Here is a 72089-nt window from a genome sequence, read left to right as displayed (position 1 = left end):
CCTTTGCTTTTCTTTGAAACTGCACTTAATCTTTCGAAAGATGGGTCGTCTCCCTACTGGAGATTGACAGATGATTTCTTCTTCTTTTTCAGAAGGCATAGTCAACCTTCGAAAGGCTGAGTGTCGGATAGAGCCACGAGTCGTGCGTGAACTTTCTCTCTCTACTTTCGTCATGTTTAATCTCTCAAAGACCAAAGTATGTGCAACAGATGGTCTAACGTGGTTGAAAGTTGAGGTTCTTTTATCCTTGATCTCCCTTTCTCTTTCATCATCAACTTTCTCTACAGTTATATGGTTGTTGTCGACCACCTTTTCCTTCACCCTTCTAGTTATGCGAACTAGCTCTGATGACTCATATCTAAGCCTCTTCCTTGATGCAGGTATAACATTCCCTTCATGCAAGAGCTTCTTCTGGGTCGAAGAAAGCTCGGGTTGCTCATAAATTCTTAAGCTCTTAATCTTGGTGTGAGTTGTAAAGTCATAACCTGCTTTCACCGGTAATTTGTAAGCTTTAAGATCAAACCCATCTTTCATTCGTATTTCAAGCAGATTTACCTTTGTTAAGTCTCCCTTTGATTTATGGATTTCCTACTTCGTTATCGGATTGAGTGGTGTAACGAAATTCTCCTTTAAAATTTCAATATCACCGACCTTCAAGCCTTTTAAGCATTCCATAAAAGGTGACTCACCCTTCTCGCGTCTCAACAAAGGGACATAGCACAAGATTGGAGGACTTTGAGCCTTTTTCTCTTTTAAATAAGTGTCGTTGTAATGCTGATGGATGCCTCACTCCCTTTTGAGCTAGAGGCGCGTGCCTTGTCACCTGTTTCTTTTCCTACATCTGGTTGTGATTTCGACTTGGATTTAACTTCATCCTTTATTAATGAAGTCTCTATGGGCATTGCCTCATTAACATCCTCACTTTAAAAAAAAATAATAATAAATAAATAAATAAATAACTTCGCATCTATGAAGTGAGACTCAGCTTCTGAAAATGGATTAAAGTTTGCTTCAACTTTCTTAATCCCATCTTGATAAAACTTGAAACATTAATGTAGTGTTGACATTATTACCCGATTTCCATGAATCCAAGAACGTCCCAGTAGCAGTTTATAGGTAGTCTTCGAGTCTATTACATGAAACAACGTGTCGACTTTCAGGTCGTCAATGAGGAGTTCTAAGCATATCATGCTTATCGCTCTTTGGCTGCCTTAGTTGAAACCTTGAATTACCAACTTGTTGTTCAACAATTCTTCCATGAGGATGCCCAATTGTTATATAGTCGTCTTAGGCATTATATTGACGGTTGATCCATTGTCGATGAGAATTCGACCAACTCTCTATTCTTGAACGTGTCCCGAAATGTACAGTGGCCTATTATAAAGCTTTGATCCCAACAGTAGATCTTCATTCGAGAAACCTACTGACATACAGTAGGAGGCATTTATGCGCCTCCTAAGGGTCGATACGCTAGATGTGTTTGATTCTAACAATGCGTTGGTGAGAGTTGTCTTAGTTGCTTGAGGGAGTGACAACAGGTCATCTATGTTGAACGATGGTAAGTCTTTTGATTCTTTCATCGTTTTCGATGAACTTAGAAGAGTATCTTCTTCTCCTATCGTGCTGACGGTGTGACATGAAATAACTTCTGGCGTTTTCCTCGAACATCGGTCATAAAAGTTTTCCGGAAGGAAATCTACTAACGTCATCTGTTGCTTAGGTTGATGGAAGTTCTCATCTTCCTCCTCAACAAGCTTGGGCTTTCAGGCCTTATTTTTCCCCTTCCTTTTCTGAGTCATATTCCCTCTTCTGTAACTTCAATCGGAGCACAACTCTTTTTAGATAAAACTCGTAGTTGATAAACAATAAAACTTATCTGAAAATTCAATAAGTTGTTATTGAATATATGAATTTCTTATTTCGTTTTAGAAATAAATCCAATAAACTAAAAGATCTATGGATATTACGTGAGTACTTGAACTTTATGTGGAGACATATTAGTGGATCAGGTTCGAGTAAATAGTCAAAATGGTCTATAGTATATGAATAAGGTTGGGTGCCTTATTCTGGTAACACTATCGGATGTGGCCCACTCTGTAGTTGTTACAATGAGTTGTAAAGTGCTATAGACGATGTGATTCTAATTCGTACATGTTATGACAGAGAAGTAAGGGCATCATGTGCAATAAGTTTGTACAAGATCAGACCATGAAATAAGTCATCTTTACTTTATAACGTTGGTTATTGTTTAAGACTGACTATTTCAAAGCGATGACCTAGGTAACTTGACCTTAATCCTAAGCTAACTATGAACTCCTGTTTATTCAGGATTATCCTTAGATTTACATAGGTGAGGGTTGGCTCAACAGCATCGACTCAATAAACCTTCATTTCAGGGGAAAGAATGGGTAGATAGTTGGGGACATAGGGTGCAAGATGGAATTCACTCCTACCCACTTTCAAGAATAGTAGAGAGGTTGTTCCCTTAAGTGTTGACTTCGAATCTTGAACAAGGGGCCCCACCCTCTCATTGGCACGAGAGGGACTCAGTTTGATGATTGGATCACAAATTAATTATTCATTAGAGGATCAATGGGACTTAAGGAACAAGAGGTAATCTCGGGGATAAAATAGTCATTTGACCTAGACGTCATTACAAACAACCTGTGAAGAATTAACTTACTAATCATGGTTATATTGAATGGACATAGGGGAGTGCAACTTTGGGCTTTAGTGAAGTGACCCAGTAGCTAACGAACGAGGGTTAATTCGGTTTAAAGAGTTTAGCCAATTAATCTCGGATTATTAGAGCCCATGATCTATAGGTCCACGAGGTTTCTTTGCTAGTTCATAAATGGATTATCCTTAGAGTAGCGTGATAAGTTAATTTGAAATGTTCGAATTAGAATTAAGTGAATTAGTAATTATATGTGATATAATTACGCGTTTAATTTTAGAATTAAATGGAATAGAAGAATCAATTAATATTTAAATATGATTTAAATATTAAATTCATGAATAGGGATTCATGATGGTAGAATTAGTGTTAAATTAATTTAATATTTGATATTAAATTAATTAGAATTAATTATTTATTAATTATTAGTTTTATTAGAAAAATAATTATTGAATTAATTGTGTAAAATTAATAAAGATTTCAATCTTGAAAAACAAATTTTGATTTTGGAAATCAATTTGTAAATTCAAAAATTGGGAAAGATTGAAAATGGAAAATCCCAAAAGTGGGATATCTCCACTTTCTATCCTAGTAGCTCATATATTCTCCACTCCTTTCTTGATTCAATCTTCCAAGAATGAGGTGCATTTCATACAGCTATCTTCTTTGCATGAAAGTCTTGCAATAAATAGAGAAGATTGAAATGGAATTCGTGCATGCATTTGTTGAGTTTTTGCTGAAAAATTTGAGGTTGAAGAAGGTCTTCTTCCATGGTGCAGCAGTGAGCTTCTTCTCCAAATTTCCTTTATTCAAGCTTATTTTGAGTCCCACAACTCAATCTAAGGCACCAAGAGAATAGTAGAAAAGGCCTTGAGGTAATTCACAAGGAAATGGAGGAGATTTGCAGCTGGAATCGAGATTCAGGTAGTTCTACAAAGGTATGTTATGAAACCCTCTTATTAGTTTATGAACATTCTTAATTTAAAGCCAAAATTAATGAATTAGAATGCTTATTGATCCGTTTTACTTCCGCTGCACGTTCTCTGACTCTAACACTACCACTGTGGCATGATTTGTTTGAGCAACCTCATCCAGATCCAACTCAATCTTCCTCTCACATATCAACCTTAGAATCAGCTTCTTCAGCACGAAACTTTTTTTGACTGGGTGGTTAACGACCCTGTGATACTTGCAGTAGTTAGGATCGTCCACTTTCTCTACTTGTTCCAGTCATTTGCATTCCAATGGCTGGAAAAGTTGCTTTTCTAGTAGTTGTTCAAGCATATCTGCAACATCAAAGTCAGGAAACGAATAAACTTTTTCCTGCCTTTCTTTCAAAGTTAGGCAATGTAACATCCCGAATTTCAGGAAAATTCAAGTTAGTTATTTAAAATTATTGAGTTTTAATTTCTCTTTCATTTTTGGAAATTAGGATTAAATTGAAATAAATGAAAAACTTTTATTGATTAAATTGAATTTATTTGATTAGATATTCGAATTAATTGTCTTGAAAATGTTGAATTTTGCCTCCCTTTGATTTTGGATTTTGGAGCCTACTTAAAACAGTTAAGGAGATAATTAATTTTATGTAGTTTTAAATTGATTTAAATATTTGAAAGGATTTTGTATCAAATTAATGGATTTTGTGTCATTTAATTTTGGTTTTTGAAACCTAAATTAAGGTAATTTGAGAAGTTAATTAATCTATTAATTTAATAAAATCTTTGGAGATTTTGGAGATATTGTGATAAAATATTTGTTTATCTTTTAAAAAATTGAAAAAAATGAAAGAATTGGGATTTTTTAAATTTAAGGAGAGTGAAAAGAGGTAGAAAATCGGAGAGAAAGCAATTTGGTTTTTCAACAACAACTTCCACAAAATTGTCTATTTTCAGAGTTTGAACCGTTGGATTGTGCTGAAATTTGGACAGTCTATTCAGGACATATAGGGTTTCCTTTTGAACGGTTGATTCGTTGTTTAAAGCTCTAGTTTGTCTGTAATCGCTATTGAATAGAATCTGTAAAACTGGAAATTCTCATTCTCTTTCACTCTCGCAAACCCTCTTCATGCAAGACCCTCATTACTAGCCGCTAGCCTAAACAATTTATGTCCTTCAAGAGCAACACCTGCTGTCTGTCTATGGTTGCCACTGCCGTTGGTGCCATTGTCACTGGATTGATATCTTGAATACATTATTTGGTGTTTTATGGGTTTTCTTGGAAGATCTTGAATACCCATCAAATTTTGGTTTAAGTTTTGGCTCACTCATATTATTTTGATGTTGAAATTGGGTTTTACAGACACTCAAGGTGCTTTTTGATAAGATTAAAATGGTTAGGGGTCCTTTTTTTTTTTTTTTTGTAAGGTTTGGGGTCTTTATTGAGAATTTTTGGATACCCACTAAGTGTTGACTTAACTTTTGTTTTAATTGTGGTTCTTGGAGGTTGGATTAAAAGGTCTAAAGTTGCTGTCTATTAAAGTTAAAGGTTGATTTTGGTGATATAAATGTTGGATTGTGTTCATTTTGAAGCTTTAAAGTGGTTTTGTAACCACGTGCTGGGTAAGTTGTTTGGAGACATTTGGGTTAAGTTATGATTGGAATTATGTCCTAAATGATAGAATTAATTTTGATTTGTGGTATAGGGTTTGATTCAAAATCGAAGGATTTTGAGGTGTTGTTCACCAAATTTGAGATCAATTTCGAGACAATTTGGGTAAGTAATTGGACCTTGGAACTATAAATATTTGGCCTTGATGGATGATGTAAATTAGGTGATTGGGAATTTTGGCCTTATTTTGGAAATCCTAATTTTTGGTTTATCACTTAGGATTTGGTTTGTGATCTTTCGGGAAAATAAAAGTTAAGGTTTTTTGAGCTCGTATTGACTAAAACTTGAGGTAAATGTCATTCTACTGGGTCGCCTTTGAACTAGTCATCCCTACCAATTGGACTGCTTATTTAAGATTACTTGAACTGTTTACTTAAGAATACATTAATTGTTTCTTGAGACTGCTAAGACGGATTTGACTGATTATTCTAGACTACTGGGACTGATAATTTATGACTGATTGAACTGCATGATTTAATGACATTTACTAATTGGATTTGACTATTTTGACCATGATGAATGTACTGTTGCCTGAGGATCTACTGTAAACTTTACCCTAAGATAAATGACTGTAAAATATAACACATGAGTTATATGAAAACTAATGCAGGCTAAGTTTTAGGATTCTTGTTAGCTTTTCTTATCTGGGCAGGTGTACACATATGACTGTATATGTGCACATTACGACTGATCTGTGGACCTTCGAGTTAACTGATTCATGTTCCTTCGAGTTCATGTCTATGACTGATTTGTGGACCTTTAGGTTACACACTATGACTGATTCATGTTCCTTTGGGTTCATGTCTGTGACTGATTTGTGGACCTTCGGGTTACACACCATGACTGATTCATGTTCCTTTGGATTCATGTCTATGACTGATTTGTGGACCTTTGGGTTACACATAATGACTCATGCATGTTCCTTCGAGAGCACGTTTATGGCTGATATGTGACCCCTTTGGGATCACTATGACTGATATGGTGGGTGTACATTGATGCCTAAATAAACTAGCTAACAAGTAATCTAGAGGGCTCAGTAGCGGGTCACTTATTGGGTATTGTTATACTCATCCTTTCTTCTTTTATATTTTTCTTTCAGGCAATGATAGGAATGGACTAGCGAAGAACAGATGAGACCCATGATAGAGTCATATGGGGACATTAGAAAACGCTTCCGCTTAGTCTATATTTTTGTCATTTGAATGTTTTGGAACTAGAATTTAATGTGAGACAGCAAATTTTAATAATGTTTTCTTTATGAATATTATTTTTAGGGGTCCCCGAATAAAATTTTATTTATTTATTATTTATGTTTTTCTAGTTTATTTTGGAAAAACTATCCTTATTGTTTTAATGAATTTTTATGGTAAAAATATATGAGTTTTAAATGTGTATTTAGTTGTAACGATCCTTATCATAGTACTCGAAAGGTCGGGTCATTATAGGCTATGTCTTTTGCCTCCCTCGTGCTTCTTCTTAACTTTCTTCTCTTTTGCTTTTGAAGAAAAGTTCAACGGGGTCATATTAACAACCATTGATTTCTTCGTGACACTTTTCGCAATCTTTTCAGCGCCCTTTGTTTCTTTCCTATCATTCTTTACTTTAGGGATCAGGAAATCCTTTGTTCCCCTATTGGTGATGCTCAAATCCATATCGTAGGTGCGAATTTCCACTTCAAACGTATGGGGCTTTATTCCCTGCAAAATATAGAAAAGTCCCCAGCTTGGGTGCACATTTCTACAGTAGACAATTTGGTGAGACAGTCTTTACAATCCAAACTCAGAGCTCTCCATCGGTTGATATAGTCGATGAATGGCTCTCCTTTCCGTTGATTGGCATTTGTCAACTCCATCATGATGATAGTGCGTCTGGTGCTGTAGAAGTGATTCAAGAATTCTCTTTCAAGTTGCTTCTATCTGTCGATCACCTCGTGCTCTAGGTCAGTGTACCGGTCAAAAGTGTTTTCTTTTAGGGTTCTAACAAACTGTTTGACTAGTAAGTCTCCTTTGGTTCCCGCATTCTCGCATGTTTCAACAAAGTGAGCAATGGGTTGCTTTGTGTTACTCTTTCCATCGAATTGTTGGAACTTTAGGGTTGGTACCCAACAAGCATTCTCAAGCTATTAATTATCTTGGTGTATGCCTTGGAATACAAAAAAAAGAGGTATGAGACGGGCCTCCATACTGAGTCCTTATAGAAGTCATGATCATATCTTGCAGCTTTTGGACCGACAAAGAGGCAATAGAAGTTCATTTTTTTGGTTAGTTTTCCTGCAACACATTCTTCCCTTTGTCATTTGCTTTGACAGCAAAACTTTAACTCAATTCAACAGTTTCACAAACCTACAACTGCTTTTTTAAGGCAGCGATCTCATGATCTCGTTCCTATACAACTTTCATCAGAAAATTTATCTTTCTTTCCATGGCCGCCATAGCTGCCTCAGCTGTTACATCTGTCATCATGACAAAAATCACATCTAGGTGTGATTCCCTCTTTGACTTGCTGAAGGGTAAAGTTGTCGAACAAGGGATTTTCCTTGATAACAATCCCGCCTTTAGGAGACTCTGTCATCTATTTCAAGATGTTATGCGCGATGATGGAATCTTACTCTTACTCTTGCATAACTTACTTTGAATGATTGTGGGTGATAAGTCCTGTGTAGGAGTCGCTTGCAGTAGTTACTTTGGATGCAACTTTTTTTTGTGCCATTGATTTATTTAAATGTTGAGAGAGAGGTGAGAGGTAGAAAGGTCTCATTGGGCGTGCCAATTTTTTCTCACAATGTTTCCAGAGAAACTTGTTTCATGGAGTTGAACTTGAGTTGGTGTTGATGTTGATATTGATTTGATGCGATGTGGTTCGATTTCTAGTATTTGATCTTTTGATTCTCTCTCAGTTGAATGTGCATGTTTGACTTGAAGAAGTGGAGCACGTGATGTTCTTGGAGTCAAAGTCTTGGAAGAGTCTTTGTATTTTCAAGAGACTTCAAGGAGTGTGCATGCAACTTTAAGAGTTTACGAGTCTTCTGATTGTTAGGAAAATTCTCTCTGAGCTCTTTGGTATATAGAATTGTTGACCTCCACAAATGAAGAGAGCTCCTCTATTTATAGCTTCGTGAGTTTGGGTTTGGTTGGTCCATGGGTCTGGCCCTTAGATCCAATTAGTTGGACTTGGACCTACTTTCACATTTGGGCCAAATTAAGCCTATTTTTAAGCTCAACTGAACTTTAGCCGAAATTATGATATCAAATCGAGCCAAATTAATTTCACTCAATCTAACACTTACGATGAAAACATGTGGTATCACCAGAATTCGCCAATTTGTGTCTTTAACTTTAATTTGGGGACACATGTCAACTTTTAATTTGTCCCAAATTCAATTATTTGGAATTTCACAATTAATTTAGTGAATGATGTGACAATTTGTGATTGATCCAAAATTTCTCCTTCAACACTATTAACTAATTTTCAAAATTTTAAACAACTCTAATTAATTTAGTTTTTAAAACAACAACAACAACAACAACAACAACAAAACCCATAATTTGTTTAAATCATCTTACGCTTAAAAAAACACTTTTATTTGTTCAAAATTTAGAAATTCTAAACTCAAAAAACTTTATTATCTAAAAAAACAAAACCCCCTTATAATTAATAATTTGGCCAACGAGTACTTTAACTTTAATTTGATAGTTAAAGTGTGGAGTGGGAGAATTGAACTTTAGACCATGAGATTGATAGTAAAAGTGCCTCTTAAGATAATTTTTGCAAAGGTATTGTAATTAAAATGTGAGATTAATGTGAGATGAAAGAATCGAACCTCAAATTAGTATGAAAAGAAAGGGGACTAACTTCATTATTGGTAGGAAAGATATAAAAATGGTAGTAGTGGTATTTTAATCCATCGTGGCCATGTTTTTGTTAATTTTTGGTTAGATGTTTATCCAATGGTATACGACCGGCATCTATGGACCGATAATGTAGCTGTCGTTTTATATAAAAACATTATCCCATGCGTTTCGCGTGGTCCATGCCCTCGTTTGTAATATATATGAGAGTCCCATTAATGTAGAAGTGGAAGCTCATCACAAGCAGAAATGGCAAAGGCAAATGGTGAAACCAATTCTGTTGTCTCTGATTTTATCGACTTCTTGAACGCTTCCCCCACTGCTTTCCATGCCGTTGGTAACTCCCCCTTCTATTTTCATTTTTTTTTTTTTTACTTTAAATCACATGTTTAACGTTTTTAAGATTACATGTTTTTAATTATTTAAATTAATTTTGATGATATGAAAATTGTATTTAAAAATATAAAATTAAATATTATGATTAAAAACATGGCTTTAGTGTGATTTTAACCATCTCATAATTATTCTCAAACAGGTATTAAAATATTTTTTTAAATCATTTTATTTCCATATAAGGATATGGCAAAAAAATGTGTAATTTATGTGTTACGAGATAATTAAAAAAAAAAAATACGAAATGAGAAAGGACTAAAATCATCCCATGTTAAAAATATATGAGAAAGGACTAGTATGAATAAAATAAAGTGGTCAAAGTTAGATGTATTAAAAGTATAATGATAAAATTTAAATTTAAACCATACAAAAAAGTATTGTTTTAACCTACCTTGTATTATTATTTTTTATTTTTTACTTTTTTGTCTTTTATGATTTTAAATGTTGATTTAAGTATTTTTTTGTTAAATATCTTAAAATGTAATTGAATTGACATGAGGTTGTCAACTATATGACTCAAATATTACTTTGGACAGTAACTACGAATGTGACCTTTTTCTTCTATATATATATATATAACCTTCTACATTTAAATATCAAACAATATCATTAAAAAAAAAATATATACCAATTACTACATATTATAGGTATACACAGAAATTATATGCTAAAATAACTTTAGTTTAATGGTAATTTATATGATTTTTTACTTAAAGATAGACCATGGACCATAATTGCACCAAAATTTGTGCTTTTGTTTATTCTTACACACTAAAAATCAAATAATAATTTTTTTTCGCCACATGGTAATTTACATGCACTAAATATTTTTTTTTATAAATCGTTTTATTTTCTTATGTGGGTATGGTGACAAAATATGTAATGTATATGTTGAACGTAATAATTACAAAAAGCACGAAAAAGGTCTAAAATGATCCAATAGAGAGTAGTATGAATAAATTTGAAAAGAAAGTGATAAGTATAATGACAAAATTTAAATTTAAACAAGAATAAAATTAGTATTTTAAGCCACATTGTATTATTATTATTATTTTGCCTTTTATGGTTTTAAATGATTTAACTATCATGATTTGGTTAAATATCTTAAAATATAATTGAATTGACTTGAGATTGTGAATTATCTTACTTAAATATTATTTTGGATGGAAGTCACAAATGTGACCTTTTTTTTTGTTATATATATATTTTTTAAAAACTTTCTACATCTAAATATCAATAAAACCTTCAAAAATAAAATCAATAATCACATAAGTACACTTAAATGTCAAAACGAACTTTATTTAGTAGTAATTGACATGCATTTCTTGTTTCAAGATGAACAATGATTAAATGTAGACTATATCTAATCTTAAATTAAGTTGGTTTCAAAATGATAAATAGAGATTGGGATGCACTAATTATTTTTCTTACAAAATATAGACAATAATCTTATGTTTTTCCCTACAAATAAGTGATATTTTTTATTTTTTTTAAAAAAAACTTATTAAAAAGTGGTTAAAAATAAAAGGAAAATAAAAAAAAATTTAACCTCCGTTCTAGATTTTGGAATCCCACAAGTCGTAAAAGTTTTGTACGTGCTCGAATTTATACAGAGGAAGCAAAGAAGCGTCTGGTAAGAGTGGGATATGAACAACTCTCTGAAACAGAGGATTGGAAATTAGAAGCCGGCAAGAAGTACTTCTTCACCAGAAATCATTCAGCTATTCTTGCTTTTGCGATCGGTAAAAAGTATGTTTATCAATCTCATACTCCCAATAGTTTCGGTTCCAATCCCCATTAGGTTTTTAGAAATGCATAAACTATAATCAAATTATATTGGTAATTCCTGTTTGATTCTATCTCTAGCTTTTTATGATTGCCGATGAAGTGATTTCTATTCTTCTTTTTAGATACGTTGCTGGAAATGCATTCCATATTGTTGGTGCACACACTGATAGCCCTTGTTTAAAATTGAAGCCTATAAGCAAGGTAAGTATTCATTTTCATTATATATATATATATATATATANTTCTTGATGGTCTTGTCACTCAAAGAAACTCAAATCTTGTGCAGATTACAAAGGGTGGATTTCTGGAAGTTGGGGTTCAAATATATGGGGGTGGGCTGTGGCACACATGGTTTGATCGAGACTTAACATTTGCAGGAAGGGTGATTTTAAGGGAGGAAAAAGATGGTTCTGTTTCATATGCCCATCGTCTTGTTCGAATTAAAGAGCCCATATTGAGAGTCCCCACACTAGCAATTCACTTGGACAGGTTTTTTAACCAAACTTAGATTAATACCCACATTTTCTTGATCCTTTATTTCAATGTGAGGCTGGGCTATGTTTGGGAAAGTTTTTGTTAGCTTGCTTTATCATTCATTGTAAATGTTTCTATGTTTTTCTTTTTCTTGTTAAAAGGGATTCAGTCGCATTTGCGGTGAACACAGAGACCCAACTTCTCCCTATTTTGGCAACAACTATTAAGGTGACTTGCTAGATGTATTCTTATAGACTAATGACACGTTCTTCTTTGTATATTTGTTTGGTTCCACTTGTTACCTCCGTGTTTATTTAAGGGTGAGTTTAGGATGACTTTTGAAATGATAAAAATTTTGGAAAAGCTTTTCAACATTTTTCTTTTAAGTGATTTTGAAAATTCTAGAAGTGCTGAAAACAGTTGTTGGAGGAATACTCAACTAATGGTTCTTCCAACAGTGCTTTTCAATTATGTTTCCCCCCACCCACAAAAAATAAATAAATAAATAAATAAAATAAAAAAATAAAAAAATAAAAAATCCAAACTCACCTACTAGAGGTAACTAGTATTATGAATTGGAGTTTGCACTAGGGCAAGTTTGATTACAAAACTAGTCCATTTTTACACCTAAAGGAATCAAGAAAGATTCATTTGTACTAAAAGTGGAGTTCATTTTTAGACAATATAATATTAATTGCCAAAACTAGCACAATACCATAAAACTTCTTGGAATAACATGTGAATTGAATTATTTGAAATGACATCATTTTCCATTCCTTAAGTTTAAGACTAAAATGCTTTTTAATCTATTTTTTGAATTCTACGTGTATTGTTCCGTGGTCTCTTAAATGTTCTTAAATGCAATGTAGGGTGAAAAATCAGAGTATTTAATACTACCATTCTGCTATTGTTCACTCCCCCCTCCCAGATAAAATTTCTGCTTCTTCATGTAATGAAGTGAATAACCTTGAAAACTCTTTGATCTGATCAGTATGTATTCATCTTATGAACTATGCATAGTATATTTATAATTGGTAGAAGTGCAAACATTGGCTAGGAAAGGAAGACATTCATAATATATAAGTGAGAACATTATCTCGATTGGTAAGACATTTTGAGTAAAACCAAAAGCAAACTGATTAGGGCTTGCTTAAAGGGATAATATCATACAATTGTAGAAATTTAGGAGGGTCTGTTGTCCTTATCAATAAATTGAGGTGAGCATTATGGTCGGGTGAGCCCAAAACCGATGCCAACGGACTGAGACTCACCCCTAATCAATACTGATTAGTATGGCTACAAATTTTTATAACTGGAGACGGATAATGTACATATAAAATGTATAGGATTTATGGCTTATTTTTTTCATAAAAAACTTTGTGCAAGATAGTCCTTGTGCCTTTTCATCCTGTATAAGCTTATGTTTATCTTTCCTCCCTAATAAACGAGTGTTCACAGGGGGAATTGAATAAAGTTGTTACCAAAAACGATGCACAAAATGGCGAAGAGAAAACAGATCAGAAGTCAACGCCTACTAGCTCAAAGCATCACTTGCTTGTATTACAGGTAAGATAAATAGGACTAGACCGGTTTAATTAAATTTATTAGCCTGGACTCATTAGAACTTTGGTGAATTAATTTCAAAATAGAACTAAAAGTTTGCTTCATTGGCCATCGTGAATTTTTCCTGTCTTGTAGCTACTTGCTGAGCAACTTGGCTGCGAACCAGATGACATATTTGATTTTGACTTGCAAGTTTGTGATGCCCAACCAAGTGTGATTGGCGGCGCTAAGAGAGAATTCATATTCTCTGGAAGGCTGGACAATTTATGCATGACATTTTGCTCTTTGAAGGTTTGTATTTTGCCAAAAGCATTCGTAACTTGCCTAGAAAAGAGAAAAGAGTTTGGAATAACTTCCTAAGTGTTTAAAAAAGTGTTTTTAAGCAAAAAGAAAAAAAAAAAAGTTTTGGAACACTTAAAGAAGGCATTTCAAATAGGCTCTGAATTATCTCTTGGCATTTAGATTAATTCCCATATACCACATGGCACATATCAGTTGCTGTTACCTTCACAGAAGATTCTTAATTTCATATCATTCATTCTAACTCGACAGACGTTTATTTGAGTGGTTTTAAACAGGCACTGATTGACAGTACATCTTCTGAAAGTAGCCTTGAGGACGAGCCTGGTATCAGAATGGTGGCCTTGTTCGACAATGAGGAGGTTGGATCTAATTCAGCCCAGGGGGCTGGATCTCCAGCAATGCTTGATGCTTTATCACGAATTACGACTTCCTTTAGCTCATACCCTTCGGTATTCAACTTTTCCTTGCACTTCTTTTATTATTATTATTATTCCAGTTGTTGTTTAACATGTGAATGTAACAAGAATTGTTAATGTAGTGATATAACTAAATTTACTCTAATTTTACATGATGTCTTCCTCAAGTGAGTAGGAGTCTTAAAGTTTGGATATAATTAAATTTACCATAGCTCATCAGTTAAGATCCACTTTCATAATCATTTGGTTTCTTATTTTTGAAAATTAAGCCTATAAACACTACTTACATCTATTGATTTATTTTTATCTTTTATTATTGATTTATTTTTTATTATTATTATTTTTGTTGTCTAAAGTTTTGGAGTGTTTTCAAAATCAAAGCAAAATTTTGAAAACTAAAAAAAGTAGTTCTTAAAAACTTATTATTTATTTGGAATTTGGCTAAGAATTCAAATGATTCCTCAACAAAGATGCAAACCATTATAAAGAAATTGTAAGAAAACAAGCATAATTTTCAAATACCAAAAACAAAGGCTCCATTTGATGTGAATGTTGATTTTTGTTTTAAAATTTGAGCTTCATTTATTATAACTTCTTTACCATAGTTTTCATCTTTCCTAACTAAACATTTGAATTCTTAGCTAAATTCTGGAAACAAAAACAAGTTTCTAAAAGCTAATTTTTTAGTTTTCAAAACTTGACTTGATTTTTTAAAACAATCCTAAAAAGTAGATACCAAAATAGAGAAATCAATTGATGAAAGTAGTGTTAATAAGCCTAATTTTCAAAAACCAAAATTCACATGGTTGTGACTTTCATTTGTGGCCCTAGGCCTCCAAAATCTATCTAACTTTAATCCTATATCGTATAAGTACTCTAATGCAAACTTGACAATGACCTGTTGGCTTTAGATGATCACTTATATGACTTGTCTCTTTTTTCTTTTTCCCACAATTAAAGGTTGGTTTGGAATGCATCTAAAAATCCACTAATTGTTTTAATACTTCGAAAGTCATTCTAAACAAACCTTAATATGATTTGATTTGTGAAATTTTTTCATCATTATGGTTTCTTTACAGCTGGTTGAAAAAGCTATCCAGAAAAGTCACCTGGTCTCTGCTGATATGGCGCATGCATTACACCCTAATTATATGGTATGCCATCACATTTGGTTGTGTTTTCTCTTGGATTATAGTGTTTAATGTGGTTATGTCTAATTCCTATCTCAGGAAAAGTACGAAGATAATCATCGGCCTAAGTTCCATGGAGGACTGGTCATCAAGACCAATGCAAATAATAAATACGCAACTAATGCAGTCAGTTCTGCCATATTCCGGGAGTTAGCTATAAGACATAACCTCCCTGTCCAGGTATGTTATATTTCCACGTTATTGTCACTATGGCATCAAATAGTTGTAGGATACAATTATTGGAGTAGGAAGAAAGGATAGAAGATCCCTTATGTTTAGTGTTCGGACCCCTTGAACCCTCGGACTTTTTTAGTTCAACACGACACTCAGAGGTGAGGAGACTTGAAGCTCTAACCTCTTGGCCAAAAGCATGTGTTTTAATCAAGAACTATGCTCAAGTTGACAAGGACCCCTATTTTGAAAGGAAGTTTAGGTTATGTTTACTCAAAACTATTGTTTTGGAAAGTGCTTTTGAAAGAAGTCGAAAATGCTTGCAGATTGACTAAGGAACACTTAAAAATGTTGATGGTCAAACAAAAAGGCAAGGACTAAACTTATGTAAGAATTCAACAGTTAATAAGTAATGTACAATTCTTGGATTTGGTAGGATTAGGAATAAATTCTGTATTGTGAGAAAAAAAGCTTGTGATGAGTAAAAATTGCAGGAATTTGTGGTGCGCAATGACATGGCTTGTGGCACAACCATTGGGCCAATCCTTGCAAGCGGGTTAGGTATACGAACCGTAGATGTGGGAGCGCCACAGCTATCAATGCACAGCATTCGAGAAGTATGTGGCACTGATGATGTTGATTACTCCTACCAACATTTCAAGGCTTATTTCGAAGAGTTCTCAAGTCTTGATACCATCCCCGCTGATATCTAGAACCTTCTTTCTCATATTCTAACTTCTAAGAATATTAAAATAAGGTTAGGAATTTAAACCTACCATCCATAAAAACCATTACCATTAGGAATTTAAACCTACCATCCATAAAAACCATTACCATGGATGGTTATGTAACCTTTTCTATTCTATGTAATTCCATTAACTACTGTCAAGACATTTTATATCAATAAAATCAGAAGTCAATGGATGAATTCGTAGAAGTGTGCACAATAATATATCTTTTAATTAATTATTATTACTATTATTTATAATACGTGGAGGGGAGGATCGAGTCTCTTACCTCGAGATTATCATACACACTTGATGTTGGTTGATTTACACTCATTTTGGTATCTTTTAGAAAGTTATGATTTCCTCGTTATTCATAGACATTATTTTTAATTTGGTCACAATGATATGGTGTCTAAGATCTCTTGATCATGCATATGTTAAACGAATTGAGCTATATTCATATTAGTTTTGATAAATTTTTAGGGAATAAATTTTCCAAAATAATAACATTGCATACAAGGCTGCTTTGTTTTTCTCCCATTAAAGGAAATGAAAGAAATATCCAACATCCTTATCTGTAATTCTCGCAAGATTTTTTTTAATCGTAAAGTATGTCAGGGCCATCTGTTGAAAGCCCAAAAGAGATGCTTTTGGTCCAATAGAGAATGGTACCGACTACCGAAGGAGGATTCGTGGGCTTGACTTTAATGGGCCAAAGGCCCATAATGAACACTGGCCCAACAAGAACATATTGCTCATCGGCGATGGGCGAAGTCTATATTGCCTTCGGTTCCTTCTCTCCTTGGAACCAACGCAGGCTTCGGCAGTGAAGTGGAGCTCTCGAGTCGAAATTCAGACATGGCGGCAACGAATGAAGCAAAATATAAAAGTAATTCTGTTGTGAGCGATCTTCTCCAGTTCTTGAACGCTTCCCCAACTGCTTTCCACGCCGTTGGTAACTCCCACTTCACCTCCTTTCTTGCTTCGTCTTTAACGCACGTAGAATATTGTCTGTCATTGTTTTTGGCCAGCTGAGATAATCCTTCGTGGATATTTCACATATCGTTATTTTCGTCTTACTCGCCTCTTAAACTTCCTATTTGTCGTTTCTGTTATCTGAAGAAATGAAGATCCAGACCCTACCGATTTGAACTTGGAGTGTTTTTGCTCGTTGTTTGCAGTGGTATTGATTTTTAGATTTGTTGAAGGGAAATGGTATTTTCGTATTGATTTTTAGATGTTCAAGGGAAATGTTATTTAATTACTTGGTTGTACTTTCACGATAATCTAGCTCTTGAAGTTTCATTTTTGTACAAGACATGTTTAATTCTTAAGTTTGCCATATGATCGGATTTTTCTAGAGGAGGCGAAGAAGCGTTTGATAAGCGTCGGATATGAACAAGTATCTGAAAGAGCGGACTGGAAATTAGAAGCCGGGAAGAAGTACTTCTTTACCAGAAACCATTCAACTATTGTTGCTTTCGCGATCGGTAAAAAGTATGGCTATTTAAGTTCATGCTCTTAGTTCTGAGTGGGATGATCTTTGGATTTGTAGAAATATAAAGAAACTAATTTCAATTTGTATTTTTAATTACGAAATGGGGAGGGCCACATCTTATTAGGTAGAGCGTTCATTAAACTTTGAAGCAGAGGCAGAAATAACTCGTCCAATTGACCTTGCTCTCTCCTCCTCTCCCTCACTTTTGGGGGCTATCCTTTCACAAAGGAGAAAAGGCTTCTTTAGATGAACTTTGTAAGAGCCTTTTGCTGGAGTGTTTGACGAGAAAGGAACCATAGAATCTTTGAAGATAAGGAACTATTTTTTGTTCGGATTTTTTAGGCTATAGTTCTTTTTGTTTCATGGTGAAACGTTCTTCCCTCTTCCATCATTACAACTTTAGTTTTCTGTTATCCAATTGGAGAGGTTTCATGTAAGTCCCATGGATTCAAGCTTTGCTTCATTTTGTAATTTTATTATGAAATTGTCTCTTATCCAAAAAAGGGAATAAAGCACTTTCAAGTAGAGAAAAAGTCTACCCTATACCAATTCACATTTGATTCAATTTTTTGCCTTCTTTATTGCTGATGGGTAATAATGTGTCTTCTTTAGATATGTTGCTGGGAATGGATTTCATATTGTTGGTGCTCATACTGACAGCCCATGTTTGAAACTGAAGCCGGTGTCCAAGGTAGTCGTTCATTTTCATTGACTTCTAAAAAAATAATACTCCCCACAATGAATGAAATTTAATAAGTTTTGCCTACTATTGGGTCTAAACCATCTTCCTACTTAGTACAACTGAATCTTGTGCAGGTAACAAAAGGAGGATATCTGGAAGTTGGCGTTCAAACGTATGGGGGTGGGTTGTGGCACACATGGTTTGACCGTGACTTGACAGTTGCAGGAAGGGTGATTATAAAGGAAGAAAAAAGTGGTTCTGCTTCATATCTTCATCGACTTGTTCGAGTTGAGGATCCCATAATGAGAATCCCAACACTAGCAATTCACTTGGACAGGTTTTCCTACTAAATTAAGATTATTATCCACCTTGTGTCATTTACACATGTACTTGTTATAGTGTGAAACTAAATTGTGTTTATGTGAGGTTGTTTCTTTATATTCCATCATTACAGTATCCCTATGTTCTTTTTCTTGTGAAAAGGGGCACAGATGGATTTAAGGTGAACACACAGAGTCATCTTCTCCCAGTTTTGGCAACAAGTATTAAGGTGATTTGTTAGACATGTCGTCTTAGATTAAGGATAGGATACCTTTTATATAATTTTGGTTCAACTTGCGAGCTTGACAACCATACTTCTGTATTCAATGTAAATGCTTCTACTTGTTGATTAAGTATCAGGCAGTTAGAACTATGCTCTGGAGTTTGTGGTTCTTAATAGAGAAAGTTAGGTTACCTAACCAGTAACTTTTTGCACCTCTAACAAACTAAGAAAGCTTCAGATGCACTGGAAGTGGATTTTGCTTGATGTGAACTGCCAACCTAAGCACAATATTATAAGACTTCTTCCATTAATTTGTGAAATAAAATACTAAATGGCACTATAATTTAGACTTAAACTGATTTTTAGTCTGATTTTTAAATTCATAGTATGCTGTGCTTAGGTTGTTCACTTTTTAGTCCAATAAACAATTGTAATACCCACGCGTTGTTCACTTTTTCCCCACAAAATTGACCAGGTTTTGGAGTAAAATTTAGGATTCTTTAAGTGGAGCAATTAAACTCCAACGTGCTCCAAGTTGATCCATAAAATGTCTTCTTCCCACTTATTTTTACCACGGTTTTGTTTAAGCAACTTAATGGATAATTTCTGTTATTATATTGGTGTACAAAGTTACAGTAAATCCTAATTGATTTGATTTTCTTTACTAGGTGTTTGATCAATTGACTTGTGCAGATACAACATTTTCATGATAGGAGATATGTAGATGATAATGACTGAAATTTTGTATGGAAATTTTTGTAGCAAATAGGGGTGTACATGAGTTAGGCTAAAGATGTTTTTATGACCAACCCGAAATTCGGGTTGGTTAGTTTGGCAACCCAAATAACCCAAATAAAATCTCCAACCCAACCGAACCCAACCCTTAAAATTCGGATTGGGTTGAATTTGGTTGTCGGGTTATAACTTATTTTTTCTTTTTATTAAAAATATGTAAATTTATATACAACACATGATTAATAACTAAAATCTCATAAAATTCAAATACTAAATACCAAATATCTATGATTTTACTACAAACTTTAAACAAAAACAAATATCATAACAATTTTAAAAGAAAAATATTAAAAAAATCACAAAGTAATCAAACTTTAATATATTATTAATATATATATACCTAAATTTTTTTAGCCAGCCCACAACCCAACCCAACCCAACAAAAATAGAAAAAGTTGAACCCAACCCAACCCAAGAACAAATCTAACCCAACCCAACCCTTACATTTTGGGTTGGGCAGTCCGGGTTATTCGAACACCCATGGTAGCAAATATTCTGTCTAGCTTTTCCTCTTACATAAGTTTATCTTGCTTCCTAATAAATGACTGCTCACAGGGAGAATTGAACAAAGTTGTTACCAAGAATGATGCACAAGGTGATGGAGAGAAAACAGATCCTAAATCAAGTCCGAACAGCTCAAAGCATCACACACTTCTATTACAGGTAGACGTAAGAAGCAAAGACTTGTGTTTTGGGTTGAACATTGAAGAGCAATTTGGTTTGTTAGTCTGTATTCATTTTGATTTTGGTGGATTAATTTGTAGACAATGATAAAAAGTACAAGCTTGAGCAGAGAAGATATGACATTTCTTGTTTCTATTGCTCCATGGTTATTTTGATTTTGATTTTGATTTTGATTTTTTTTTTTTTTTTTTTTTTTTGTCTCATGTAGTTACTTGCCGATCAACTCAACTGTGAACCCAATGACATATGTGATTTTGAATTGCAAGCTTGTGACACACAACCTAGTGTGGTTGGTGGTGCCCAAAAGGAATTCATTTTCTCTGGAAGGCTCGATAATTTATGCATGTCATTTTGCTCTTTGAAGGTTTGTAATATGGCAGAGGCTTTGTTAACAGACCTGGAAGGTCAACTGCCTGCTTAAGTAATCTCTTGGCAGCCAAATTAATTCATCGAAACCACATATCAGTTAGAATTACCTTTACAGATTTTCCATTGGACATTATTAACTCCGCATACTTTTGTTTCAATGGTCTCAAATCAGGCATTGATCGACAGTACATCTTCTCAAACTAGCCTTGAGGATGAGCCTGGTGTTAGAATGGTGGCCTTGTTTGACCATGAAGAAGTTGGATCTGATTCAGCCCAGGGAGCTGGTTCCCCAGCAATGCTTAATGCTTTATCACGAATTACAAACTCCTTCAGCTCTGACTCTTCGGTAATGACTTCTCCTTATATATTTTCCTGATTCTTTGTTTGAAGGTGATTGTAGCAATAATGAATACTGCACCATAGAGTTAATTTCTGTGTGTTAATATACCTTCACCACTTCATGCTTCCAACTTGAATTCTCAGTTAATTGATTGATAGTTGAAGTAGTTGTTTTCTCATGATCACTAGAAGCAATAGGTTCTATGATAATCATTTTGTCACTGGAAAGCTACCTTTATTGTGCCTCTAGCTTTGCGAGTGTGTTCAAATTGTGCATCTATAACGATAAGGATTAAGGGCGTACATTATGCTCATGCTCTCATTTTCTTTCAGCTCAAATTGCTTTTTCTGGTATTCTTTTGTTTAATATTTACCACAACGATGTAGAGGAGTTCTGAGGACTATTTCAATGAGAAGTAGTTGTGTTATATAATTAACTATTGGATTGTCTTAAATGTTATTTAAGATGTTCAAACATTAGTTTGCATACTACTTCAATCGAAATGCTGCTCCTAGTTTCTATAGAAAAGGTGGAAGGAAAATCTGTGCCAACTGACAATTTATAACTTTTGGCGTTTTGATTGGATTAACCACAGCAAAATATGAGCAGAACCTATATTAGGAAGATGCTTCTCTAACGGAATTTGGTAATTACTTGCTTGCTCTTATATGATGATTGCTAATATGACTTGTGTTCACAACCAATTTGATTTGACTTATGAACTTCTTTCATCGTTTTGGATCTTCAGCTAGTTGAGAAAGCTATCCAGAGAAGTTTCCTGGTCTCGGCTGACATGGCACATGCATTACACCCTAATTATATGGTATGTGATCTCGTTTAGTTGTGTGTTTTCCAGTTGGTTATAATGTTTAGTGTGGTAATGTAAGTTTTTATCTCAGGATAAGCATGAAGAAAATCATCAGCCCAAGTTGCATGGAGGGTTGGTTATCAAGAACAATGCAAATCAGCGATATGCAACCAACGCAGTCACATCGTTCATATTCAGGGAATTGGCTGTGAATCATAACCTTCCTGTTCAGGTCTGTTATATGTTCATATTTTTCTCATTATGGGCATCAAACGATTTTAGTTTTAGCCTTTTAGGATTCAATTATTAAAGTAGGAAACCGCATTTAGGAACTTCAAGAGGAATGAAAATCCGCAATGAAAAAGATAATTGGAAGCTTCTAGGAGTAGAAGTTTTTATTCCTACCTTGTATACTTTGGACATCTTCACAAATTTTGAAGAAGTATAACATTTTACCTTTAGCAGTTCGAAGTTATACACAATCTTGCATTTTGGTAGGAAAATTAGATCATAATATGTAAATCATTTGCTAATGATAAAGATGGTCACTACAACTTGCAGGACTTTGTGGTCCGCAATGACATGGCTTGTGGTTCAACCATCGGCCCCATTCTTGCCAGTGGCGTAGGTATAAGAACAGTAGATGTTGGAGCACCGCAGCTATCAATGCACAGTATTCGGGAAATGTGTGCTACAGATGATGTCAATCACTCGTACGAGCATTTTAAGGCCTATTATGAAGAGTTCTCTAGTCTCGACGGGAAGCTCACTGTCGATATGTAGGACGGTATTCCTTGTCGTCTTCAGAATTTTCCAATAAATTGACTATAGGGGGTACCTACCACCTAGTTGTTAGCACAAGGCACTCATGTATACCATTACTATGGTTATGTTTCTGTGTCACACTTCTATTGTCAATGTCATTAGTCGAACGATTGCAACATGAAACATCAATAATATAGTACGAGTTCTCCAAGAATATTTTTGAGCAAATGTTGTTTTCACATTTAATAACTTTTGTTTCTGTTTATCTGGTTATGGTCAGATTTTAGAAAACTTGTTCTTACCTTGAACACACAAAAATGGAGATTTCTTTTTAACCTGAGCTCTTATTAAATTCTTCTTTGTTTTGGCTATCCTTTTCTTTTCATCTCTATCTTGATGGAAGAAGACAGGTCAATTGTTTGATTCGGTGATCAATGCACAAATGCGAGTCACTTCATGCGGCTCACATCTTGCTCATAATGATTACAATTGATTTTAATTAGAAAGTAAATTGAAACTGCTACAGCCAAATGCTTTTCTAATCTTACAAATTGACTTCTCATTCATTTAGGTTTGTATGGTAATCATTTAATTTTTTATTTTTAATTTTTAAAAATTAAGTCTATAAATAACCATTCTACCTTTAAATTTCTTTTATTGTTATCTACTTTTTATTAATGTTTTAAAACATTAGGTTAAGTTTTGAAAATTAAAAATAGTAATTTTTAAAACTTGTTTTTGTTTTTAGAATTTGACTAAGAATTCAAATTTTTTCCTTAGAAGAGAGAGAAATCATGGTAAGAAATTGAGAATAAATAGGTTTAATTTTCAAACATCAAAAGGTTGGTTTTTATTTATTTATTTATTATTTTTAATAGTTAACGGGAGAGAAAAAACAATAGAAAACAGAGTATATCTTCAAGCCAAATAATTGAAAAGCTACCGTTTCGAGCATGGACAACTAAATCATTGACGACGTAGTTATTCTTGCAATTGATCAACAGGGGACCTTGAATGGAACCATAGAAAAATAGGTCATGAATGGAATCAACAAACACCTGCAACTCATTCTTGAATCTAGACTTCTCCATCAAGAGGTTCCAAACATTTGACCCTCAAACAAGGCAATTTGCCTCGGCAAAGTTCAAGAGACCCTGTCATAAGAAAATGTCTCCATGGCAAGCATGACATCCCTTTTGAGTAACGAACAATGGCAGTGATCTCCACCTCACCATTAAGGATAGTCGCATCAACATTTACCTTATAAAAATTGTGAGGAGGGGCAAACCAACATTTGACGTCCTCAATCCTTAAAGATCAGAGCAGGGACAGACAAACAAGAAATTCGATTAAGTTTAAAGTCCATCGAATGGGGTCAAAATGAGGAGGGATGTGATGATAAAAAAAATAGAAAGGTGGTGTTGGTGCTAGATTGCGAAAGCAATGAGTGAGGAGATCCTAAGATCCAACGAAGACAAAATCTCACCAACAATGCAAAAGAGAGAAAGAACGTCATAATAGTGCATGCCAAAAAGGGAACAACTATGAGACTAGAGAGACCAACTTCGTTTACTTCCATTACAATACCAAAAAGTATGGATAATGGTTTCAGAACCACGGAGGCGTAACTGGTAAGTCCCACAATCAATGATGCACTGATTAGCCAAAACAGTATAGTTTGGGAGCTCATTTAGGCAAGTACGCCACAGAAAATTTTCATTTTATACGGGATAGAGAGAACCCCCAACGATTTGCAAAACTTTTCCATGTCGAGGCTTGAGGAAGAAAAAGCTTCCAAAGACAATGTCTGAGCCAACTTGTACCCACTTTTGACATAATAAATTCTTTTTTTTAATCATGGTGTCTGAGGAAGTTATCCGAGCAAGGATAAATGGGGATTCTCTTGCTAATCTCAACATCATTTGGATAAAATAACTTATAAATCAACTCTTGATTCTATTGCCCCTTACAAATAAGACAATCCACAGTAGACACCAATAGAGGATGCGAAAGAGATAGAAGTTTGAAAGTATTTTCTATAGGGATCCAACAATCAACGTAAATATCAATTAGGTGCTTATTACTGTTGAATCTGACATTTGTTGGCTACCTGCTAAATGACACAATAGTTCAATTTAAAATTGTTATAGCCGCTATACTTATCAATAATTCAAAATCAGTGAAAAAATGTCATAATGATATAGTCTCAAGTAAATAAGTCTATGATATCAAAATCATGATTATTCTCAAGACAAAAAAGAATAAACAAAAAAGTCATCAATAATTTACCCCATGAAATATCATACAAGATGAATATGTTTTTGCTCCACTTTTACTTTTATTATTATTTTAATAAATAAATAAAAAAAAAGTTATTTTTAATGTTTAAAAGTAACTCCCAAATCCATCATTCGAGTGCAATTTCCCATTATCATTATCACAAGTATGAATATGAAATGGGAAAAATCCTAACAATGGCCTTGTAAGATTAGTCGTCGAAGGAGCGTGGCCATGAGTGAACTACTGAGCTGTCCCACATCGGAAATCATTCATATTGATTTCTATGTTTTAAAAAAAGGTTAAAATTTATCATCTATTTGGTAAAAAGGTTTATCCGATACGATATCCTTATGATTATTTGTCTCTCTCTCAGCTACTCAATTGGCTTTCATCTCTAAGTAGGTTGTGCCCTATTTCGATAGATTACTATTTTGCTATAAAACAGAAATGGTCTTAACTTGGAGCTGTAATATCTGTGTCTTGAACCATTTTCCAGGGGCTCTAAGTCCTATATGATGTAAGGAGGCTTACCTGCAAAAATGTCATTGAAATTGTTGAAACATTTGTTATGTGTTTGAGACGGAACTAAGCTAAAACAAGTTGAACAATCATTAGCTTGAGAGGGACTACTATCTTTCAAATTTCTCATTTCCATTGGTCTTTTAAACGTATACATCATTATCCTCCTTAAATCTAGTAGTGGGCTTCCAGCCATCATAGCTCATAATCAAAGCCCAAAACGTTTTTCTTTCCTCCCATTTTGACAAGTTACTAGAGCATCTTCCTATGCAAAATAATGGGTCTCCTTATTTTCAAGAATAAAGCACACGTAATTAGGGTAGGGTTAGTTTCTTGGGCCCCGAGCCCCTTTTAATTAATTTATTTTTTAAAGGTATTGTAATTAAATTGTGGAGTGAGAGATCGAACCTCAAACTTCGAGGTCGAAGTTTTTTCCTCATCCAATCTAATCTTCTTTTGATCTCCATATTCAAAATTAAATGGGTGTGTGCAACCTCAGCCCAAAAACCTTGACAAATTTAATGATGCCTCTTCTTTTAACCACCGGTCCCACCATCTGCTAATTCACGTGGGTAAGAGAATCTTTTTCCTTCTCTTCATGAAAAATTCCCTTTTCCCATGCCTTCTTCTCCTTCCATGGTCGCTCCTCTCCCTCTACAATTTTCGACATACCCTTCATGAATACTTTCCGCCTTTCCTGCGTCTTCGCCGTCACCTACATTCCGACGTCCTCTACTCCGTCGCCAAACATCTCTGTCTCCTCTTCTGGAAAATTATCTCCACGATTGCAAGTTTTCCGCCGCAACTTCCTCCCTCCACCTTTTCCCGTCGTGACCCAGAACGATTCTGTTTGTCGGCCCTTTCGCGATTTTAACCCAAGAACCAGTGGCCTATTCTCTCTCCATATCGGCCAACCATACTCAACATCTTTGATCAACGTCAGTTTCTTCATTTTCCCGTTGTTGAACGCCGACACGTCTCTTCTTTGTCGAATTTTTGCCGGCTTTCCTCTTCGCTTTTCTGACCGTGTGTTCGTCGATAGGTGCTTTTTCCTCTGCTTCTTCTTCTGAATGTCATCTCGCCTTCTCATTGGTAATGTTTGCCCCCTCTCGTCGATGCTTCTACCTCCTTTGATCCATTTTTTCACTTCCACCAAGGACTTGTCTCTGACCATCTCACCTTTTGCCACTTACAATGGACACGAACAATCAACTTTCTCCTCTTCTTTTCATCTTCTTCATGAACATTCTCCTCCAATTCTTCCATCTTTGATTCGCCGTCTTTTTCTCCTTTTGCTTCTATTTTCGTCTTCTGTATCTCTTCAGTAGCGGTCTCTGAAAATCCAATTCCCACATTGTTCAACTTTTTTCTCATTCTCTCTAACATCGAGGACCACCAATAAGTACTTTGTTCACTCTTCGCCCTACTTTCTAGCCACTGTGTTTTCCTTTTCCCTTCCTCATTCGACTTCGGAATTTCCATGTCTGTGAAGATTGATCCACAATTGGGGTTGATCTCTTGATCTCTCTAGGTATTCTGCTCGCGCATCAATACCTATTGACTACCACTAATAACTACTCGATTTTCTCGACCATTTCTTGCGCTAAGGCTTTCAGCTCAGAAATATCCCTTCTAGCAGCATCCACCTGTTAGAATTAAACAACATGCAGTGGAAAAATCAATGATCCATAAACATTCTAATTCACTAATTTTGGCAAAAACTAAAGTATGTTGTTCATAAAAATGGGTTTTCAGAACGTACCTTTGAAGAACTCTTCAAGAAAATAGTTGTTCAGTTGTTGTCTTCACTTAATATCATCGTGAACCACCTCAAAGCCTTCTCTACTATGCTCTTGGAGTTTTAGGTAGAGTTGTGGGACTCAAGAACAGCTTGTAAATGTGGAGAAACAAGGGAAACTCACAGCAGCAAGTTGAAGAGAAGACAGCTTCTGCTTCTTCTTCACTACGATTTTTCTCTCAAAATTCTGTATTCATCTCCTTCTCCAACAACTCCAATCTTCTTTATATATCAAGATGAACATGCATGGAGTGCATGGCTTGCACCTCATGCTTGGAGAATTAAGGTAGAGAAGATCATGGTTTGTGTGTGAGCATAAAGATGATTTTTCTATTATGTGCAATCCATGCAAAACGAATTTTTTATTTTATTTTTAAAATACAAAATGACTTTTAAATCATTTTAATTTAAAAATAGATTTTCTTAAGTTAATTTTTAAAAAATATTTAATTTAATACCAAATACTAAATTAATTTTTCCACAATAATCATCTTTATATATTTAAATCATATTTAAATATTTATTCTCTTGTTCCGTTTAATTTGAATGTTTCAAATTAATTTCTCAAGCTACCCTAAAGCGTACCCATTTACGAGCTAGTAGGGGACCTCGCGGACCTACAGATCATGGGCTCCAACGATCTGAGATTAATCGGCTAAACTCATTAGATCGATCTAACCCTCATTCGTTAACTAATGGGTAATTCCATTAAAGCCCATAGTTGAACTCCCTAGATATATTATGTCCACTCGATATAACCATGATTAGTAAGTTAAGCCTTCACAGGTTATTCGTAATAACGGCTAGGTCGAATCTCTGTTTTACCCCCAAAATTACTTCTTGTTCCTTAAGTTCCACTAATCCCCTAATGAACAATTGATTTGTAATCCAATCAACAAATTAAATCCCTCTCAGGCCAATGAGAGGGTGAAGCCTCTTGTTCAAGACCCAGAATCAACACTTGAATGGAACAACTTCTCTATTAACCCTAATCGGTTAGGAGTGAATTTCTTCTTGCACCCTATGTTCCCAGCTATTCATCCGGTCTTATCCCCAAAATGGTAAGCTTATTGAGTAGGGGAAATTGATCTACTCTCACTATTTGCAGATCAAAGGATAATCCCAAACAAACATGAATTCATAATTAGTTCAGGATTAAGGTTAAGTTATCTAGGTCATTGCTTTGAAATTGTCAATCTTAAACAATAAACAACGTTATAAAGTAAGAGTGACAAGTTTCGTGGTCCGATCTTGCACAAAACTCATTTGCACAGGACACCCCCACTCCCCATGTCTCAACATGCACGAATTAGGATCACTTCGTATGTAGCACTTTACAACACTTTGTAACAATAGGTACCCAACCTTATTCCTATATTATAGATCATTTTGACTATTTACTCGAACCCGATCCATTTGTATGTCTCCACATAAAGTTCAAGTACTCATATAATAGTCAAGGGACTTAGGTTTATTGGATTTCTAAAAAACAATATATATTCAACAACAACTTTATTGAATTATCAGAATAAGTTCTAATGTTTACAAACCACGAGTTTTAGGACATAAAACCCAACACCATCCTATTTTCCAAAAAAAAATTTAATCATTTTCTTTTCTTCTCCTTGGGTTTCTTGTAACTTCCCCCAGATTTCTCTTTCGATTCATCCATTTCTGCATTTGTTCCCATGACCATGGAGTTTCTCCTCTCTCTACTGTCACATCTTTACAATCAATAGTCCATTTACGCAACCATTCCCATGTTCATGGTTCTTCTTCCCTCATTGCCAAACAAAACAGAACAGTCCATTTATGCAGCCACTCCCATGTCCATGGTTCTTTTTCCCTCATTGTCAAACAAAAGAGAACAGTACCAAGAAAGAACAACTATGATACCAATTTGTTAGAATACCTCCTAAAAAGAGAATTCAAGAACACAAAGAACAAACAAATAGACCAAAAGATAGAATTATATTGCAATATCCATGAAGAAATTACAATATACCATAGCCTTTCGAGAAGACTACTCTCTCCCAAATTTTCCAATTAGGAAACAACTACAAAACTCTTCATACCTTCCTCTTAACCCATTCCCTCTATTTATAACTTAAAAACCCTTACAAACTTACTAGCTAATTACTACTACGTCCTCTAATAACCATATTAATATTCTACTATTAATCCTACTATTTCTCTAACTAAGGGCCTTACAGTATCATCTACTGAAAGAACTATGTGGTATGCTCTTATATAAACTGCATCCATACATTCTACTCATACAAGGATTTTGATTACTTCTGCAACACAATTTTGATCATCAAAGTGGAAAATAATTTGAGAGTGTTTCTTTTCCATTATCTGTTATGGTGTCCCATGATCTTTTAGTGTGTTCTTACTACTAACTTCGAATATATATATAAAAAATTTATACATGCCAAAAATTAGCACTTCAGTACAGAATAACCAGATGTAATATCCAAGCATTGTTCTGAATACTTTTATGCTTGTGTATTCGTCCATTGGTCAAATCGGATATGAAATTATTGGTGGTAACATTTTTCACAAATTTTTCTCATGGTCTCCACCCAGTAGAGGTTATTTATCCCCAATCAGTTTAACATAACAAAGTGGAGGGCATTTCCACCTGGAGGAATCTGTTGAACAAGCATACTATGCAACCATGTTATCTCAATCCATCAATGCATCTTCAAAATCTCCTTAACAAACACCATTCGTTCGATTCTCTTTGCCCACAATAAAACTTTAATGGTGAACAATAATATCTATGGTCTAGGTTATTTGTCGCTGAATTTAACACAAATGATTACTTTTAATGTATCGGATCTTAGATATATTTCAGCTATGGTTGTGCTTATCATGGGCGTAGTTTATTTAATCGTGAAAAGGAATCTAGTGAAGGAGTGAGTCTATGAACGTAGCGAATCGTCCCACATCGAAAAGTCACGTAGATGCGTAGTGCACAAACACCTATAAAATGAGCATCCATGAGGTTGGTAAAGCTACGCAGCCGTGCGGTAAGCACAGAGCGAACTATTCTTTCGCCTTTTACTAAAGAATACCGTGTGCTTATCGCTCTACGCGGCATACACCTATTTTTGGAGGGGATTCTCTTTGGGAAACTCCTATCAATTGAAGTTTGAAAATTTTCTCTGATTTGTGCTATGTTATTTTATTCCTTCTGGTTGAGTATTATTCCTTACAGATTCGATTTACAGATGGATAAATTTCTTTCCTTTTGTAAATTAATCTTTTCTCCAAATTCGAATCTTCAGTTTTAGGGTTTAGGTGTATTTGGGCCTCGCTCGTGGTATTCAATTAAAACGAGGGTCGACTTAGAAAGCATGGATCGAGAGAGATGTTTAGATTGAGAATGTTTCTGTAATGATCTTGATGTTTAATCTCAAATGAGTTTGAAAATGTTTTTGTAACGATCTTCCATTATAACCCATTCTCTTGAGAATTTTATTTCATTTTCTTTAAGAATACTTTATATTTAACTATGGCATAACTGGGGTTAATTAATGAAATTTTTGGTTCAGTTTTCGTAAGAACAATTGTTGGACAGTGGATTTAATTAGTCCAAAGCTTTTTAGTATTCTAAAAGTTATGTATCCAAAATTTAATTTAAAAAATGTGTTATGTGGACCATAAATTGGGCTTTTTGTTGGTGAGTAATTTTGCTTTCAACTCTAAAAGGAAGATGAGCTACGTTACTTCAACCTCCACAAAAAAAGGGTATCACCAAATACAAAAACTTGATACACAATAACACGATATGATTGAGATGATTATAATTACTTTTTACACATTGAAAAACACATTAATGGTATTAAAAAAAATGTGTTTAAAAGTGAAATCAAATGATAAATTCATCTTGTATAATTGAAAACGTGATTTTAAATATGGCAAAAATCAAAATCATACTCAAAACAGACCTCAAATGGCACTAGCATGGATTCTTTTTTGTTTTGGAAAATTATTCATGACCTGATCCAATCGGTTCCCAACCAAAGGCAAGGCAGGATGCAGATTGTGTGAAACAGGAATAAAGTTGGCCAGAAATCAGCAAGTGATTCAGATTGAAAGCATCCATTCAAAAAGCAAGGCAATTGCAATGGGAACCAAGAACATGAATTTTTATTTGCCAACTTTGTTCAACAAAGAGATTCCAAGAAAACATAGAATTTCAGTACCAAAAGAATCTGCAGTGACACGATAAGCACTAATAATTTAAATTTTATGATCAAATGGATCACTCAAATGCCCATGAAAGATAATTATTCTTATTTTATAGGATTAGTACAATCTGTAATGAAAAGTTGACAACCACTGTGTATCTTCGGTTTGTAAAACAAATGAGGTTATCTAACAAAGTCGGAAGATTTGACCATATAACATCAATAAATGTTAAAAGGCACCAATGGTTTCTGTGAAGACCAAAAATGATGCATCCATTTCTAGGATGAGAGCAGTTTCTGAATCTGTTCTGTTACCTGTGTGGGAGGCTTCTCTGCTTGAAGATCTGCCACAATTTTCTTCTTGGAATAGTAATCAATCACCTACAAACACAAACGAATTTCATTTGAATATCACAAAGTTGTAGAAGTGATGTGTGCCACCATAAATATGCTAAGAGAAGGATTTTGCATAGAAATCATACCGGCTCTGTTTGCTTGTGGAAAGCCTCCAGCCGAGACTTGAGAACTGCTGCAGTATCATCCTTACGTTGAATCAAAGGTTCTCCCGTTACCTTCAAATCAGACAACAAAATTCAGTAATAAGCTGTTGACAGTTTGTGAAATATCTAATAGGAGAGACCTTTTGTAACTCTCCCTACTAGAATCTCTCCCTCTAACATGAAATTGTGTGCAAATTCTAATTAAGTTCGTAATAAAATGTTAAGCTTCCCTCATCGGAGACGAGAAAAACAACCGTTTCTCTTTATAGGCAGCACTTGAGTACTCGTGTTAGAAGTACAAAACTAGCCCTTATTACATTTTTCAACTGAAAATTTTAGTTATCAAAAACAAAATGTTATTGAACCAGGGAGAGGATGGGTTAAGACAGCTTTCTTACATCATCAACACCAGCAATCTTCGGAGGAGCAAATTTTGTGTGATAAGACCTTCCACTGGATGGGTGTATCCATCGTCCAGTAATCCTCTCCTCCAATATCGCGTCATCGATTGAAAAGTTAAGCACCGTATCAATTTTAGCACCCTTCTTTTCTAGCATCTCATCCAGCTGTGCAGTTAGGAAAATGAGTGAGCAGAATAATTCATGAATCACTTCACTGCAAAAAAATACAAAGGACAAAAACAAGGAACTTGATACCTTCTGTGCTTGGGCCACAGTTCTAGGAAATCCATCAAGAATGAAACCTTTCTGACATGAAGGCTTCTTCATTGCTTCATCAATGATGCCAACAACCAAGTCATCAGACACGAGTTCACCCTGAAAATAAATAAATATTAGCAAGAAACAAGATGACACACAATGCAAAGCTGCGTCAGGCAACATACAAAAATAATATAATAAAAAACCTTGTCCATGGTTTCCTTAGCCTTAACACCAAGAGGAGTTTTAGCAGCAACAGCAGCTCTTAACATATCACCAGTAGCCAAGTGACACAAGCAGTATTCATCCTTGATGATTGGTGATTGGGTGCCTTTTCCCGATCCAGGTGGACCTGTAAAATAAAGAGGATCTTAAATAGGAACGTATGTCGACTACCATCCATGAGATCTTAATGATACCATGGCTATAGAAAGCTGGACACCATGGTTGTAGCAGTGAAATGAGAATTAAGATGTTGAAATTACAAGCAGAAAATAATCTACATTTTGCTTTTCTCCACTCTGACCCTTGGTGAATGGAGAATGGGGAACTCATTTCAACCATGTAAATATTCGTACAAACTTAAGCAATTCATGAAAATATTCAGATTGAACACTACGATATCAGGAACAAACGAGCTAAGACACCAGAACGTTTATAAACAGGTGAATCTGCCGATTTGTGTAGCGAGAGCTGGAGTAAGTATATGATGCAGAAATCATGGATTCTGTTTTATATGTCTAATCATAATCTCGTAGTCTAATCATAATCTCTATACGACCATTGCACATCCACCTCGGATCTAATTTTTTGAAAAACATAGCACAAGCACTTGACGACCTAAAGGAGATCGCAGCGTAACGCCAATCCAAGAGAAAAATCTCAAGCAAGAAACCAAAGTTTCAAATCATCGAAAGAGCACCACATCTAAACATCACAAAGAGGTGGAATTCGTGGATCTAAGACGGAATTCTATCGAGTAGAAATACCAGAAAATGAAAGAAAAAGCAACGACAAATTCCTGAGAAGGGACATGGAAATGCAGATAGAAATAGAGAAGATTACCAATGAGAATGAGGCGCTTGTCGGGTTTTGAAGCGCATTTCATGCGACGGAGGAGCTCGGTCATGAGATGGATGGAAGGGACATCTTCTAAGCTCGCTGATCCAGAACTACTGGCCATGGCTGTTTCTTCTTCTTCTTCTTCTTCTTCTTCGTCTTCTTCAACCGTCTGCTCTTACGGAGCCTCCAATGAGGTTTACGAGATTTAAGCTGCTCTCTTTTTCCAAACCTCCAACTTTTGAAACTTCAGCAGCAGCCTCCCCATACCAACAAGTTTAACATATACTACCTTATCCCATTTCTGCCCTTTAACTTTCTTCAAAATGACCTTTCTGTCCCTTCCTCTTAATTCGTTATCCTTTCTTTAGGGTTAGGTAACTACCCAAATAAATAAAATAATTGAAGAGTTTTTACGTTAAAAAATGAATAAAAGTATTTTCTTTTAATATGTAGAGTGGGGTTATCGAACTTATAATCTCAATAAATCAAGATTGATACTATAAGTTTTATATCAGTTGAGTTATATTTGTATTGTCAAAATGAATAAAAATTAACGTATATTAATTTTGAAATTTTGGAAGACATAAATAGACCTCATCTATAATGCCCTTCATTTAGATTACCACGACAACTTATATGTAAAAGTTGATTGTGTTTATAATACAAAATAGTTAAAATTGAGTTGTAAAAAAGTTATATATGTCTTTGAATTTTTACACATCAGCTAATAATGATAATCAATCAATTAAATTTAGCTAAGATTTTAGAAATCGAAGCTGTGTTTGGAATATATAATTAACTTTTTAGCCATGTGTTTAGATTGCATGGTCGGATTGAATTTGACTGTTATTATTATTATTGTAGAGTTTTTTTAAAAAAAACAAAATAAATCATTCTCATTCATGTTGATTTGTCATATTACATAACTTTCACCTTTTAAAATATCTTGACATCGTTCTAACTTCTACCCATACTAATTGCTAACTTGCAATATATGATCTGTAATCTAAGGGCCATGTTGTGATAGATTCATTGACCTCAACATGATCGATATGCTGCACTGCTGCTCTCATTTGAATACAAAAGATTTAACCCCTACAACATATTTATTATAACCATCAAGGATTTTAGCTGCTTAAGAATTTTGAATTTATCAGAAACATATTAAATTAAACACAAAATACAAGTTTAAGAACCAATTAAATCCTTTGAATGATTAAACCAACAGAAACCTCAAAGAAAAAGGCAATATTCGAGAACGAACGATCCAAGTCAACAAATGAGGCTACTACATTGACAAAGGCAAAATGTAGAATCCCAGAACAACAGGGGAGGGCTTGGAGCCAGATGAGAGGAACTTCGGCTACGATGGAACATAAATTAAAAGAAAAAAACACACTTCCAACAAAATTAGAGTAGAATACATTTCTTCCACTGGAAGTCGTTCAGATTATAAGACACGGCGACAACCATACGCATGTTGGCGTTAAGTTTTGCTGAGGGACAAAAATATAGAGATGGGAGACCAAAAACAGCCACAAAAGGGCTTTTCTACAGCTAGAATATTATAGCAACAAAACGATGTCTACCTATTAATAACCATCTGTCTCCATGTTACTATTCGGCATCTTCGCTTTTCGACTTTTTCTTCTTTTTCTTCTTACCATCTTCTGCAGCGACCTGAGCATCCTCCTTATTTTCATCCTTGCTCTTCTTTTTTTTCTTCTTCTTGCCTTCTTTTTTCTCACCGTTTACTCCATTTACGATTTCTGAAGCCACCTGCTGCTCCTCTCTTTCTCTATCCAACTTTCGTTTCTCCTTCCTTTTCTTCTTTTCTGATTTCGCATCCTTAGCAACATCACCGTTCTCGGTAGCACTTGGCCTGTCTTCAAGTTCACCGTTCATATTAGCTTTTGATTTCTTTTTCTTGCTCTTCTTCCCTGAAGCTTCACTTGGCACTTCTTCTACATCCATATCAGTTGCTGCACCATTTATTTCTCATTAGTCACACGGTCGAAACATCAGCCAAAAGCAAAAATATAAAATAAAATAAGAGGCAAATATAGATTCCTGGTGGAAGGAATATGAAACTCCTTCCATTTACTGCTTGTCACATCGGCATCACTTGAACAACGGGATGTGAGATCCACCAACGTCAAAGAATGGTTTATAAAAGCAAAGCACAGTGTAAACAAATGTTGACCATTTTTAAGGTGAATGGTCACCGCCGTCACATTCAATATACCTTTGTTATCAGCACTTTCAATTGCAGCTTTCATAACATCTATGTTTTTACGAGGAGCTATTCCCTTGTCATAAAAGTCAAGGCGCTCTTCAACTTGCTCACGAAGTTTCTCTCCAAAGGTTGTGGTACTGCTCTCTGAATGACAATACAAAATTATAAATCAGAACTAGCAATTGGAAGCTATAACTTATTATGATAGTAAATAAAAGGAGTCGATTGTATTATATAGAAAACTAGACAAAGGTTGGCTATGCAATAATTACCTGCAAAGCAATCAATACGTGATGCAATAGAGCATTTGTTTGCAAGATAACGAGCCATTCGGCCTTTGTTCCGTGCAGATGCTCGCCCAATGAAAGAAGAATGAAAGATGAGACCATATTTAGGAGTGTTTCCTCTTGTTTTCAAAGCCCTAGAAAGAAATTAAATAAATAAATAATTAATTAAAGAATCAAGTGGCTACATTTCTAGACCTAGTTTCAAGGATAAAGCATTCCTAATTTGAACCAAGGCAACCTGGTCTTAAAGAGGAAATAATGTTTTAATAATTCAGAATGGATGAAAAATCTCATAAATGATAAATGGATGTAGGATCAGAGAAATAATACACCATTATTTCAAAAGAAAAATTACATCAGATACAAACCTGAAGAGTGCTTTCTCAGCGCCAAGAATCTGAAGGGTGGAAGAAGGGCATTTGGCCAAATTTGTGAGACTGCCAGCGTGAGAAATTAAACGGGCCCCAACAACTTCACCAATCAAAGAGGCCAAATTGGGAGCAATATCATTCATTTTAGCAACTAGATAATCATAAAGCTTCTTCCTGTATTCAGAAAGATCCATCACCCTCTGTGCAAATTGCTGGACATTAATCAAGTCAATAGCAGACAAATCCTGGCCTGTAACATGGTCAGTCACCAAATCAGATAACGGAATGAGATTGAAAATATATTTAGTTTTAAAAAAAATCAAGTGATGTACCCATGGAGGCTTTGGCTGCTTCAACAATCTCCTTTGCTTTATCTTCATCGCCAATTATGTCAGTCAAGGCAGGGATTTCATCCTCTGCCAACTTTGACTTGTCCTCAATAAACTTTGCAACTTTAGCATAAAGATAATTGTCACTGACAATCTTCACCAACTCAGGGAAATGCCATGAATACCACTCTCTGGATCATAAAAGTAAACAGAAATAATTAACGAAGAGAACACTCATGATTTCTAGAGAAACAAACTTAAATATCCCTAACATAGCATCCACAAGCCCCATCCTAAAAGAGGTAAAAGCAGTAACCAAATTCTTCCAAATTGTAAAGCTTTGTCAAAAACTCGTGCATCATTTTTAATCAAATACCTGACTCTCATTGAGAAGGAATTTATGTCCTTGTCAAGAGTGTCGAGAAGGAAGATCGCCTGAATCACCATATTATCAACACGATTAACATTGAACTTTACTTTAGCTCGACTGTAACTGTGTCCCAAACCAAGTTGTGCTTTCTCCAAATCCCCTGGCTGTAAATACAAATAAATGGTTAGATAAACAGAAGTAATTTTCTAAAGAGGAACATACGTGAGTAAACATCTACCCACTAGCCAAAGAGAAATACTAGAAGCAGCGGGACTGGCAAACCTTGAGGTCCTTGATAAATTTATCAAAGTGCAGACGCACTCCCCGAAGCAGCTCCAGAACAAACTCGTTGCTTTGGCATGGGATTTTAGTCTCTTCAAAGATGTTTGACCCAATTTTGGGTTCAGCTAGTCCCAAAACAAACTTGGCCTTTTTACCTTCCTTAACTTTTGGAAGATTAATTTCCAAAAAACTCCGCAACTCATCAGTCATGAGCCCTGCCATTCATCAATAGAATATTTGTAACAGAAAGTTGAAACCTGAAGATTCAATCACAAGGACGTAGAACATGAAGAAACCAATAATGAAATTAGTTCCAGGAGACGACTCAAACTAACAAGCTTATGATTGTTATAGCATTTCAGCCATTCGTTAAGAAATGAGGTTAGGTTACTCGCTAATGCAGCAAAAAGTACTTTTCTTCATAATCATCCCGTCCAACATGTACAACATTGTTTGAAACCCAAAAATGCGAGTTGCAAAGACCCTGACACGACAGAGGCAAAGTTTTAAATATGACATAGAACTATACTAGCACAACAAGATTAACAAGACCGAAGCTAAAAGCTATTTTCCTTTCCGTACAATTAAGTAAAAAAAAAAATGCTTCTGGTGGGCTAAGCTAACAAACAACAACACATCAAAATAAGCTCGAACGCGGAAATACACCACCATTAAATTAACTTCAAATGCACAATAAAAGAACCAGTCAAGTCATGTCCGAAACAATGAACCAAACTAGCCATGAATGATGTAAGAAAGTAACTACTCCAAACACCTCCCGATTTCAACAGGTGAAAAGAGCACATTCACTAATACGAAATTCCTGAAATAACTGAAAATCAAACGACTGCTCGAAAGATCGACTCCAAGAGGGAGTTACCTTCGGAGACAGAGTTGCACTGCTTGAGAGCATCGAGAGCCGACTCGAAAGGGTGGAAAGCAGCAAGCTTCACGACCTTGCCGAAGCGGTTAAGGTCGGAGACAGAGCTCCGAACGGCTTCCGTGTTCTGCCCGATTTCGTCGAGGCCATGGGCATGAAACAGAGCATAACCAGAAGCAGATTCATAGAGAAGATACGTCGAAGTCATGGGACCAAAACCAGAGAGACACTATCGCAGAACCGCTCCCAGTTTCTCTCCTTCAGTGGCTTCGAAAGGCGAGAGATGTTGGGGAAAAAGTTTTAGGGTTTGAGGGGTTTTAGGAACTGCCGGCTTCTCTATAAATTTTACGGGGGGGGGGCGGGGAAAGAAAAAAAAGTCCACTAATGTATATCGAAGGCCCAATCTTTTCGAAAAAGTTAATATAAGCCCAGCATCAAAGAGAGCGTACGAGGGTGAGTTTTGAGTTAATTTTCTTTTGGTCCTATTGAGGGTAGTCCAAGCCCCACGGGCCCAAGCTCAGGGACACATTGGAAATTTGCGCATCTCGAAACAGGAAATAGAGGCTTTGAGTCTTTGGGTCCGCCTCGCCAACCTCGTTCCGTTCCGCCAAAAAAGGTAATGTCAAACTCGAGCTCATGGCTAAAACCCTTTAATCTCACGGGTGATCGAGGCATTAGAGTGTACATGGCTCGACACCACATCAATGCAAGTTCTCTTATAGATTAGTTTGGACAAACTATTTGAATGATAATAGCACCAGTTAGAGGCAAGTGACTTGGATGAGGTTTGTGCACCAACATGTCTATATTATTACATTTCTATTCTTCAGTTTAGAGTTTAAATTTTTATTGGATCCTATGTTTTAGTTTTGTATATTTGTATCATCGAGATTTTTCTAATGTTCATTTGTTGTCTTTGTTATTAATCTATAGTCGACTAATTTCAAGAAAGTATGATCTAAAAATTTTAACGATGATGGAGAGTATATAAAAATGGTTTAGTTACTAATTAATCCATTTTATTACCATCAAATAAAAAAATGAATATTTCAATATTTGATGAAAATTATAGAAAAACGTGCAATTATTCATGTGTGATAAGGAAAAAAAAGTGAAACACTTTCAAATCTATAAATCGAATAGAAATTGAACTTAAAATTAATAGGTAAAAGTGTAACATTAAAACATAATGATCAAATAGAAACTAAATTTAAATTTTATGAATTTCAACAAAGTTATTCAAGGGTTCAAATTTGTACATCGATCAAACATAGTTTTATGTATAATTGTCTTTTTTTAACCAATACTTTTGTGCATAACTTTATTTTATTGAAATGGATGAATTTATAAAAAATTTCACGATATTTCATGTTGAAATTAGATAGAGAGTTTTTAAAAAAAAAAAAAAAAAAGTGCAAAAATGACAACATTTATGTTAAGTTCATGTCTAAGTTAATGTATTTGAACGTTTAAAGATGAAATTAATACAACTCCATGCATTTGGGTCTAATTTTTTTTTTTGTTCTTTTCAAACCATTAAGGTGTGTTTGGTCCAAGGAGTTTGTAAACTTTACTTATTGTTTGGTTCAAAGAATTTATAGATCCCACTACTAAAAAATATCAATTTTATATCTTATCAACTTTTTATATTGTAAGTTCCAAGAGTTGTTCGTAATCCCTTACTTCTCACTATCACACTCCTTACTCCCAATCACTCATTTATTGGTTGGATTCTCATTCTAACATTACGAAGGACGATACTTCTTATTTTCTAACAATATGTGTGTGTGTGGAGAGAGCAAATCCGTAGACCAAGGAGAGGAAGAGGACGGATATTATTTTAAAAAGGAAAGAAAGAAAAAAGAAAATAAATGAGAACGACACATCGTAATCTTTTCCAAACAAAATGTCGTTCTCTACAAAGAGGAAAAAACGTCAATATTTCGAATCTCTATGGAATGGAATCTTAGATTTTGTTGTGTTTGTGTGCATGTATTTAAACTCCACTCATTTTACAAGATAAGAATAAGATAGTTTCTTTTGTCCATCCATTTTTATTTTAAATAGTTGCATAGCAACTTTGTTTGTAGTCTTTATGTTTTTATATTATATATCTGTTTATTGAAATGAGTGGATAGATGACCCAAAATTGGGGTATCATATTTGTTTATTAGAATCGGTGGATAGACGACCTAAAATTGGGGAACGAAATATGTCTCACTCTTCAAATCTGAAGTTTTTGCATTTGTTCGTCATATTTGTGTGAAATTACTCAAACATATGATTGGCTTCTCGCTCTTCTTGCTTCCTGGTTTCTCTTGATCTCATCTCTCTCTCACTCGCTTCCAGTCTCTCGCTATCTCACCCTCCTCTATCTTGCTCTCTCTTTCTCTCTTGGCCCCTCTCTCTCACACACTATCGGTCTCCTCTCTCTCGCTCTTTCGCCCTTTCCCTCCAATGCGTCCATAAGGAACGTTCCCAACAACAACACCTTCACAACTGCTACCAACGATCGACAACGAATGGAGAAAGGGAAAATGGAGAATGATCGATGCAAATGAAGGAAATAAAATCAAGAAGAAGATGATGACGAGGGAACAAACTAAGGGTAATTTTCTAACTTTGGTTGATGATGAGTAAGTACAAGGGCAAAATTCTTAAGTTTCAAGAATTTGGGTAAAAACTCTTAAATCATTAGTTGACCCAAAAAGCTTGATCTAATGGATGAAGGTAAATCTAATTATATATCATCTAACAAAAACCATTGTGAGGATGGAACAGAGATAGTGTGTGTCCATTGAGGGCGTGGATGAAAATTAACGTTAACGTTGGTTGCTCCCCATCTAAAATAGGAGTGGGCTCGGGCGTGATTGTGAGGAACGAGCATGGAGATGTGATTGCCGCTCAGGTTGCCTTTCGTCGTGGGTAGTTTGATGCTAAAGCGTGAGAGATTTCTGTTTTGTTTGTGGGTTCGTGTTTCCGAATTGGCTTCATTGATAAGTAGATTAAATGTTAAGAGGATTGGGTTATGCTCCTATATGTTGTAATAAGATGGCTCAATCTTTGGCCAAACATGCTTTATCGTCTTGTATTTCGCAAAGTTGGATTTGTGACTTTCCTGGTTCGCTATCCATGTTGTCAGGGTTGATAAGGATGATTTTCAAGATTAATGTTTTTTACCTTTGATGGCTTAGTTTAAATTAAACCAACAAAAAAAAAAATCATTTTGAATATTGAGATTAGGTTTATTGTACAATTATCTCGTCTCAATTTTTTTATATTATGGATAAACAATTGAATTCTTACTCAAAATCTAAAAACAAAAACAAGTTTTGACTTTTTTTAATAAAAGTTTTCCGAACTTTCAAAAAGTTGGATTGGTTTTAAAATCATCAACAAGACTAGATAACAAAACCAATAAATATTGAGTTGAGTTAGTATTTATAAACCTAATTTTTTAAAATCAAAACAAAACAATCATCAAATCAAGCTTATACAGCTTTTTAATGATTTTTTTTATCTTAATAAGATTACAAAAGAAAAAATAAATAAATTTCGACTATTAAATTAGAAGTTGGAGTCGCCATCGGCTCTGGTCACCAAAATCCAGTTTCGTAACATTAGCCTTATAAATATTTATTTTTACCTATAAATTTAGTTATCTTTGTTATCTATTTTATAAGCTATGTTTTTAAAAAACCAACGTAAAAATTGATTCAAAATTTTGTTTTTATATATATCAACTTATGCGTAAATATTTTAATAATGTATTCGATAAAATTATATTTAAATATTAAAAACTTAATACTATATAAAATTTTAGTTAGTTTATAAAACACAATATAAAATCCAGAAAGAAAAAAAAAAGTGCAATTTGCAAACCGAATCCCAATCTACAACCTGCGGTTGCGGTATGGCATTTATCCATTGTAAACGAATGGACATATTTTGTTTGACCTTTGGATTACTTATTATTATCATAATTATTTTTATTTTCAAATATATTATAAATAAAGAATTTAGCATTAGCCTACAAATTCTCCACAATCTTCACATATTTATAAAAATAGATAAAGAAGGGCCATCTTTTGCTGACTGCCACTCAATCTTGTTTTCCATTTTCAATTAAGCCGTCTTTTGTCGACAAATCTAATTTATTTGCTTAAAATGTTTGACAAGCGTTGGTAGATTTAGAATATATTACACTATACAGAATATATAATTCACATCCTTATGTCTCATTAAATTGAAAGAGGAGAAGACATCAGTGGATGCCAACTTAGCACGAATCAACATCCAACTTAAGTATTTGAAATGTATGGATCAATTCAAATAATTATAATCTAAGTCAATTGTTGATATCAAGAAATGGATCAACTGTGAAATTGTATTGCGAAGAAAAACGATATGGTGTCTTGGAAGAAATTGAAAGATGGTGTGGTGTCGAGTCACCAATACTCCGACGCTCAAATCAGTAAAGGATCGAGATGAATATTGGTATGAGGGAGTAGTATAAATGACAAATGAACATAGCACCTATATAAATCCAATCTTACATAATGAACACTTTGGCTCATGTCTGTCATCTATTTTATTCACGAAATCGCTAAGTTGTTATTCTTCTGGTAGTTACAACACCACTATCTAAAGCGGCAACCGACTTCTCACCTATTGGCCTTCTATCAACCCTTTTATGGATTATTCGTTGTGAACTTAGGCCACTACCACTTGGTCTAACGAAGAATAGATGCAAAAGTTCTCCTTGATACCACTAGGTCCTCTATAGTATTATTATTGAGTCCTGCATAGTACTGCAATGATCTTCATGTTATAGTTATATCCTATGCATAGATCATACTAGGACCTCAATGAGTCGTCCATGGTACTGGTATATCCTTAGCAAAGGTCATATATAGTACTATTAGAATCTCCATGATATCATTAAGTCATCCACATAGGTTTTATGTGGTACTACTAAGACTTTTATGGTACCACTAGGATATCCACAGAGATCTATAGAACCTCTAGGGGTCTTTGATGAGCACTACTGGTGTCCTCCATGGTGTCGCTTGATTCTCCATAAATACTTAAAGAGCACTCGAAAGGTGTTTTATCAAGCTTATAATTTCATTGATTTTATTATTAATTTGTGTTCATTGACGTTTTATTATGTTTAATTTGTTCGAATCATACATTTAGATCAAAACAAGTTAATTTGAGTATAAAATGATGAAAATAACCTTAAAAAGGTTAGAGATTGATATAAAGCAAGATAAAATGTGAAAACATGTGAAAATGGGTGGGGGGGAATGCAAAAAAGACTGCACGCCACAACCTGTAGGGGTGCAATATAGTAACACTACAACGCTCATCTAAGCAACCAACATTTTTTTCTCAGGTGACGCCCAACGCTCACTTATGGCGTCGTGTTGCCATTTTTTTTGGGAGGTTGCCGAAGGTTTGTTTAGAGTTGATTGAGGCCTTCACCTGGAGCCAATTTTTGGACAGAGACGACAATTTGGAGCTTTCAAAGATGTAGATGATTGAAAAATAATGGATGATTTTAAGCTTGAGGACGCGAGTTAATAGTCTGACTTGTATTTTCTTTCTATCATAGTCTTTTTTTTTCTTTGTTGGATGCATTGTGAATTGTATGCATTTCTATCGTATCATGAATTGTCAAGTTTATAGTTCATAGGGTTTTTGAATTAATTTTTTGCTTGTTGCAAAACTATTTTGGTTGTTTATTAGTTTTGAATAATGTATAGACTATTTTATCATGCTAATGCTTAATGCTGGCAAACAGTTGGCCACTATTTGAATGTTATTTACAACATCGTGTTCTAAACAAGATATTAGATTTAGCATGCTAAAGTGTGAATCAAGAGATTAATATGGATTGGTAATGAAGGAGCTGGAGGGAATTAAATATTGCGTGTTATCGCATTCTTAGATTTTTTGGATGAATTAAAAATACAAATAATCAAGAAAAATGTTTAGCAACATTTCTTTGTTGATTACAAATGCAGCAAAATCTTCTCCTTAAAGTCTTCTCCTTGAAATCTTCCTTTTCCACGAGGTCTTCCTTGCTATGACTCTGATGCGGATCCAACTTGTGGGAACCGGTATTGAAAGATGAGAGAAAATATGGAAGAATAATATTTTGACAATTTTATTGGGAGAAAAATCTCTACGAATGACTTTAAATATATTTTTTAGATAGTAGAGGTTGTAGAACAATAATGTTGTAGATAGTAGACATGTAGAAGTATGTTCCACGAGGGCTCCCTAGACCATATTTATAGATTTATGCAGGGTCTTTCCAAATCCTATTAGGAGAATCCCGTAGATATTTTAAATTAAATATTCAAAAATATCCAATAAAAAATATTTTTTCATTTAATATCTCATATTAGAAGTTAAAATATTCAAATTATATTTAAATATTTATCTTATGCATATTCACTTTAATTCGAATCACATTCTAATTAATTATTTATTTATTTGAATAATATTCAATAATTAATTATCTCGTCATCTATTCAATTTAAATCTTATTCAAATTAAATAATTTATTTATTTATATGAATCTCGTCTAAATAAATAATTAATTATTTGAATCATATTCAAATAAATTAATTCTCCATATTATAAAGTTATAATTTGAATCTCATTCAAATAAATAAATCACGTAATTAATTTTATCTTATACAATTAATATTTTCCCTAAAAAAATTGAACATTGAAATTTTTGTTTAAAAAACATGCATAAAGCAGAAGTAAACAAAATCAACAAACACTCTAATTACACTTAATTTGAGTTTAAAAGCATGCTTAAAATAATTTTACAAAAAAGAGAGTTTCATAGATATGTACCTTTGTAGAATCCCTTGATCGTAGCTGAACTCCACGAATTTGACCTTCAAAACTCTAGTAAACTACCATAAGAGTCTTCTCTACTATTCTCAGCCTTGGATTGAGTGGTGGAAACTCTTAATCAAGATGGATTGAAAGGGTTTGAAAGAGTTTGAGAGTAAGGATTTTTACAGGGAAAAAAACACTAATTTCCAATTGCATGTCCTTCATAAATCTGATTTATGAAGTATTTAACTAGCTTAAACATACAAGTACGCATACATTCAGCCAATATGACACCTCAATTAGCACTAAGTGAGTGGGTTGTTGGGATGGTAGCAGCAACAAGGGAAGCGACAATGATCGATAAGCACTCTAATTGATTAATTTTAGCAGAAACGAAAGCATACTCAAGTAAAATTTAATGGGTTTTAAAACATACCTTGAAGAACCGTTGAAATCTTGATTTCCAATTGCTAAATCCTCCAATCGTTGTGCAGATCACCACAAGATCTTCCCTATTATTCTCTTGGTGCTCTAGATTGAGTTGCGGGACTCAAAATAAGCTGAAATTAAAGGGAACTTGGAGAATGTTCACTGCAACGACCCAATGAAGAACACCTTCTTCTACCCGAATTTTCAACTAAAATTCTATCGGTTGCAATCTCTTCAACTTCACTTCAATATCTTTAATATATTACATATTATCATGCAAAAAGATATGCTGCATGAGATGCAACTCATGCTTGGAATAATTGAAGGTTGAAGATAATGGGTTCTTTGTGAGCTAGTTGAATATGAAGTTGAAAAATCTCATTTTTCCTTTTTGTGTAATTTTCTATTTCCAATATCTATATTTTGATTTTAAAATCATATTTGATTTCTAAAATCAAAATTTATTAATTTTATAAATTAATTTTCTAATAAAATCAATAAATAATTATTTAAATATAAATAATTCTAATTAAATTAATTTTACACAAATCCATCTCCATATATTTAAATCATATTTAAATATATATTCTCCAATTTCATTTGATTCTAATTTGAACGTTTCAAGTTAACTTATCACGCTACTCTAGAGCTAATCTATTTTCGAGCTAGTAGGGGGACCTCACCTACAGATCATGGGCTCCAACGATCCAAGATTAATCGACTAAACTCATTAGACCGATCTAACCCCCATTCGTTAACTAATGGGTCACTCCACTAAAGCCCATAGTTGAACTTTTCTTACTATAGATATATTATGTCCGCTCGATATAACCATGACTAGTAAGTCGACCCTTCATAGGTTGTTCGTAATAACGGCTGGGTCGAATCTCTGTTTTACCCCCAAAATTACCTCTTGTTTCTTAAGTCCCTACCATCCCTTAATGAACCATTGTTTTGTGATCCAATCAACAAAATCGAGTCCCTCTCGGGCCAATAAGAGGGTAGGGCTCCTTGTTCAAAACCTAGAATCAGCACTCAAGGGAACAACCTCTCTACTATCCCCAAAGCGGGTAGGAGTGAATTTCATCTTGCACCCTATGTCCCAGCTATCTATCCAGTTTTACCCCTAAAATGAGAGGTTTATTGAGCTAGGAGTTCATAGTTAGCTTGGGATTAAGGTCAAGTTACCTAGGTCATCGTTTTGAAATAGTCAGTCTTAAACAATAAACAACATTATAAAATAAGAGTGACTAATTTCATGGTTCGATCTTATACAAACCCTTTTGTACAAGGAAACCCCCACTCCTCATGACCCAACGTGAACGAATTAGGATCACTTCGTTTATAGCACTTTACAACTCCTTATAACAACTACAAAGCATGTCGAGTCCAAAAGTGTTACCAGAATAAGGTACCTAACCTTATTTATATACTATAGATCATTTTGACTATTTAATCGAACTTGATCCACCTTCGTGTCTCTACATAAAGTTCAAGTACACATCCAATAGTCAAGAGACTTTTATGTTTATTGGATTTCTCATAAGCAATACATCTATTTAATAACACCTTATTGAATTTTCAGAATAAATTCCATTGTTTGCCTACCATGAGTTTTAGGACATAAAACCCAACATGGGTAAGGTGTCAAAAATGGAAAACTCCACCACCAACATCAAATATTAGATTTTCCCACATTGAAATTCATTTTTCAATAATATTTAATTTTAAAATAAAATAAACATAATTTAAAAATCAATTTTTCCAAAAAAAATTGAATTTCTATGAAATTAATTTTAATTTAATTAATTAAATAATAATTAAATATCGAATATTAAATTAATAAAACACCTAATTTAAACATGAGCTTATTCATGTAATCAATATTTAAATATTTTAAACTTTCTAAATATGTTTAGTTTTGATAGAATTAAACGTTTAATTATATCGAATATAATTATCCAAACCCTAAAATTGAATTTAAACATTTCAAATTCAAAACCCTAATTTTGAATTTTGAGTGCTTCAAATTTGCTCATTTTTCTAATCTAGGGTGTAATGTCTTACGAGCGAGTAGAGATACCTTATGGACCTACAGATCATGAGCTCGAACGACTTGAGATTAATCAATTAAAATCTTTAACCCGAGTTAATCAATATTCATTAACCACCAAGACATACCACTATAGCTCGATGGTTGCACTCTCCTCACTATAGATATATTTTTGTCTTACTTGATTTAACCATAATCAGTAAGTCGATCCTTCATAGGTCGTTTGTATTTCCAGTTGGGTCAAAATTATCGTTTTACCCCTATAAATACATCTTGCTCCTTGAGCTCCCATTGATCCCCTATTGAACAATTAGTTTATAGTCCAACTAATAAATCATGTCTCTTTCAGCCATGAGAGGGCGATGTCCTTTTGTTCAATATCAATAATCAGTACTTAAGGGAACAACCTATCCACTAACTCTAATTCAAGTAGGAGTGGAATTCCATCTTGTAGGACTATGTCCCCAACTATCTATATGGTCTTATCCCTAAAATGGGAGGCTTGTTAAGTAGTGTTGTTGAACTACTCTCACATATGCAGATCAAAGGATAATCCTGAATAAAATAGAAGTTTGTAGTTAACTCAGGATTAAGATCGAGTTACCCTAGGTCATTGAATTGAAATAGTCAGTTTTAACAGTAAACGATTGTTATAAAGAAAAAGTGACTATTTCGTGGTTCGGTCTTATGCAAAAACTCTTTTGCATAGCATACCTTTACTCACATGTCTCCATATGAACGATTTTAGGATCACGTCATTTGTATCAGTATATAAAGTAGGTCACATCCATAGTATCCCCAGGACGAGGTACCCAACCTCATCCATATACTCGTAGACCTTTTTGGCTATATACTATAATTTGATCTTCTTTTGTGTCTCTACATAAAGTTACAGTATTTATACTATAGTCATAGATTCGTTTATTGGTTTTTTATTACATAATGCAATTTCAATCTCAATGACACTTTTATTGAATAAATACTTCAACAATGCTTTTACTGATAAATAGAATATGTTTCCATGATTACGAACTGTATATTTTTAGGAAATTCTTAACAATTTCAATATATTTGATTCTTGTTGATCTGCAGTAAGCTAGCAAATGAACATTGTGGACCCACAAATTTCAAGCTCTAATGATCCAAGATTAACTAATTAAATTTCTTAGTCGTTATTCTTCCATTCATTAACTATGGCAAACCACTATAAACTCATAGTTGAACTCTTATACACTATAGGGCAAGTTGTCCATGGATATAATCAGTATAAACAAGTCGATCCTTCATGAGTAGTTCATAAGTACAGTTGGGTCAAATGTTCGTTTTACTCCTATAATTACCTTTTTTCCTTAAGTACTATTGATTCCTCCAATGAACAATATGTTTATGGTCCAACCATAAACCAAATCCCTCTCGGGCCAGTGAGAGAGATGAACCCCTTGTTCAAGACTCAGAACCAACACTTAAGGAAACTACTCATCTATTTACCCTATGCGGGAATGAGTGAATTTCATCTTGTGAAGTTATGTTCCCAACTCCTCATTTAGTCAACTCCCCAAAATGGTAGGCCTATTAAGTCGACAACTTGGGCCACTCTCACCCGTGCAAATCAAATGACTGACCTCACAGACAGAAGTTCATAAATCACGTAGGATTAAGATCCAGTCACACATGATCATCCTATGAAATATTAATCTCATCAATTAACGGATTTATAAAAAAAGATTAACTCTTTATATAGGATACTCTCACTCACACGTTTTCACATGAACGATATGGATCAAACCATTTCCATAGTGCCATCAGAATAAGACACCCAACCTTATCAATATACTATAGACCTTTAAGTTATTTCTTGAACATGATCCAACCGTATGTCAACTATATATATGTTCGAGTCTTCATGATAAACTTTGATTTTTTTTTTTCTATTAACGGATAAATTAATATTGCATAATTAATGATTAAATCAATCAACTAATAAATTACGAGGCTTCAGGGCATAAAATCCAACCGGAATTTAATGTTACACTTAATTAATGAATTGCATGAGAATGAATTGATTAGGTGTAAGAAAAGGTTGAGCTCAAAAGAAAGTTCCTGAAGAAAATAACTCTAGGTCTATAATTAGCATTTAATCAATCTAAGGGCTAAAAAGTTAATTAAGTTAATCCATTCACAAAGTCACTATGCTATGACGTGTTTTTTTTTAGCTAGTTTTTGCCCTGTTGCTATCATCTATTAGATTGGATTAAGTTATCATCATAGTTTGGTCACCTAGACAAAATTAGAACGATCTCTAAATAGCTAAAGGTATATCAAACCAATTTTTTCGATAACGATACTCGATCAAGGTCGTTTTAAACTATATCATTACTCGACGCATGTGTTTGTGCGTATTAGTACTACTAAGGTCCTCTAACGTGTCCTCTTAGCTTAAACCCTCATAAGTTCTCTTTGCTCCCTTATGGGACATTTGAGCGATCTCATGGGTCATTTGAGCTTCTCCATGGGTTTTCTAAGCTCTCTTATGGGTCTTATTGAAGCTTTGCATTGGTTATTTGAGCTCTCTTATAGGTCATTTAAGCTCCATCGAGAGTTATACTAAAGTTCCTCACTGGTCCCAACTAATCCACCTGGATCAATCTCCTAAAGCCATGGGTGGCTATTGGGTTGAACTTAGGTCCCATTGACCTTGGTCTGCCACCTCGAGCTTATATCTATAACCTCTTATTTCTCTAGACTGTCGGTCTTGGCCCATTTTGATAAATCTATCCATAACACCAACCATAGTTTATCTTGTTAGTGCATTACATAGTCAATCAAAATGTCAAATATTCAAATTATTGTATTTATTTATTAGATCCCCATTCAAACATGAGTGGAAGTCTGAATAGGATTAAATCTATCTTGAGTAGAAAGTTAAATCTACGAATTTTAATGCAAACTAATTTTTTTTACACCAATGACATATTGTTTAGGCCGACTACTCGTTACTACTTTGCTCACATTACTTTAATTATATCGAAAACTTCGTCTATTTAAACCACTAATTGAACTTGAGTAGAAGTTTAAATCTACGAATTTTAATGTAAATTAATGGGTTTTTTTTTTTTTTTAAACACTAATGGCCTATTGTGTAGGCCAATTACTCATTACTATTTTGTTCACATTACTTTAATTGTATTTGAATCATCCTATTTTTAAAATCACCATTCAAAGTCTCAATCTATGAATTTTAGTGTAAATTAATATGTTTTCACTCTAATGACCTACTGTTTAGGTCGGCTACTCGTTACCATTTTGTTGACACTACTTTAATTATATTTGAATCCTTGTATTTTTAAATCACTATTCAAACTTGAGTAGAAGTTTAAATATATGAATTTTAATGTGTATATATATATCTACACTAATGGCATATCGTTTGGCCGACTACTGCTACTATTTTGTTGATACTACTTTAATTGTTTTGCAAAAACATTGTGCCAGATAAAATGTTACAATAGAACGATATACATTATTCTAATTTGGCTAAATTATGAAAAATATACTGAACTTCTATTTTATATAAAAATATTCATAAGCCTGTAAAAAAAAAAAATTAAAAAAAAACATCCTTAAACCCTTCAAAATAGCTAAAATGTATTTTTACTATTACTTTTGGATAGAAACTATTAATATTTTGTTACAAAAATTTCAAGAATATTCTTAAACTTAAAAAAATTAAAATATACCATTTTTATCCTTATATGAACAGAAAAAGTTAATATCTCGTTGGCAAAAACAACTCTTAACTTTTAAAAGTTGCATTGTTACTCTTAATTTATTGTTTTTTTTAATGCTCTTATTGTTAGTATAATGATTAATTTGCTTGAAGTTTTGTTGAGTGAAAAAAATCATTTAAAAATAAATTACATAGATATTAGGGTGTTTATGGGTTGGGTTGAAAGACTCTTTAGACCCAACCCAATTGTTGGGGTTGTAAATTTTTTCAACCCAAATAACCCTTGTTAAAAAATGAATCCAACCTAACTATGAAGTTGGGTTGATTCGGCTTAATTTGGTCATTTATTTAAAATTTTGTTCTAAAAAGAAGCAAAATGTAAATATGTAAAAATCTAATTTAATTATTTTCATATATTGAATTAAGATTAACAACTCAATTTCAATTTATATAGTGAAAATTTTATTTCTATAGTACAAATAAACTACTTTTAAGAGTTGTTGAAGAATAAATTATTTAAAAAATATTGGAATTAAATAAAATTAAAATCAATATGTGTATAAATAATTGTATTATAATTAATAAAAATATATTTTAAAGTTAATAATAAATTCAGGTTGGTTTGAGTTATATTAGATGAACCCATGAACCAACCCAACTCATAAAATGTTTTATTTGAACCCAACCCAACCCAAACCGCACGGGTTGGGTTTGGTTGATCGATTTTTTCGAGTCATCGGGTTTTTTAAACATTCCTAATAGATATCCTCATTTTTCTCCTATTTGTCCCATGCTTACACCAAATTTGTCATCAACCAAATATAAACCAAAATTTTAAGTTAAAACATAAAATCTCACAAAATTCCAAAGTCAAAATCTCCTCTTAAACTTACCAAAATGATAAAAATCCAAATACAAAAAATATATATATATATTTGACTATTAACAATCGCTCAGCTACTAATATATACATTTGTTAAAACATTCTAGTTTTAAGGTCATTGGTGTTTCCATGATTCTCTTTTTTCTCGTTATAGTCTATATATTTTAACTAAAGTGGACATTTTCTTTTAGATAAACAAATGTCAAGAAGTTAACAAAAAAGTTAACGGTTTCTATGTGTATACTAATAATAATAATAATATATATATATAATTCAAGGGCATTTTTTTGAAATATTTTAAACATTAAGGAAATATTTGACCAAAAGACACTAACAATTTCTATCCAAAATTTAATGGTAAAGGTATTTACAATTTTTTTTTCCTGAAAGTTTAACGATAATTTTTTAACCTTTGAAATTTGATATATGTTCTTTACACGAAATACAAAATTTAGAGGTATTTTTGGTTGTTTTCAAATATAGGAAATGAACTAAAATATTTATAAATATAGCAAAATTTCATCATCTATCTACGATAGACCGCGATAAACTACTATATGTGTCTATTTGTGTCATGATAGACACAGTAATATATCGCAAATAGACAGTAAAATTTTGCTATATTTATATATATATTCAATAATTTTATCATTTAAAATAATCTGTTGGTATTTTTATATATATAATTTTGCATTCTAATTATAGATAGTTTTGGAAATTGAAAAGATAAAGCTATATCTAAATTTGTGTATATAAGTTAAAAGGATTTATGACATATTTGATATATATGCATAGGATATGCATATCATTGTGTGCAAGTGATTGGTTTTCCACGTAGAACTCATTTATTTTCTTTTTCTTTTTTCTTTTCTAATTTGTACCCTCCAACACAATATATTATGAAGATAGATAGAAAGAAAATGTATAAGTTCAAAATCTATATAAAAAGTTCAATATTACAGACTATCACGTACATATTGTGATATTTTGTTATTATTTATAAATATTTTCAACAATTTTATCATTTAAAATAAAATTTGATATTTTTTATATATAATCTAGCATTCTAATTATATATAGTTTTAGAAATTGAAAAGATAAAGCTATATCTAAATTTGTGCATATTAAAAGGATTTATGATATATTTGATATATGCGTAGGATATGCATATCGTTGTGTGCAAGTGATTGTTTTTTCATGTAGATTTTTTTTTTTTTTTTTTTAATTTGTTCCGTCCACCCATTAATAGAACGAAAATGAACTAAAAAAAATAACGAAATAACTTCGATTGTCTATGTATATATTTTAAATTTCAACGAAAAGGGTAATAAAAAAATCTAAATTATTGAACTTTTAACAGACACAGCTAAATCATATTGATATTAATTTTCATCATAATTTTCAGTGAACATACAAAAGTGAAATAAAAAAGCATAATGGAATGTTTATAGACAACATGAATGGTGGGTCCTATGAAAAATGCTTATTATGGTGCATTAGAAAGAGCCCCCCCCCCCCCTTTTTTTTTCTAATAATAAAAATAAATAAATAAAGTGATCAACCAATAACGTAATTTAGCTAGCTGGAACTTGAAATATCTATATAAAAGTTCCCCCTTTACCCAAAAAAAAAAATCTATATAAAAGTTCAAAAGCTCCAATTTCCACCTCATTTAGATGTATCATTCATAAAGAGTGGATAAATAAAAGAAAATATAAATCATCATAAATTAAAATTAAAAAAAATTGAACATATTATCCACAAATGAAAATCAGAATAATACATTTGAAAGAAAATAAAAATGAACAAACACATCACGTTTTGAAAAAGTGAATAACGTTATTCCTCCATCACTTGAAAATATATATATATATATTTTCCTATTGAAGTCAAACATGAAATAAACAATCAAATATCCCTTTACTACATTATTATATTTAGTGATATATTGATTTAATAATAAAAATATGTATACATGTTTATTCTAACCAATAACAAGTCTATCATGAACTTCAACTATTACAATTAATTAATACATATATTGTTGATGGATAATGAAAGATTTGAATCTCTTGCTTTAGTAACAAATATACAAATACATAAAACAATATTATTTTTTCTCACAAATTTAAATTTATTCACAACATTCACCTAAAACATCCACTCATTCATTCACTATCACACTACCAACTTTAATTGTCCATTATATAGATTTGAAATTCTCAAATATAAATATTAGAAGAACACTTCACTAACTAAAACCCGACAATCTTTTGAAGTAAGAGAAAAGTTTTAGCTTTTTGTGGGTAGAATTCTCAATGCATTGTCATTCCACTTATCAAGAATTATATACACAAGTTGGAGTAGGGTTACACATAGAGATATCCAAATTCTCTATAGGGACAGGGTCCCGTCCCGAATGGGATGGAGATTTCTCGATTAGGCGGGGAATGAGAGAGGGAGTGGGGAAAAAAAATCCCTTGAGCTAAACGGAGACAGGAATGGGGAATGCATTCCCAGTCCGCGCCCCGATTAGCTTTTACATATTTATTTAGTGTAGTTTTCTAATGTTATCTTATTTGTTATTATTATTATATAAATATTACATTTAAGGGAAAGATAATGAATGTGTTTAAATTGAATGCTCAAATATGGATTATATATGTGAATAATTTGATTTATATTTATTTATTTATACTAAAAAATTAATTAGCCTTTTTAGGCCAAAGTTTGAGTAATTTATTTTTAAATTCAAATTGTCATATAAAACTACTCATAATAAATAATTTAGTGATAAAGTTAATTATTTAATTAAAATTTGCTTATATGAGTGATTTAAATTAATTGGTTTTTTACAAAAAAAAAAAAAAAGTAACAGAGAAAAATTTTCCGCGGGGAACCCGATCTCCACAGTAAATCCCATACCGATCCCCGTTGGGAATTTTACAGGGATGGAGAATGAAAAAGGGAGCGAAAACGAGGTGAGAAATGACATCTTCGATCCTGCCTGTCCCTAAATTTTTATATAGAGAGATACGATGGAAATAAATGCCCATTACCTGCCACGTGGATTTTTATATACAAATTAAAGAAACCCCATGAAAAATTACATGCACATTTTTTTATATATAGAGATACGATGGAAATAGAAAGAGAATTCAAAGGTATGGTCAACAAAAGGCAAATTAAACCGCCACTAAAAAGATGATAATAATAATAATAATAATAATAATGAGAGGGACAAGGGAAGAAGAAAAAGAAAGAAAAAAGGGAATTTGTTGGGTTTAGCCAATGGTAGAAAAGGATGGTGGCTATTGATTCTATCCTAGTCAGCATTGCAAATTGCGGAGCAAATTCGTGAAATGGTCCACGTAATTAAATAATATCACTTTCCATTTTTATGTTCCTTTTATCCTATTCGACAGACCATTTCTTTAAAATATATATTTATATATACACACCGAGGGGGCATTTGACCCCAACATAACATACACTGGTTGAAAATTTTGTCGGGAGTATTATACTTTTTTTTTTTACATTATAAATTTATCTTAAAAAATATTTATGGACTGCACATTAGTATCAAGGATCCCATCCTATTTTGAAAAGTAGGTTGGCGTGACACACGATCAGTGGAGTTGGTAAGAAAAAATTTTCATCCGATAGTATAGTAAATTAATAAATCATTTAATGACGTGTCAAATAATGAATGAGAGTAGTAGGTACTACGATAGTACTATAAATTTTTTCAGTTGAAGTTCTCAATTATTGTAACATGCACTTAATTTTATTAAAACTATTTGAATGTTCTCACTGTCTATACCCTAACTATAATAGCTAACTCAACGTCCCAAACGTTATTTAGAAATTAGAACTCGTTTAATTTTAATTTTGTGTCAAATTTTAGCTACTGTATCTTTGATAAATTCTAAATTTGTTATTGACTATTCTTAATCGTTCTATAATCTATTAGCCATTTCACCATAAATTTTAGAAGTATATTCACTGAATGTATTGTCTTACATTTAAATCATAATTGTTATTAGTATTTAACCAATTTTTGTTTAAAACAAACAACTAATATTGTATTATTAAATAAATCTCAAATGGGACATTATGTGCGTAAAGTTGATTTGAGCTGAGTCAGTAATTATTATAATAAGAGAGTAATCGATGGAGTCGACAAAAATAACAAGAAAATAAATGTGAGTTATACGGATAACGAAATAATAATTTTTTTTAATTATCAGTGAATCAGATAGTTGGTAGATTTTTCCAATTTGAGGGGCCAAAACGCCCCAAAGTTTAAAGACAATATAGTATTTTGACCTTTGTTTTGTTTTTTTTTTCTTTTTTTTCCTTCATTTTCTTTTGATGCTATTGCAAATTACGACCACTCAACCTCTTGGGATTATTTTACCATTTGTTGTCACTATCTATTGCTGTTTTGTTCTAAATAATAATGATGATAATAATAATAATAATAATTGTCTTGAATTGTTTGTTCTGTTTTCGGTCTTGTTCCTCCAGCAGCACGTAGTATTAATAGCTGGCAGCCGCTTTGGCCGTTCATGCAATGGCTATTGTGGTGTCCAAATGCCATATTTACTGGACCTCCCCCTCTGACCGTGACCCACTTTTACTTTGACCCATTTTTTATTAGTTTAGTTTACCTTTTTTCAAATGAATTATTGTACTATGTGTTAGATTAGATGATATAACCTTAAATAAATATTATTGTGGGTAAATTTTAGATTAAGGGCAAAAGCCACGTAATGAAAAAATAGGACAATTGAAGCAACCATGAAAAGACTGGAATTGCCCTAGGAGAAGTGGGCTGGTTTGGGCCACTTCGATCTCGACTAAGGGTCGAGGTTGAATCTGGTCAAACACTTAATGGGGCATGATTTACACATATTCTGATTCAAAGTAATATTTTAGACTCAAGATATAGTCTAAGGAAGACGTGGGTCGAGGCCGACTCTAGCCAAACACGAAATCAGATACACCCATTGGTTCGATAGATCATCTATTGATCTAAAACGACTTTGAAAGTCCTCGACCTAGGTCAATTTTCTCTATAAATACATTATTATAATCTCATACGAGGTGTCTTAAAACGTTTGACTTATTCTTCCTTCTTTAATTCTCTTACTGGCTTAGACATCAGATTATTATTTTTTTCTTTGTTTTGTAGATTCTCTAATTTTTAAATTATAAATTTACCATAGTTGTCACATGGAGGTCAGGTCCGTTTTTCCTTAGTCAAAATTTGACATCGACAAATATTATGGTTTATTTTTTGGCGTGCTTACAAATATACTGAAAATGTAAGTGTATATAGTATATGTAGTTCGGTTTATAAGACGATGTAATGAACAATATGTCTTGTTAATGCATTTATCAAATATACATAGTGTATTTTTTGAAAATTCAAATATTACTATTATTACATATATATTTAAAAACATAAAATGATAAATAGGGTTGAAAAAAGTAAATTGGGTTGTATTTTTATGTAAATTAATAGTCTATTGGATTATTTGTATAAGAGATAAAAATATATCAGACAATTGTGTGAGCATATAAATTTAGATTATATGGGTAAAAATTTTATATAAAATTATGGGTGTTCATGGATTGGGTTGGGTTGAAATACTTTTTAGACCCAATCAATTTGTTCGAGTTAGAATTTTTTTCCGACCCAAATAACCCTTATTAAAAAATGAACTCAACCCAACCAAACTATGAAATATTTAGGTTGGATTGGTTCGGGTTAATCGAGTCATTTATTTAAAATTTGTTATAAAAAAAAGCAAAACGTAAATATGTAAAAATATTATTTGATTATTTTCATATATTGAGTTAAGATTAACAATTCAATTCCAATTTGTATAGTGAAAATTCCAATTTTAAAAGTTGAAGAATAAATTATTCAAAAAATATTGAAATTAAATAAAATTAAAATTAATATAGGTATAAATAATTGTGTTACGAGTAATAAAATAATATATATTTTAAAGTTAATAACAAATTTGGGTTGGTTCGGGTTATATTAAGTGAACTTATGAACCAACTCAACCCATAAAATTTTCATTTTTTTGAACCCAACCCAACTCAAATGAGTTGATAACTCATCCCAAACTGCATAGGTTGGGTTGGGTTAATCGGTTTGTTCGGGTCATCGGATATTTTAAACACCCCTGTATGAAATAGTAGGGTTTCTTTTTTTATTTTGAAAGTGAAACTATCGAGCTAAAATGCAGTATCAACAGAGGGAATCTTTAGCATGTACTGAAATTGAATTTTCTTTTCATATTTAGGATCTGTTCGGGAGTGATTTTGAGATGGATACTTTTTTTTTTTTTTTTTTAATGATAGTATCTAACATGAGCAAAATTGATTTCAGAAAAATCTAAAATTGTTTCAAATTGATTTTGGAGGAATTAGTTGATAGGTGATTTTTGTCAAGTGGTTAACCATGAATTAGAATGACTATCTAATTCGGTTTTTGTTAACATATGGTTGGTTAGCTATTCGTAAAATCATTTTTAAATTTTAAATACTGGAACAAAAAATGACAGACATTACATGTCATTAAATCGTTAATAAAACAAACAATTATATATATGTTGAAATTTCTTTCAATATCTATTATAAACATCCATCTTATTCAAAATATCAATTATGCATATGAGAATTTAATAATAAAATAAAGAGAACTAAATCTTTACCACAATTATTTAGTTAAATAATAAATTCTCAAATAGAAAATACAATTTTGAGTAATTGGATAATTCTAAATTCACTTTTAGAACCAAACATAATAATTCAAAATCACTTTAAAAAGTTTAGAACGAAACATAAATTTGATTGTTTAAAAATCAATTTTATAAAATTATTTGTATCTATTTTTTTCTCCTTGAAATCACTACTCTAACCATCACTCCCAAATACATCATTATTATATTGTTTTCAATTTTCAATTGTTCCAAAATCTGGGGGAACATTTATTTGCATTCATGGTATTCGAATAAAATTGGCAACAAAATTTGAATATATATAGTTGATAAAGAAAATGAGTGAGAACATAATTAAAGGTAATTATTTTAAATAATAAAATTGTTGTAAATATTTTTAAATATAAAAAATGTTATCGTCTATCAATAATAGTATTAATAGATATTTATCAATGTCTATCAAAATTTTACTATATCTGTAAATAAATTGACTCATTTTCTTATATTTGTAAACAACTTTAGTTAATAATCAAGTGGTTAGGCATACACGTAAAATTATATATACATGAAGTTGCTAAAGAAAAAGAGAGAACTCAATAATTAAAATTATTAACACGTTGTTAGAATGTTGATATAATATTAAATTTTTAAATCTTTTATGGTAATTTAACATCTACCCTTCTTATATCATACTGTAAATAATAATAATAAATAAATAAATAAAATAACAGCCCAAATATGGAGGTGAGCAATTGCCCCTTTACTTCCTTTATCACTCTGTCCCACACCCAAAACATATTTTTTCTGTTCCTCTAAAGAAACGACAAATAAAAATATGACCAGTGTGACCAAAACGTGTCAAAGTCACCCATCGAAAGAGGGGAGAAGAGAATCGAGAGCGTTTAATATTTTAAATATTCTCATGACCAAACTATAAATGCAATGAAAATTGACATTAAAGTTCATTGATTCCATACCCAAAATAACAATAATTTTCGAGTTAGAAGGTTAGTCTCAATTTTGAATTTTGTGATTACCCCTAGACTGTCCAATGAGTCTGTAAACTTCAAGAAAAATTTAAAATTTTAAACGTTTTCTACAAGATATAGATTGAAAAACGTCTTATAAAATTCTATGATTTCTATTTTGTGTCCAATCCATCTATAAATTGAAAAATAAGAACTCATCAAATAAAGGAGTAATTTTGATACCAAAGTCAATATGATTCACTTGACATACAGTAAGAAATTAGTGATAAAAAGATCTATTCACATGATCAACTTAAGACAAAATGTTCTTCGATTAAAATTGCCACGTGTTGTTTCAAATATGCAATTAAATCATTAAACCTTTTCAAAGGACTGAATCTAGTCGAGTAATTATTTTTTTTTCCACACAAGATAACAAAAAAAAGAGAGAGAGAGAGAGAGAGAGAAAGAAAGAAATGATGCGTAGAGATTCGGAATCTGCGTTGAATTGAGACAGCGAAGACACAGTAACAACAAAATGAGCAGCCAAGTTGAGAAAGGAAGGCAGGTAGACAAATGTAGCCTTTGCTTTTAGGAAGAAAACATCATGAAAACATGAAGAAAAGTGGTTGGTGGGGCACTCTCAAACAAAGCAGTATTATTTGACAGCATTCAGCAGCAACACAGCGCATTCCCTTGCAGTAAAAAAAAAAATATCAAAAGATTCTTTTCCAGTGCGGCGGGACAATTAAAACATTGAGTTAAAACTAGCTACGCATATTCCCATGTCCTCTAAACCTTTTTATTCAGACTTTCACTAAAATCCATTGCTTTCTTAGATTCCTTGCTCAAGCATTGCTCGGACTCTAGTTGGGAGGCCGTAGAGATGAATGAATCCAGCAGCATCAGCTTGGTTGTACACATCCCCGTTCTCAAATGAGGATATGTCTTGCCTATACAGGCTGTTTGGACTTTTGCGCCCGACTACGGTCACCGAGCCTTTGTACAGTTTGAGTGTGACCGTTCCGGTGGTAGTTGCGGTTATCTTTTCCATGAATCCATCCATGGCTACACGAAGTGGGTCGAACCATCGGCCTGCATACACCAGGTCGGCGTATTTGAGGGCGAGTGAGTCCTTGACTTGTATGGTATCGCGGTCAAGTGTTAAGGATTCGAGTTCACGTGCAGCTGTGAATAGGATGGTTCCTCCTGGTGTTTCATACACGCCACGGCTTTTCATGCCAACGAGACGGTTTTCGACCATGTCAACTCGGCCGATGCCGTGTTTCCCGCCGATTTCGTTGAGTTTGTCGAGAAGGGAAGCTGGTGACAGCTTTTTACCATTGACAGCTACAGGAAGTCCCGAGACAATTTCAATCTCAACATATCTGCAATAAACAAACAACAACATACACATAAGAAATTCAGTTTGCAGAAATGCAGAGGAGTTGAATCAAGAAGAACAGAGGAAATTTACTCAGGTTGGTTCGGCGCATCCTCGGGATCAACGGACAGCATGAACATGTCCTTCTTTGGCTCGTTAGCAGGATCTTCCAAAACGTCACCCTTCAATCACATGTAATACATAAAATGAATACAACTGACAAGTCTCAAAGCAAAAAAGGCAGAGTCAGGGCTGGCAGCATGCTGTTTAAAAAGCTCACGCCTACCACTTGTTCAAGCCAAAAAGAAAACGATCACAATCATACAACAATTGCAAGATCTAAAATGACAGCCAAATTCAATCTGTATAGCATGAAACAATATACTTGATGTCAACCAGTAAAACCAACCGGCTGTCATGACAATTACCTCATGACTAAGGTGCCAAATATTCCGGTCTCGACTGTATATCGATTTCTTTGTGACGGGGACCGGCACGTTATGCCTCTTGGCATATTCAATAGCATCTTCTCTTCCTGTGATGTCCCATTCTCTCCAGGGAGCTATAACACGTAGTTTTGGGTTTAGAGCAAAGAATGTGAGTTCAAACCGTACCTGCACGGAAAAAAGAAATAAAAGAAAAAAATAAATAAAAAGCAAAAAGATGAGATTCTCTTTAAGAATATTCATAGGAAAAAATAAAAAATAAAAAAATAAAAAAACTATGGCAATCATCAAGCAGACCTGATCATTTCCTTTCCCTGTGCAACCATGAGCAACAGCATCAGCTCCAACTTCTTTGGCAACATCCACCATGGCCTATAAAAACCATCACCATAATCTCATTTACTAACTCAAATCCATGTAAAGAAACAAGAATCTCTCCTTTTTTAACAAATTACTTCGACCCATGAAAAAGTGCTGGTAAAATTCAAGAACCATTAAACTAAATAGCCTCCAGCAGAGGAGATCAAGTAAGATCTAACCTTGGCGATGACAGGGCGAGCCATGGAAGTTCCAAGCAAGTATTTCCTTTCATAAATGGCACCAGCTCGTAAGCAGGGAAACACGTAGTCTTCTACAAATTCATCTCTGAGGTCTTTCACAACAAGTTGACAGGCTCCACTTGCTTTAGCCTTTGCTTCCAAACCATCCAATTCCATCACTCCCTGCATATTTCACATTCATAATAAGCCAACAAATTGAAATCTAATTATCACAATCCACACCAAACATAAACCAATGTGTAGCCATGGATACAGGGTTAGCGCTCAAAACGTACTTGCCCAACATCAGCAGTGAAGCAAACCACCTCACACCCGTATTTCTCCCTGCAGGGAAAAAAAAGAAACGAAAAAAAATGTCAAAATAACACAATACCGCCATTTAAAGATTTCAAACAAATGGGTCAGAGATACAAAAAACGATTGTTAAGACGAAGAACTTGATCATGGCCATCACAATATTTGATGATAAAGGGGGAAAACAAAGGCCGCTCACCTCAGCCATGGTACGATTACCGATGTGTCCAAGCCGCCGCTATAAGCTAAAACAACTTTGTTCAATCTAGCAGGCATCACACCGTTGGTATACGCAACGCTAACTTCTCCCATCTCGTTAATAACGTCAAAGAATCCTTGAATTGCTGCAATTGGAAGATAAATTAGCGATCCGTGGTTATGTATGTGTAAGAAATGGTTAAAGAGCGCGACGATCAAAACAAATCGAATCGAATCGATAATAATCCAAACTCGTAAGACAGACGAGAAACGGTCTAGAAATGATAAAAAGGGTTCTAAATCCTATGAAATATGAACGGAAAAAGCGGCGAAAATAACGAAGTAGAGAGAGAAGAAAGGAATTTGAAGATGAACGCAAAGCCACCGTCGTGGGGAAATAGTAATGAAACAGACAAAGTGATTTTGAATTGAAATGCGAAAATTAGGAGAGTGAGAGGAGTTTGGGTACCGAATTGAAAGGGCAGAGATTGAGGAAGAAGATGATGGGGATGAAGCGGGAAGCTTGAGAGAAGCTTTTCGCCGGAACGGCGGCGGAGGAGTCAGGATTCTCGTCTCACTCGTGCTCCACGAAAAGAGCAGATATGAGCAAGTTACAATTTCCGACTCACGGCTTCCTGGCTGCATGAGGGGCCTTTTTATCGACGAAAAATCTTGTTTTTTTGAAAATAAAATATGAAAATAAATATTTGTCCTTCGCCACCGAAATTGTAACGTTTTTTTTTTCTTTTTAATAATTTTATTTATTAGTGTCTGACCAACTAATGTCATGTAAAATTTAAAATATTAAATTATAGGTACGCCAGGGTTGTTGCCACTAGAGATTAGACCAATTTGTGATGGTTTAGAAGTTATAAGTGCTAAATCCCATTTTTATTCTAATTTTTTGAATTATTTCGCTTGTTGTGTCAACGAATTTATAAATAAAATCCTTCTTTATCTAATATGGTATCATATTTTATAATGTTTAAATAGATATTTGATCAAATAGTTTTTGAAATATGACTCAATAATGACGAATTTAAATAGGAAACATTTCTAATATTTAATTTACTAGTCGATCAATTTTTAATGGTGATAAGTGGGTAAGTATATTGACTCTATTACAAGAATCTTTGATGTGGTGGATCTCACATCATTTTAATAAAAACAATGACTCACAACCAATAAATTGAGAGATCGGTATCCATGTTTAGTACTACTTAAAATTTTGTCTCGTTTTAGGTATGGTGTACTACTTTTCCGTCCAATATCTTCTTGTCCAACGTTAGTGTCTAACTTTTCTCTTTAATACAACATGCGTGGAGTATTGAGAATTTGATCCTCCAATTTCAAAAGAATTAGTATATTGTCAAATATATATATGGATGCACCATGCTCAATATTGGTTGGCTGTGTCTAGTTTGTGCAACTTGAAATTATGTATTTTTTTCTCTTTTAAGTCTCGATTAAAGTATATATTTAAAATTTTCAATGACTAAATAGAACAAATCTAAACTTTTTCATACAGATAAATCCAACTTTGGTTTGTAAAAATTTAAAATTTGTAATTATTGAATCTTTATTGTGAATATTGTTGTTAAATATAATGGTATGTTACTCATATACATAACATGGACAAACTAACGTATGACGAAATGTGTTTCTATTATAAAATTCAAAATGCTTAATTTTGATGATGGTTTTTATAGTATGGTGCAAAGTGTTCTTTTACATATATATTATTGAACAAGACTAATAATAATGACCGTTGGATTGAGATTGAAAATTTGTACATGCCTCGCGTAGAAAAGATTAGCATATAGCTACCCGTCATTTCGTGGGAAGGGTTTGACAGGGTTGTGTGTAGACCACGACGATGACCGGGCATTGGAAAGGCCTTGCAATATGCCAAGAACAACATGGTGGGAAATGTGTCAGATGGACACAGTAACGCAATTAAGCCTCCAGCAAATAATTTCCCCTAAATTACTTTCTATCGTTTGAAATGCTTTCATGTTGTAGTGTTTTGCCTTTTTTTTAACCCACCTTTACCTTTTTTTTTAGTACAAAATAAGAAATTACGGAAAAAAAAATTATTAAGACGATAATAGATCCATTAATTCGAGGTGAAGAATCCTCAAGTCAGACTTCATTTGAATAGTTGTGTTGTTCATGAGAAGTTAATTATGTCGAGGATTTCATGTTCGAAAAATCAAGAGAACTCACTCTTTTTAAAATATTGATGATCAATTTCTCTCATTATCAATTGGTTTTGAGATAGAATCGAGTCTATAAAGCTCAAAAGGGTATCGGTCCAATAAAAAAAAAATTGAGATCCGAGCAAAAATGGTGAACCCAAAAGAGGCACATCTAGATGGTTTCTACTTATATCATGACCAATTGGTTTTGAGATGGAATCTCATGTTATTTCATACATGAATTGTGTCACATTACCAACGAGCATAGTGAAAAAAAGACAAAAAATGAAAATTTATCTTTGATTTTGAACGAGGTCTCATCAATAATCGTTTTTTAACCAGCTGTCTCAATATTAAAGTTAACTTTGTCGTAAGTTTTCATAATGTCAACTTATAAGAAAAATTATGCCTTTAGAGAGAACATGTTAGAATTAAGTTGGTGCCAACATATCAATGATTTAGAGGAGTAGATTCCTCATCCAATTTTATCTTATAGATATTACATAAATCATCACGTCAAGTAAATTTATCTAAACTTCGACTATAAGGTACAACTAAAAATCGTTCAAGCACGAAAAACTAATTCAACACTTTTTGAACAATATGTGTTAAATGAAAAAACACTATCCATTAAACAATGCTATGAGTAGGATGATTAGGAAGATAGAATAAGAGAAATAAAAGTTTCAAGTAATAAGATGCATCATAGCTTATAAATGAGTAATACTCGTGTGAAAGATGGGTTGCTTACATCTTCATGCACCACCTTCAACCAGAAATGAAAAACTATATATTTTTTTTTTTTAGAAAAACAATAAAATCTTCACGTAACAACTTATGACTAGATATCTAGATGGACCGTACCATACTTTGGATATACCCAAATATTTTTTTAAAAAATCGTATTTGATAATTAACTAATCACAATTTTTTGAGCACTATTCTCAAAAAGCAAAAGAAAAAAAAATAGTGGGCACCAAGAAATTACTGAGAAAGGGTTAAAGTTTGGTGGGGAAACATTGAAAAGCTCCGGAAATTTTGGCAAGGCATGAATGAACATGCAAAGCCCCAAAAGAATTTATTTATTTTATTAAAAAAAAAAAGGAAAGTTGTTAAAAGATATCATAGGGACGAGAAAGATTCCTGTTGCTCACGTGAAATTTGTATCACTTCCACGGAAGGAGGAATCTGGCAAAAAGGAAAAATTTTGTAGGGTCAAAATTAATTTCCACCTTCCAACTTCCAATGTTTAAATTTCAATGCTTGATGCGTGTTTTACAATTTCTTAAAACGACCATCTTATAATAAAAAAATCTATTTTATTTTTATTTCTCTTTTTTCCATCATTTCGAATCTACGTTTCCACCTCTCCTGTCCTCTCCACGGCCTATTTTGCAACTTGCAACGAATTGACACGATTTACTCCTTTATTATTATTATTATTATTATTATTATTTTACGAGAGCGAAGTATAAATATAAATTAATTAAATAAATTATATCTGAAAGTAACCTGTCGTATTAGTGGTGAGCACATTTGGATCGAAATCGACTCGAAGTTCGATCCTCGGTCGATTTTACACAATATCGTTGATTGATTCGATCTTAGTCTAGTTATAATCTTCTCTGAAGTTAGTGGTTTCATCATTTACTCTCTTAATCATTGAACTAAAATAATACTTATATATGATATTCAACAAACTCGATACAAATGCGATAAATATTTAAGGTATGTTTGGATTGACTAGAAAATAAAATGTCTTTTAAATAAAAGCATTTTTATTTAAACTCTTTTGACAAAAATTGTTTAAATTGAAAATATTTCAAAAACTATTTTAAACGGTTACTAAACACTTCAATTTTGTCAAGATGATTTGTTTTCAAAATTAAATACTTGAAAAGTTGAACCAAATATACTATCAAATTCCGTGGCTTCTAAGCAAAATTTTGCCATGATTTTCTATATTCTTCAACTAAATATTTGAATTATTAGCTAGACATTAAAAAAAAGTTTTTTTTTTTTTTTTAATTTTCAAAACTTGATTTGGTTTTTGAAAATTCTCCTAAAAATAATTAGTATTTTATAGAATAAATTAAAAAAAAAAAATAAACAATTGTCATACCCACCTTTTAATTAACCCGTTAAAGCAAATCTCGTAGGATAGAAAGATCAGTCGGTAATTATAAAAATAAATCTAATTCAATTGACATAATGTTTGTATTATAAAAATAAAAAAAATAGACATTTGATTCGCTCATCAATCTATTATAAATATATATATATATATATATTAAAAAAAATGATAGAAAGTAAGAAAGAGAGAGAAGACAATGGTCGGTATTCTCTAACAAAATTTCAATAATTTTGACTTCCTTTGAAATTTTCAAGTCCACTCTTTAATTATATTTGTAATATTCATAGGTTAGATTCTCTGGAGTATAATTAATGATTTATACATACAAACGACTGGACCAAATAAAATGTTTACAATTAATTTATTATCCTTGGTCGGATTTTCAAAATATATTTTTTAATGGGACGTGGAATAAAATCTTACTAGAATAAAAATGTACAATAATAAATAATTAAAGCTTTTTTGCTTTATCTTAAATTATTCCAAGTGTAATAGTAAAGTAAGTATAACTTAACGATAATTTAATTTACATGTATTTTTTATTTTGAGGTCGAAGATTTACTTCTTATGCGCTACTTGTTATACTAAAAAAATAGTATATTGAGTTAACATATAATCAAATAAAGTTGTCACACGTTTACCTTTTGGTCAGATGTAATTTGCCATATATTTACTTTGTAAAAGATAAAATCATAGTAAATCGGAATTAGAAATATTTAGATATGTTAACACCTAATTCGCAAACTTTAAAATCCTTAAATGATTTGATTTCAACCTTAGAAATTAGGAATGTCACAATTTTGCCTTAATATCAAAACTCTCAAAGACAAAGTTTAAACTCTTTGTCTAACCTAATTCTTAGAGTTGAAATAAAATAAAGATTGTGATCGATTACAAAGTGATTAAGAGATTTTTAGCTAAATTTGAAAGAAAAAGTTCAAAACTAAAACTCAATTTATTATCATGATCCCTACCCGATAAAGAGAAAGTTCAAAACTAAAACCCAATTCATTGTCATAATCTCTACCCGATAACTTGGGGTAACCGGGTTTTTGACCGAAATCCTTAGGGGAAAAAGGGGGGAAAACCCTTAAACAAAATGAAGCCCAACTATTGATATGATCTAGATGCTCGTGACTTGAAAATATCTAACTTACTATTACATTTTAAAAAGATTAATTGTAATAAAGAGCATGATATTGTAAGTATCCCATTCCCTATGATAGAAGATTCATCGATCTTCAAGTTTATGTCAAAAGAATATATGCATGGATGCTTGCCATTTCGTATATAAAGTCTGAGATTACGACTGAATCATAGAGGAAAATTGATAAACGCCATTTTTAGCATTTACGTTCGTCATTTTGTGTAACGATAATGCGAGAAGACAATGCAGCCAATAATTTTTTTCTTCAAATCTCAAATATTTAAGACTTTAGGTAAAAATGACTAAATTAAACAAGGAATGTAATGAAAGAAAGAGGCTAAATTATATATATATATATACATATATATATAATCGTCTTGTACTTTGTGTAAAAAATATACTGAACTTTCAAAAGTTTTAAGAATATTTTTCAACTTTTAAAAAGAGTTCAAAAATGTAATTGTCGTTATTTTTGGATGTAAACCGTTAAAGTTTTGTTTCATACTTATGAACTTTTAAAAATTTTAAAAATACCTTCATAATTAGTATAGGACAAAAACCATTAATACCATGTTGCAAAAATAACTTTTATTTTTTTAAAAAAAAAAAAAGTTAAAAAATGTTCCTCCTGTTTATATAGTGATCGATTTGTTTGAAGTTTTCTTCAGTTTTTTTTTTTTTAAAAAAAAACAAAATTTAAAATAAATTATACAAATATCTTCATTTTTTTTTTCATATAGATACTTTTTTTTAACTTTTTCTCTTAATTTTCTATTTCTTAGGGACTTTGTTAAAAAATATAGAATTTTTTTAAACTATTGACAAAAATATGGTATATGAGAAAATATTTTAAAAAATAGGTGGGTATTGAAACTATAGACAAAAGTAGAGTGGTGAAATCGTGTACAAGGTACACGATTAACGTTTAATCCAGTCAACACCATGTTGGCTGACTTGGTTGACCGGTCACATGGAAACTCGTGGATCGGGTCCACGATTTGTTTTTCTTTTTCTTTTTTTTCTTTTTTTTTTAAAAAATAGATTTGACTATTTATTATTGTTTAAATTGTAGATTTACAACAATGTTAAGACTTTGGGAACGGGTCCACAAATTTCTTTATTATTAAACTTAATTATATATTTAATCTACAATGAAAACATAATTATTTTGCACTCATGTTAAAAAAATGTCATGGTATTAAATAAGATTTACAATTAGTTCTTTAATTTACAATGAAAACATAATTATTTTGCAAACATGATTATTTCGCACTCATGAAGATTTACGATATGGATGATGTCACTTTACTATATGGAAGCATATAAGAGGGCTAACGGTCAATCAGATATCTTCACCATCACGACAGTAATCAGTAGGAAAAAGGTTCGTGGAGTTTCAAAATTTTATGTGAAAATCAACTTGGATGATCATCAATTCTCAAAATTTGAAGCTTTCATTTGGTAAATCCATGCAAGCACTATGTATCAGCACATTGACATTTCAAAATCCATTTGAGTTTAATGGGGTAGGTGTGAACAAATGGAAAAATCCACTGAACTACTAAAAAATTGGACAATTCCACTACTAAATTAAAATTAAAATTTTATTTAAATTCATTGAAATTAATTTAAATAATAAACTCAATTTCTAAAACGGAATTTTTTAAATTTCAAATTAATTTTATCTAAATAATTAATTAAATAAATTTATTTATTTAATTAAATAATAATAATTTAATATCAAATATTAAATTAATAAAACATCTAATCCTAAATATGAATCGCTATATGAATATTTAAATTAATATTTAAATATATTAAACTCTTCAAACACGTTTAATTTCAATAAAATTAAACGTTTAATTATATTATATATAATTATCCAAATCCTAAATAAACTTTGAACATTTTAAACTCAACCCCTAATTTCGAATTTGAACACCTCAAATTCACTCAATATTCTAATCCAAGGTGTAATGTTTTACAAGTTAGTAGAGAGACCTTATGGACCTACAGATCACGAGCTCCAATGATTTGCGATTAATCGGTTAAACTTTTTAGCCCGAATTAATCAATATTCGTTAACCACCGAAGCATACCACTATAGCTCGATGGTTGTACTCTCCTCACTATAGATATATTTTTGTCCACTTGATTTAACCATGATCAGTAAGTCGATCCTTCACAGGTCGTTCGTATTTACAACTAGTTCAAAGATTATCATTTTACCCATGTAAATATATATTGCTCATTAAGCTCGCACTGGTCCTCCATTGAACAATTGATCTATAGTTCAACTAATAATCATGTCCCATTCGGCCATGAGATAGTGGGGCACCTTTATTCAAGACCAATAATCAATACGTGAGGGAACAACCTATCTGCTAACCCTAAAACAGGTAGGAGTGAATTCCATCTTGTAGGACCATGTCCCTAGCTATCTATTTGGTCTTATCCCTAAAATGGGAGGCTTGTTGAGCAGTGCCGTTGAACTACTCCCACCCATGCAGATCAAAGGATAATCCTGAATAAACAAAAGTTCATAGTTAACTCAGAATTAAGATCGAGTTACCCTAGGTCATTAAATTGAAATAGTAAGTTTTAATAGTAAACGATCGTTATAAAGAAAAAATGACTATTTTGTGGTCCGGTCTTATGCAAAACTCTTTTGCATAAGATGCTTTTATTCGCACGTCTCTACATGAATGATTTTGGGATCACGTCATTTGTATCAGTATACAAAGTAGGCTGCATACATAGTGTCCCCAAGACGAGGTATCCAATCTCATCTATATATATTTGTAGACCTTATTAGCTATATACTATAACTTGATCTTATTTTATATCTCTACATAGAGTTACAATATTCATACTATAGTCATAGATTTGTTTATTGGTTTTTTATTACATAATGCAATTTCAATAACACTCTTATTGAATGAGTGCTTCAACAATACTTTTATTGACAAAACGAATATGGTTCCATGATTACGAATTGCGAGTTTTAGGACATTTCCAACAAAATCATACTAACGAAAATTAGGGTACAAACTTTTGGAACTAATCATCATTAGCCTCAGGAAAAAGAGATAGAAAACAAACTTGTTGCAAGGTGGATTAAACCTCCCCCCACTAAGCTCCAATAACATGGTCAATATCCTTCACCAAGAATTTACTCATCGTCCAATTTATATGGAAAAGTATAAAAAAATAGGCAAGGGAAAGATACGTGGTTTATTATTGAAGTGGCAAGAGGAGATCTGGAAAAAAAAGTAGAAGACAAAGACAAGACATAACAAATATCAACAGGACAAGGGTGTTCAAAAAATCCAATGACCCGAAAAAACTGATCAACCCAACCCAACCCATGCGGGTTGGGTGGGGTTATCAACTCATTTGGGTTGGGTTGGGTTAGGTTCAAATAAATTAAAATTTTATGGGTCGGATTGGTTCATGGGTTCACCTAATATAACCCAAACCAACCTGAATTTATTATTATCTTTAAAATAAATTTTTTTATTACATATAACACAATTTTTTTATTCATATATTGGTTTCAACTTTATTTAATTCCAATATTTTTAATAATTTATTATTCAACAACTCTTAAGAGTAGTTTATTTGCACTTTAGAAAAAATATTTTCACTA

General features: G+C 32.9%; 5 protein-coding genes and 1 non-coding gene across 7 annotated transcripts; 3 read left to right on the top strand and 3 right to left on the bottom strand.

The window, feature by feature from the left end:
- The first annotated feature begins 9314 nt into the window (after positions 1-9314).
- LOC120070985 (probable aspartyl aminopeptidase) lies at positions 9315-16370 on the top strand. 2 transcript variants are annotated; one of them, XR_005480100.1, is made up of 12 exons: positions 9315-9472; positions 11142-11277; positions 11439-11517; positions 11603-11805; positions 11952-12018; positions 13249-13356; positions 13489-13644; positions 13932-14105; positions 15152-15226; positions 15302-15442; positions 15760-15820; positions 15928-16025. XR_005480100.1 is itself a non-coding variant. In XM_039022956.1 (11 exons), the coding sequence occupies exons 1-11, from the start codon at positions 9385-9387 to the stop codon at positions 16144-16146; spliced, it is 1446 nt and encodes a 481-aa protein (XP_038878884.1). In that variant the 5' UTR covers positions 9315-9384; the 3' UTR covers positions 16147-16370. The 2 variants fall into 2 exon arrangements, 1 of the variants encoding a protein (XP_038878884.1); XM_039022956.1 differs by lacking the exon at positions 15760-15820 and having other exon boundaries at positions 15928-16370.
- Positions 16371-16938: 568 nt separating this feature from the next.
- On the top strand, positions 16939-22874 carry LOC120070984 (probable aspartyl aminopeptidase). The gene is made up of 11 exons (XM_039022955.1): positions 16939-17116; positions 17523-17658; positions 18272-18350; positions 18476-18678; positions 18825-18891; positions 20236-20343; positions 20573-20728; positions 20906-21079; positions 21822-21896; positions 21973-22113; positions 22443-22874. The coding sequence occupies exons 1-11, from the start codon at positions 17020-17022 to the stop codon at positions 22662-22664; spliced, it is 1458 nt and encodes a 485-aa protein (XP_038878883.1). The 5' UTR covers positions 16939-17019; the 3' UTR covers positions 22665-22874.
- Positions 22875-30269: 7395 nt separating this feature from the next.
- Positions 30270-30385, top strand: LOC120072416. Its single transcript, XR_005480476.1, has one exon. It is a non-coding gene; the product is annotated as a U5 spliceosomal RNA (small nuclear RNA).
- A 1087-nt stretch (positions 30386-31472) lies between these two features.
- LOC120070779 (adenylate kinase 4-like) lies at positions 31473-33936 on the bottom strand. Its single transcript, XM_039022663.1, has 6 exons — positions 33667-33936; positions 32808-32953; positions 32599-32718; positions 32341-32508; positions 31925-32014; positions 31473-31823 (listed from the first exon to the last, which is right to left on the bottom strand). Exons 1-6 carry the CDS (start codon positions 33782-33784, stop codon positions 31722-31724), a joined length of 744 nt encoding a protein of 247 aa, XP_038878591.1. The 5' UTR covers positions 33785-33936; the 3' UTR covers positions 31473-31721.
- Positions 33937-35011: 1075 nt separating this feature from the next.
- LOC120071776 (nucleolar protein 56-like) lies at positions 35012-38742 on the bottom strand. Its single transcript, XM_039024159.1, has 8 exons — positions 38419-38742; positions 37539-37753; positions 37263-37420; positions 36890-37077; positions 36555-36807; positions 36172-36320; positions 35909-36043; positions 35012-35645 (listed from the first exon to the last, which is right to left on the bottom strand). Exons 1-8 carry the CDS (start codon positions 38624-38626, stop codon positions 35281-35283), a joined length of 1671 nt encoding a protein of 556 aa, XP_038880087.1. The 5' UTR covers positions 38627-38742; the 3' UTR covers positions 35012-35280.
- Positions 38743-60559: 21817 nt separating this feature from the next.
- LOC120071256 (argininosuccinate synthase, chloroplastic-like) lies at positions 60560-63602 on the bottom strand. Its single transcript, XM_039023415.1, has 8 exons — positions 63431-63602; positions 62963-63107; positions 62745-62793; positions 62449-62631; positions 62207-62281; positions 61892-62077; positions 61557-61645; positions 60560-61467 (listed from the first exon to the last, which is right to left on the bottom strand). Exons 2-8 carry the CDS (start codon positions 63073-63075, stop codon positions 60915-60917), a joined length of 1248 nt encoding a protein of 415 aa, XP_038879343.1. The 5' UTR covers positions 63076-63107; positions 63431-63602; the 3' UTR covers positions 60560-60914.
- Positions 63603-72089: the final 8487 nt, after the last annotated feature.

This window comes from Benincasa hispida, chromosome 2 (assembly GCF_009727055.1).
Source record: "Benincasa hispida cultivar B227 chromosome 2, ASM972705v1, whole genome shotgun sequence".
Classification (NCBI taxonomy): Eukaryota; Viridiplantae; Streptophyta; class Magnoliopsida; order Cucurbitales; family Cucurbitaceae; genus Benincasa; species Benincasa hispida.
Note: the sequence above shows the minus strand (reverse complement) of the source record. Positions and strands in the feature narration are given on the sequence as shown.

What these genes read in the sequence shown, in the direction of transcription:
- LOC120070985 (XM_039022956.1), top strand. Translation starts at nt 9,385, where the DNA reads ATGGCAAAGGCAAATGGTGAAACCAATTCTGTTGTCTCTGATTTTATC. An exon ending in GCTTTTGCGATCGGTAAAAA is followed by an intron (nt 11,278 to 11,438) that starts GTATGTTTATCA and finishes TCTTCTTTTTAG; the next exon opens with ATACGTTGCTGGAAATGCAT. An exon ending in GACATAACCTCCCTGTCCAG is followed by an intron (nt 15,443 to 15,927) that starts GTATGTTATATT and finishes TAAAAATTGCAG; the next exon opens with GAATTTGTGGTGCGCAATGA.
- LOC120070984 (XM_039022955.1), top strand. Translation starts at nt 17,020, where the DNA reads ATGGCGGCAACGAATGAAGCAAAATATAAAAGTAATTCTGTTGTGAGC. An exon ending in GCTTTCGCGATCGGTAAAAA is followed by an intron (nt 17,659 to 18,271) that starts GTATGGCTATTT and finishes TGTCTTCTTTAG; the next exon opens with ATATGTTGCTGGGAATGGAT. An exon ending in AACTGAAGCCGGTGTCCAAG is followed by an intron (nt 18,351 to 18,475) that starts GTAGTCGTTCAT and finishes AATCTTGTGCAG; the next exon opens with GTAACAAAAGGAGGATATCT.
- LOC120070779 (XM_039022663.1), bottom strand. Translation starts at nt 33,784, where the DNA reads ATGGCCAGTAGTTCTGGATCAGCGAGCTTAGAAGATGTCCCTTCCATC. An exon ending in CAAGCGCCTCATTCTCATTG is followed by an intron (nt 32,954 to 33,666) that starts GTAATCTTCTCT and finishes TTTATTTTACAG; the next exon opens with GTCCACCTGGATCGGGAAAA. An exon ending in CTGTGGCCCAAGCACAGAAG is followed by an intron (nt 32,509 to 32,598) that starts GTATCAAGTTCC and finishes CTAACTGCACAG; the next exon opens with CTGGATGAGATGCTAGAAAA.
- LOC120071776 (XM_039024159.1), bottom strand. Translation starts at nt 38,626, where the DNA reads ATGACTTCGACGTATCTTCTCTATGAATCTGCTTCTGGTTATGCTCTG. An exon ending in TCCTTCTCAATGAGAGTCAG is followed by an intron (nt 37,078 to 37,262) that starts GTATTTGATTAA and finishes TTTATGATCCAG; the next exon opens with AGAGTGGTATTCATGGCATT. An exon ending in AGCAGCCAAAGCCTCCATGG is followed by an intron (nt 36,808 to 36,889) that starts GTACATCACTTG and finishes ACCATGTTACAG; the next exon opens with GCCAGGATTTGTCTGCTATT.
- LOC120071256 (XM_039023415.1), bottom strand. Translation starts at nt 63,075, where the DNA reads ATGGGAGAAGTTAGCGTTGCGTATACCAACGGTGTGATGCCTGCTAGA. An exon ending in CTCGCCCTGTCATCGCCAAG is followed by an intron (nt 62,282 to 62,448) that starts GTTAGATCTTAC and finishes TGGTTTTTATAG; the next exon opens with GCCATGGTGGATGTTGCCAA. An exon ending in CAGGGAAAGGAAATGATCAG is followed by an intron (nt 62,078 to 62,206) that starts GTCTGCTTGATG and finishes TTTTCCGTGCAG; the next exon opens with GTACGGTTTGAACTCACATT.